The 62275-nt window shown below is 44.6% G+C and overlaps 9 protein-coding genes across 12 annotated transcripts; 3 read left to right on the forward strand and 6 right to left on the reverse strand.

The window, feature by feature from the left end:
• Window positions 1-8034: 8034 nt before the first annotated feature.
• Window positions 8035-9345, reverse strand: LOC128267715 (NF-kappa-B-repressing factor-like). The gene is made up of 3 exons (XM_053004606.1): window positions 8752-9345; window positions 8301-8689; window positions 8035-8224 (listed from the first exon to the last, which is right to left on the reverse strand). Exons 1-3 carry the CDS (start codon window positions 9343-9345, stop codon window positions 8038-8040), a joined length of 1170 nt encoding a protein of 389 aa, XP_052860566.1. The 3' UTR covers window positions 8035-8037.
• Window positions 9346-9890: 545 nt separating this feature from the next.
• On the reverse strand, window positions 9891-13471 carry LOC128269460 (stAR-related lipid transfer protein 7, mitochondrial-like). 2 transcript variants are annotated; one of them, XM_053006928.1, is made up of 6 exons: window positions 12901-13471; window positions 12279-12618; window positions 12048-12214; window positions 11514-11985; window positions 11132-11228; window positions 10570-10709 (listed from the first exon to the last, which is right to left on the reverse strand). In XM_053006928.1, exons 1-5 carry the CDS (start codon window positions 13126-13128, stop codon window positions 11176-11178), a joined length of 1260 nt encoding a protein of 419 aa, XP_052862888.1. In that variant the 5' UTR covers window positions 13129-13471; the 3' UTR covers window positions 10570-10709; window positions 11132-11175. The 2 variants fall into 2 exon arrangements, with proteins under 2 accessions (XP_052862886.1, XP_052862888.1); XM_053006926.1 differs by lacking the exon at window positions 11132-11228 and having other exon boundaries at window positions 9891-10709; window positions 12901-13468.
• A 374-nt stretch (window positions 13472-13845) lies between these two features.
• LOC128277937 (high mobility group protein 20A) lies at window positions 13846-14982 on the forward strand. The gene is made up of 2 exons (XM_053016544.1): window positions 13846-14098; window positions 14166-14982. Exons 1-2 carry the CDS (start codon window positions 13855-13857, stop codon window positions 14897-14899), a joined length of 978 nt encoding a protein of 325 aa, XP_052872504.1. The 5' UTR covers window positions 13846-13854; the 3' UTR covers window positions 14900-14982.
• A 27-nt stretch (window positions 14983-15009) lies between these two features.
• Window positions 15010-15505, reverse strand: LOC128277938 (ATP synthase membrane subunit K, mitochondrial-like). Its single transcript, XM_053016546.1, has 3 exons — window positions 15411-15505; window positions 15250-15331; window positions 15010-15172 (listed from the first exon to the last, which is right to left on the reverse strand). The coding sequence occupies exons 2-3, from the start codon at window positions 15328-15330 to the stop codon at window positions 15101-15103; spliced, it is 153 nt and encodes a 50-aa protein (XP_052872506.1). The 5' UTR covers window position 15331; window positions 15411-15505; the 3' UTR covers window positions 15010-15100.
• Window positions 15506-20124: 4619 nt separating this feature from the next.
• LOC128268324 (peritrophin-44-like) lies at window positions 20125-20718 on the forward strand. Its single transcript, XM_053005382.1, has one exon. The coding sequence runs from the start codon at window positions 20125-20127 to the stop codon at window positions 20716-20718; it is 594 nt and encodes a 197-aa protein (XP_052861342.1).
• A 7804-nt stretch (window positions 20719-28522) lies between these two features.
• Window positions 28523-30608, forward strand: LOC128278017 (putative fatty acyl-CoA reductase CG5065). Its single transcript, XM_053016646.1, has 7 exons — window positions 28523-28732; window positions 28815-29123; window positions 29197-29282; window positions 29389-29872; window positions 29994-30064; window positions 30160-30285; window positions 30362-30608. Exons 1-7 carry the CDS (start codon window positions 28523-28525, stop codon window positions 30585-30587), a joined length of 1512 nt encoding a protein of 503 aa, XP_052872606.1. The 3' UTR covers window positions 30588-30608.
• Window positions 30609-31764: 1156 nt separating this feature from the next.
• Window positions 31765-34370, reverse strand: LOC128268453 (pyruvate dehydrogenase E1 component subunit alpha, mitochondrial-like). 3 transcript variants are annotated; one of them, XM_053005555.1, is made up of 3 exons: window positions 34248-34370; window positions 33652-33711; window positions 31765-33205 (listed from the first exon to the last, which is right to left on the reverse strand). In XM_053005555.1, exons 1-3 carry the CDS (start codon window positions 34299-34301, stop codon window positions 32126-32128), a joined length of 1194 nt encoding a protein of 397 aa, XP_052861515.1. In that variant the 5' UTR covers window positions 34302-34370; the 3' UTR covers window positions 31765-32125. The 3 variants fall into 3 exon arrangements, with proteins under 3 accessions (XP_052861515.1, XP_052861513.1, XP_052861514.1); XM_053005553.1 differs by lacking the exon at window positions 34248-34370 and adding an exon at window positions 33836-34227; XM_053005554.1 differs by lacking the exon at window positions 34248-34370 and adding an exon at window positions 33830-34227.
• Window positions 34371-34603: 233 nt separating this feature from the next.
• Window positions 34604-36254, reverse strand: LOC128268454 (alpha-tocopherol transfer protein-like). Its single transcript, XM_053005556.1, has 5 exons — window positions 36105-36254; window positions 35859-36015; window positions 35260-35367; window positions 34823-35184; window positions 34604-34742 (listed from the first exon to the last, which is right to left on the reverse strand). Exons 1-5 carry the CDS (start codon window positions 36217-36219, stop codon window positions 34618-34620), a joined length of 867 nt encoding a protein of 288 aa, XP_052861516.1. The 5' UTR covers window positions 36220-36254; the 3' UTR covers window positions 34604-34617.
• A 16149-nt stretch (window positions 36255-52403) lies between these two features.
• Window positions 52404-54848, reverse strand: LOC128269461 (fatty acyl-CoA reductase wat-like). Its single transcript, XM_053006929.1, has 5 exons — window positions 54488-54848; window positions 53952-54343; window positions 53305-53850; window positions 53078-53203; window positions 52404-53000 (listed from the first exon to the last, which is right to left on the reverse strand). Exons 1-5 carry the CDS (start codon window positions 54695-54697, stop codon window positions 52787-52789), a joined length of 1488 nt encoding a protein of 495 aa, XP_052862889.1. The 5' UTR covers window positions 54698-54848; the 3' UTR covers window positions 52404-52786.
• Window positions 54849-62275: the final 7427 nt, after the last annotated feature.

A 62275-nucleotide genomic window follows, 5' to 3' on the forward strand; every position in this document is an offset into this window, starting at 1 on the left:
TCAGTAACCGTGAAACACGCAGAGAGCTCGTCTGTGCGCTGCTAATCGGAACATTGCTTTGAAAAGTGTTGTGGAACTGTAAAATTTTAACTTTTAGTCCCAAAACGATATCAGCATTTCTGGACCCGTCCGGCATTTTATGAAGTGTAGGTTGGTTTCGACGGAGCCCCCGGGCAAGCATTGACTTTTATTTCGCTAGGCCTTTACGCGCTCCTCGAATTATGTGTTACGGTTTTGCGTTCCGCGCAGAAAGCGCCTTTCTTCCATATCTTTTGGGGGCAGCTTGAGTTAGAAAAAATTACAGATAAAATAATCAAATCACATCAAAGTACTTGGCACAAACGAAACGGAAGTACGCCCGATCCCGAGCGAGCCTGCGTTGTCGTAAGGAATTTAAGGATACAAAATCAAACGGTATTTTGTAACGCAAAGAAATTGTCACTGCCAAAAACTTGACTGATAACACGTGAAAACAGTGGAGGGGCGCACACACACACACACACACACGATAATAATGCTGCACCACCCACCTACCTACACATGATTAACGGAACTAACCGGTGCGAAGAGATCAATTAGCGAACGTCCGTAAATCGACCGATACAGAAGCACGGGTTCGGGGAAAACCGGCCGTGGGGATAACACTATGCATTCGCTATGATACGAACTGGACTCATTATTTTCACCTGGAATCGAACAAATCAAAAGCAATTCAAAATTTACTTTGGCTCAAATCAAAATTTATTGTAAAAACTTTTCTCTACACCCATTCTCAGAGAAGAGGAAGATTACGTTGCGCATTCTCTCTCAAAAACATCACTGCCGCCGTCTTGGATTGATTCTGTTTTTTTGCCAGCGACTTAGCGACCGAGTTGCAACGAGAAAAAACACCATAGCAACACTGCCAAAAACCATAGGAAAACGCAAACTGCCGTTTGTTCACCCGTGTTCACACTCTCGTTCAGAACTCTGTAAACTATTTTTTTTGTTGTTTTAGCTTTTTTCGGGTTAACGCACTGTTGTACGTGGGTTACTGCGATCTGGAATCGAGGAAACGAGAAGATGATAGAGAATATACGTGTGTTTCGTACGAAATATTATCATGCACAGCAGAGGGCTGATGCTAGTAATTTCCTTAGAAATTTACGTTTTGGACTGATTTTTATAAAATTATGTTTTCATTCTAAATATTAGATTAAAAGTAAACAAACACAAACTGAAAGTCGAAACTCTCCCCCACGAAGGTGATACTCGCTACGATGATCGTGATCGGAAGCAGACGGCCATTCGATGAAACGTGAGGGTGTTGTTGTCCAGCACGCATTATGCAATAATCGCTCTCTTTTTGTGTGGGAAACTGTATTTACGTGTGCTTACGAAAGGGAAAATAATAACAGTAGAGGTAAAAGTTAGAAGAAAACGTAAACGGTAGGAAGTGAACGAGTGCGAAGCTTTTGTTTTCGAAAAGCATAATAATTTAAAGGGAAAGCAAAAACACCGGTTGATGTTAAGTAGGAAAACCACGAGAAAAGGGAAAGTAAGGTAACATTATTTTGAAACGCGGCACACACACACACACACCATTGCCTGCCATCTTCAGTGTTCGCTTCGTCCTCGAACGCAACTCCTGGCACACCGCGCTGCGTCACTGCCAGTGGAACTGTATTCTTTTCAGTTCCAATTTCTCTCGCCGGAGTTTGCAAACAAACACCCACAACACACTGCACACGATCGCGCCATTACGATGAAGATCGGTGGGAGGGGTGCTGCTGGCGTTTTTAGTGAGATTTCTTATGTGTAATAACTAGTGAATGTTAAAATTAGTACGTCCTCCGGCATCGCATTTAATACCAGCACAACACAACCACCGTTCGTTGTCAGTTCGATTCTCGCCAAAGACAGGGAAAGAGGACGATGGCGCGCCGTGTGGTGCACGCAAAAGCGTACGTACGAGGATGTTTGAAAGCAGTCAAGTCAAAGGAGAGAGCAAAAGACACACATTATTTTGGGCAAACCCTTTTTGTCTCGCGGCCGTTTCGATTGTTTTTCGTCTAGAATGGCTTGTGTGGACCCTCTGCTGCATGCGCGCGTGTGTGTTGTACCCGTTAGAATTATGTCATTTATTGTAAAATATGTTTTAAAATAATTTTTGCTGCCTACGAAAGGTTTATACGTTTTTTTCTGTACGTTTAGTTTCTAATTATACAAATAATACCACAGACGTGTGCGTCCTTTTCGCATAATTAGTAAGATTTTTATTGTAATTGCTAGTGACATTTAGTGTAACTTTGACTAAAACTAACTACCGATTATCGATCGGCCAAATTCTTTTAACTTTTTGCATACTAAGCTAGATAAAGCGGACAAACTCGTTCCATTACTCTCCTTCCTGCATCCTAGCTGAGTGAGTGATCTTTTTGTGTAACGATTTGTGGAAGAGGCCGAAAGAGATAGAAAGCGATAGAGAGAGAGAGTCTAGCAGAATGTGAAAGATGTGTTTGAAAATCGTGAGAAAACCATAAAGCAATGAAACGCCAATTTTTGGTTTATTTGAAAAACAGAAGCTGTTTTGTGTTTATTTTTTACGATTAAGGATTTGCTTTACTTTTGTTCGGTAGTACATTTCTTTCTCAATAATTTGATCCATATTTTGTTAACCGTTTGATTCTTTTTCAGATTTATGCATTTTTTCTTTTTAGTTTGTGAGGTTCTGAGAACAATCAGACCAATTCCATCAACTTAAAACAAAACTGTCCTTCAATGACATCTACGAAACTTCCGCGGGATTGTGTCGCTACTCGGGAAGCAAAATCAGAGCTCAATCCAAGATGGCCTTGGCCAGCAACACAACAACATCTCATCTCGGTTCGATTTCCTGTATCAGAGCAATCATACGTGGGGCAGCAAGGCAGAAGCGCAACCAGGACATCCCACTGTCGATTTCAAGCGCAAACACACAAGTTGTTTGTGAAGCGTAAATCAGTAAAAACAGAAGTCTTAGTGATACTACCTGTAAGTAATAGTGAGTAGATAAGTGGTCGAAACGTAATTAAAGCGCCTCCCATATGACCGTGCGCAGCGTAAAAAGGAGACGCCACGCACGATACACTTGTACTAATTTCAAAACCTTTACCGTAATAAGACTTGGAAGAAAGCGTAGATAAGGTCGCAGTAGCAGCAAAGCAGAAAAAGAAATACTCTTACGGGCGCACGGAATGGATCGCCAAAACTCAGGGGTCGTCAGTTGGTTAAATACTTTCTTCGTCGGGTTGCAGAATTGAGATTTCCTTCAAGCTTTTGTGAAATCGAAGGCCCATTAGCTATTAGAGCGTGGTGAGTTCTTTGAAAGGCTTTTTCTTGCTTTCCCTTCAGTGTACTGATTTTTGCGGAGCGATGCTAGTAAATATTGATGATGGAATAACGAAGGAGAATATAAAGAGTCAGAGAAGAAAAAATAGTCAAAGAGCAGGGTAGTGGTCTGAAGGAGGTAGGCCAGGAAAGTGTAACCGAAACGAGAAGGGAACCGGATTGATATAAAGCAGTTATGAAACGGTTTCCGTGAGGTTAAGACAGTAGGAGAGATACTGTTTTCAACATGACGATGGGTGACAATTGAAAAGATGTAATAAATGCCAAACATGGAAGAGGATTTGTAACAAAATCTGTCAGAGTGTAGGTCGGAAGGAAAGAAAAAACACGATGGACATACAGTCCGGATAGAAGATGAAGGATAGTGGTGTGGAACACACTCTTAGGCAGAGGTAGCGCAGATGAAAGATACAAATGAAAAGCTTCGAAAAGCCGAAAGGCACGGTGAGGTACCGATCAACAAGAAATTGTGCGGCAAGGATTAGCAAAAATTAACAAACGAGGATTGTTAGATGAAGCCTGACACACCCAAAAGATGGACGACGAAGTATTCCGGCAACGAGGCATCGATCGCGAACGCAGCGATGTACCTCCTTCCGGTCTAACTAGGAAACGTCGCTGGTCTCAGTGCGGCATGGTAGAATGCTTATGTAAAGCATATGACGCGGCACGTACCGTGTAGAACCGAGTAAGCCGTGCGCCGTGCATCCACTCGGATCGACACGGTACAGGATTGTTGTAGCAAGACCGGCATCGTTAGTATGGAAAAAGTGGTTTAGATGAAATTGTAAATAGGCTAAGCTGGGTGTGTTTATCCTCTGATTATGGCAGGGCATGGACGGACAAGACACATACTCTTTCGATCGTTTCGGCTGCCGGTTCGGATATTTCTGCGCCGGTTTCGACTCTCGAAAATCACTCGAAGCGCGATGCGAAGAGCGAAGACGACGGTATGGAACGATCGATGGCCCGTTTGTGTCAGTTTCTTGTGTTAGTAGATGTTGTTCTAGAAATCATCTGGCAAGGAGGGAAGAAAAGGAGAAACATGATAAAAGAAATGCTACCTACGATTAGGAAGCCGAATGTGACGTACGTCTAACTAACGGAAACTAGTGGAATTTAGAGCAGTACATACAGCAGTACATAATATATAACTCGCGCCAATCCGGTAATGGAAGTGCTGGAGTGTAATGGAAACAGTAACGGTAAAACGCTATAGAAAGGCATAAGAAAAGGCAACTCTTAGAACAGTAGAAAACCGAAATGCTGCTAAACAGACAGATTAGTATTACGTAGTTCAAGTGTGTTTTTATGGTGGTTGTACTCTCGCTATTGTAACGTCTCGTATCACTTCACTTTTCGTGTATATCTACTGTTTTCTGTCACCGTTGAACCCTTCTTGCTTTGGTTTTGTTCCCGCCAAAAAGAACATTCTTTCACGGCACTTTTCGTATCACACTCTTAACTTCAATTGTTGGGTAAGTTTGATCGCTCAACTTTTATTTTGTATGGAAAAAACAGCTGACGACAAAAGTTACGAAACAGGATTTCACAGCGTGGAATACATCTAATCACTCGAAACAAGGACCAGAAAGAAACGGAAAAGACGAATGGTAAAAGTCAACGGAAGGAGAAAAGCTTAGAATAACGTACTATATACACAACTGAAAACAACAAACAATTGGATTGATTTTCTAAGAAAAAAAAAGACACGACAAGACAAGTGGGAATGCAAAGCAAGTGGGATCACCTAACAAAACACTCTTTGCAATATTTATTCAGGCACGATAGGCAGGATTCAGGTAAACCAAACAAAGCTCAGAATGCGTGAAGCAGAAAACTCCGTAAGCAAAACGGGTGAAAGAATATTTTGTCAGGCTCAGGTGAATGAGGATAAGGTCGAAAAACAAGAAACCAGTTTAGTAGGAACACGTCTTGGAACAGCAAAAACAAAGCACAAACAAACAGATAACCGAAAACACGGACACCGAAACAGTTGAGGAAAATAATGAAGCAACAAACAAAACAAAAATAAAAACTACCTCATTAATGTTTAGAAAACCGCGCGCCCGGAACAGGTGAACGACACAAAGATGAGCGACGAGACGGCGTCACAAAATCATAAGATTGAAATAGTTTCAGTACCGAAATCAACCGACGGCTGCAGCAACCAGCAGCAAGCACTAATCATGGGATCGAGGCGCGACGCAAGCATACTAAATTGAGTGGGACAGGCCAGAATCACAGGACGCAGGCGCTGAGTAGCGCGAAACCGAGGATTGGGCAAACACGAACGACAAAGCAAACGCGTTATTTGGGGGGCAAACTAAACATACGCAACTTGTAGGCTGATTTTTTAAGCTTCTCTTTATTTACGTATTTAAGATGTTCAGTTAGCGGTTATCGGTAAGGGTGTTAGTCTGCGAGTCGTTATAGCCAAGCGAATGTTTAGCATGTTTCATATGAGTTTTCAACCTTACCGTTTCTCCCGAAAGGAACCAGCAATCATGATCCTGCGTAAGGAACTGTTTGCCCTGTGCCTCTGCAGTCTCGCCTCGCCCCACAGGCGGCTTCTATGCTTTTGGTGGATTGGCAAATGCTTCGTTTTAGATTGACACTAACTTCTTCGGCCAAGCAGCGCCGAGCCATTGTCCATTGCAAGCTTCAATCGGTTTCTCTTTTTGTCTCCAACTGTAGCGATTTTCCTTGTCCTTTCTTATCTTCTTAACCACGCACCGATGGGACACTTTTGTAAAAAAAACTCAAAGAAAGACCTACAATTCTCGAACAGACCCAAAATCTAAATAACAAACCATATGAGTCTTACAGCTATTAGAGTGACCTATAGGTATGAGTGTAATATCGCAGCATAAGCAACAAACGACTTAAAATTAAACGCTCAGCCCCGCTGAAAGCGATCGGCATCAAATCGGTGTGATCAACATCTTGTGGGTTTCCACGGGACGCCACCAACTGTCGATCGCACTAATTCGATGTTGATCGTTTCGAAAGCGCCTTAAAAGAACACAGACATACATACAGACACACACAACCCTTCCGTGAGGGAAACTGAACATGGAAAATATCAAAGCTTTGAACGAATTGATTTTCCGGGAGCGCGGCTGGGGAGCAAAGCGGCCACCATCAAAGTAACGGGGAAAGAATGTCGATTTTACCAAACCAAGGAAACCAAAGCCCGGAAAGGAAAAACCTCTTCCTTTTTTCGGTGAGAACGCCAGGATACCGCAACGTTCAAAAGTGAGAAGAACAGCTATCAGCCAAGAAGGGAGATTAATCTTATAACGGAACATAATAAAAAGGAAAAACCCAACAACAAGACAAGATGCTTATTAGACGTATAGTGTAGAGAGAGTGCGCGTATCGTGTAACAGTGCCGAGGAGACGCAGAAATAAAACTTAACCACACACACACACACACCACGCGCAGACACTCCCAACTCAAAGAGGCGGCCGACACGTAAGAGGCCCACAACCGACGAAACAAACAATTGTATCAGTATGTTTAAACGATATGAAACTATGGAAAATATATTACCGATATGGGAAGTTATCGTAATCGTGATAAATCGAGATCTTTTCTATGGGCCTCCAATATCGGGGTTTTCGTTAATCTCTTATTCAAAATTTAAGAAAATGTCCTTCCCGCTAAGTTTTGCGCGGAAGCTACGCGAGGTTACGCCGCCATGCTGCCGAAAATTGCGAGAATTCTGCTAGCTTAAAAATCTCACCATTGGAACAGGGTCGCATGACGAACTAGGAGGACCCCGAACGCAGCGGGATGAATGAGCGGTGAACACGCTATTAGAACACGCCCCTAAGCCGTTTGGAGGAGAAGTTACGGTTCATCTGCAACACAGGGTGATTCACAGTCGTAGTTGGGTGAACGATATTTAGCAAATATAATTGGTGGTGCTTGGTGCTAACTTGGTGCTTCTCCTCTGATTGTTTGTGGAAAAATAGAATTGAATTTTTCAATTTCCCCAAAGTTAATTTTATTTACGAAATTTTGATCAAACAGCTTAGATTTTGAGTCACCCTGTGGTGTGCTTTGCAGATGAACGCCGATCTGCAACTTCCCCTCCAAACTGATTGGGGCGCGCGTGTTCATCGCGGTTGCGTTCAGGATCCTCCTAGTTTGTTATGCGACCCTGTTCCAATGGTGAGATTTTTAAGCCGGCAGAGTTCTCGCAATTTTCGGTAGCTTTTCGGCACCTTCCGCAGGCGAAATCGAAAATAGTTGGTTTTTGACGGCGACTGGCACAATAGCTAAATTCAAGTCTGCCTCAGTAGGCAACTTGGGCCTGGTTGTCCTGGGACAACCATTACATGAACAAAAGACAACGTTCGTCCACGAGCAAAGCGACGTACCTTTGGAATTAAACTTTTTTGCTACAAGATCCAAAACTATACTCAACGAAACACAACAATATCGTACGGACGACATGATCGCCAAACTTTGTGTAGTGGATATGAAACTGTACACATCGTTCGTCCCTTTGCTAGAGTCACTACCAGAGTGCTATAGTTAACAGTATGTAGCGGCAGCATGTCTTCATCCGTATCGTATATTAAAACCAAAATGTGACGTGCAATGGAAACATCGCAAGTTGGCTTTTATTATATGGTTTCTTGGTTGATCTGCTTCTTTCACACCGCCAAATCCTCGGGAGGAATGCCCGCAGCGGGTGGAATGACGACATACTTTGCACACAAATCTGAATGTCCCTTCATGACGCCCACCTTGATTTCCTTGATCGTCAGCGGTTTGCTAATTACCAGCTTCTTTTTCTTGTGGCCAACCATCTGCGTGAGAAGCTTCTTCCGAAGGGCAAAGCTGAAATGGAAAGCGTTTGTTTAGCGGAACCGTTGCTTGATATTATTTGTTTCGGCGGGGCGGGGCCTTCACTTACTCTCGCAGCTTTCGAACCTGCTCCTTGGCGAACTGTGTGCTGAACACTAGATCGTACAACGCATTCACACCCGCGTACTCCTGTATCACCAGGTAGAATGCTTCAAGAGGGATTTTCTCCTTCGCGGTCACTTCGCCTGTCGCCTCCTGGGTGGCATTCTCCGTACCGAGACCGTGCTTGCCCTTGCGCTTCGTCGCAGCGATCGGTTCGGTAATACCACTCTCTCCGCTACCGAGACCGCCACCGCTCCAACCCTGCTTCTGTAACATCTTAAAGCCGATGTTTTCGTCCTGCAGCTGCTTACCCTTGGCGCCCGCTTCTTTCGCTTGCACAGACTTCGGTGGCCGAGTGTAGAAGATTTTCCTACGCGTGTGGTATGGTTTCACTTTCTGTGGAAGAAACATACAAAAAATTAATCATAATGAGCATTGTTTGGAGCAAAACTACTAACCTTCAGATTGTAGCAATAGTAGCGCACAATCTGGATGAGCTTGTCGCGGGCCTCCGAATGCGCTTCGTTTTTCTCGCCGACCGCACGGCACACTTCCTTCGTGTTGACCAGAAATCGGAACACCTTCGTCGACTCATCGTAATCCGGTTCCAGCAACAGTGCCGCCTGCTCAAAGCTCTGTTTCAAAGATATCTGATCTCCACTGTAGAAGTAACCGATCAATGGACGCAACATCTTGATCAACCGTGTCGGGAGCTTCGGATCGGGAACATCGGTGGGCACGGCTTCGAGGACCGGAAGCTGTTTCGTTGTCTTCTCTTGCTGATCCTGCTGCTCGTCATCGTCGATTTCCATTTCATCACTTGAATCATCAACCGGCGTCGCCGGAGACACGAAACTGATCGGCCCGCGCGTTGCATCTTTTGTACCGGGTTCCTTCTTTTGCTTACGATCCGGTTTGACGGCTGCCGGCTTTGCTGGTCCCTTTGTTTTCGTAACCAACGACGAGTCTACCTTTGCTTTCAACTTATTTAGTGCCTTTTTCTGTTTGATTTTTGGTGCCGCCAGCCGTAATTTCTTCTTTATTCCCTCCATGCTGTGTTCCACAGTAGGCGACTGCGATCCCTGAAATGAAATGCACGTGCTTGCCGTGTGTTTACTAACATTGTAGGCTCGTTTGACAGTTCTTTGCTCCGACGTGATGACGTGCGTTAACACACACACACACAACAAAGAAGGCATGTCTGATGTAAAACCAGCGACCATGGATATTTGAAATGATGAATACGGTTCTACGTAAGGATTTTGCTTATTAAAACCTGACTACTTATCAGTGATTTATCTTTTAAAAAGAATATAATTCTGAAATGGCATTATAAAATCCAATGAAATCAAATTAATAAGTATTAGAGGAATGAGAAATCTCATCTGGATGATTTCTTTGAAACAGTCTAACCCGCAAATAAGGACAACTGCATGGTGTGCTGTGATTTTGCGGCACCTATACCGACATTACAATGCACCGACCTGTAAGATATAAGAGGTTAACATGAGCTACTTTGCAGGAAAAGCCCCTGTGGCACACAGAATGCCTGTTCAAAGTTCATTTCGGAAATTGTAATAAAAGGTCACTCGCTTAATTGCATTTCTTAAGGTACGATTACTAATAGAACGCTGAAGATTGTTTAACGGTACAGCTTATTGTGGCTACAATCAACAAAAAGTTTCAAAGACCTGTTAAAAAAAACTAACAAAACCAACAAGTACGCGATTCGAGCAGTGCTCATCGCGGGCATACAGAAATATAAAGTATTGTCGGGATAAGTAAATTATCATGAACTGTAAAACAACACACTGGAACAGAACCTTCTACAATGAAACTTGCATGGATATCGAGGAGTAGTTTTTTTGATATTTGACTTTTTAAATGTTTGTATTAGCAATCAAACATGAGGTACTTTATAATCGTAATAGAACTGCAGTTCCCTATGCAACGGTAGATTTATGAATAGTTTTCTCACTTTTGGTCACTAACAACAGCTTTTTGCTTTTAATTCTACCTGAATTGCTTGGGGGCCTATTTTTTCACTAGTCGTGCATTTGGTTTGCTTCTATTGCCGCTACCGATAAGCATGCTAGCCTGAATTAACTCCGACTCGTCCTAGGTCTACTAATCTATATTGTGACAACTGGCCACTTAAACGACGGTGTATTTCCACCATTGAGCTATTGCACGGTTTCATAAGTTCACTCTTTGCACCGTCAGACGAAATAGATGTACGAATAGAGATAGCCCCACCATGTCGATTTTTTGGGTGACGTACACTCTTCGGCGGCAGGAGTATCATTGACATCAGGAACATCACTTGGTTTGCTTGGGTCGGCGATTTGCTGTACTGACCGTTTCGACTTTGCCGTTTCCACTGTAGCTGCAGTTTCAACCGATAATAGTGCTTTGACTGTGGCAGGAAGTAATAGAGAAACAACGATTAATAAGGTTCCGTATGCGGTTAAAGCTGCTGGTTAGTTAGCTACTGTTGCTGACTGATTGCTACTTTACGAATGAGTTGCCAAAGTGTTAAAGCATTATGGGATATTAGCAATGATTTTCATTTGACCATATTATTTACATACTAACACACCCCTGTCCTGTCAGTCTATCTCCTCTAACAACTTGCAATAATCTAATATCTTAAATATTAGGAAACTGCACCACCAAACGTAGTGATGCATCGAATTTTGTCGAACTATTTGTTTTAAAGTGGTGCTGACTGCTCGTGCTCTTCTTTTCCATAAACTAGCTCCGTGGCCAAATTTTTAAGAATAACACCCTTTTCCTCTGCTATTAGTTAAGTTATAGCATTTTATCTAACTATCTTACCCGATCTGCTCTATATTCCGTTGGGCGGAGATCTGACCAAGTATCTACTTAATTTTGAATAAAATGTAACGCCAAAACTTTAGCTTTTTCTCAACCACTTTTGTGTTACAGGCAAACCGTGGGAACCATACGTACAACAACGGTCGATGAAAACCGGGCCATCATCAGTGGGCGCGATACGGTAAGCAGACAGGAGAAAAGAGAAACACATGTTTACCATGAAGTGTGTAAAAAAGGATGGTGAAACTTCGTTAAGTGAACCAGTGTAGTTAGAAAGACTAATGAGAGGATGAACGTAAAGTGGCGTCGAATCAGTATCATTACTAGACACCCGATTTGTTTCACCAGTGGACGAGTAATCATAGGGGCAATAGCGACATACCTTTCTGTAGACTAGATTCTTCTTCCTGCTTTTGTGCTTCACTAAAATCGTCCACACTGTAGCCTAGCAACGTGTCCGGCGGATACTCGAACCCCGGATCCTTGTGCTTATCCCAGAACTCGATGATCCTCGTCTCGTTATGCCTTTTGGCCTTGGCATAGTTCACCGTTGCTTGGTGCAGCTGATGGAGAAAGTCGGGCATCTGCTTTTTCGCCACCCAGGTCGTAATGTACTTGGGTATCGATAATCCAGGATTGTCGAAGTACGTCAACACGAACGATACGCCGGGTTTATTGAAACTGGTTGTCGGCTTGATGACCATGTAGCTCCAGTATTCATGTACACGCTGTGTATGAGGTTTGGCAGGGCACTTCGGGTGGTCGACGCTTTTGTTGACGATCATTATGACTCGCCGGTTACGATCGACGAAATAGCGCCGATTGTAGACGTAATCACGATTGGCAAACAGTTTCTGCGGGGAATGGGAACAGTAACAGTACCGCGCGGTGAATTAACACGCCGCCGTATGCTTACCGGCCATAAAGCTTCCCAGTAAATGATGTGGCTGTTCGAGCCTTTCGTTGTGTCTTCATCCACTACTTCCAAGTTCACCGCTGTGTTGTCCCACTTTTTGCGATACTCCACATCGATCTGAACATGAAGAAAGTCTTCGGCCGTAACATCGGGATACTCCACGTACACTGGAAATAGAATCGCAATATTGCCAAACAGTGAGAGCAATCTACATTACATGGCCCTACCTACCTTTATACGCGTATAATCCTGGTTTGATTTCCTGTCGCCAGGTTATCATACGCTTCTGTTCAATGTATGGTTCCCAGGTAGTATATGCGTTTTGTTCCGCCGATAGCATTTCCGTCACATTCTTCGGGCAGCAACAATAAGCAATGCCGTCTACCCGCGAGTCGATCAGTTTTCTCTTCCGGCACTTCCGGCAGTAGATGGTTTCCTGTTGCAGTCGCTCAAGAAATTGAAAGTCGTCCATGTGCTCCTGCACCGATTCCAGCTCGATCCTTTCCCGCTCCCAATCGAAGGTGAGTAGTGCGGCGGATGAGAGCAAAAATCCTTTCGCATGGCGCTGCACCTAACGTGGGCAAATGTGTAAGGATACGATGAAAGTGGCGCTCCTCTTCACTGTTCTGTGCACTGATTAGTGAATCTGTTTTCGCCGTCCTCTAAAAATAAACACATTCACCACGAGCCACTCCAATCGCATCAACAATCAACCTGCCACCTAACGCGCCGAGTGTGTGCGGGGAACGAGAGCTCTGTTATCGTTCCTCGTCGCCAAAAGCGAATCAATGTAACAAACCCTCTTTCAGACCGTGTTATGTAAACCTCCCCCCGTGATGATGATGGTACTCACCTGCCCGCGAACGCGTCGCAGGAGTTCACGCAGTGCCCTTTCTTCCCAGATTTTGGCATAATGGGTAAATATCTGCTGACTTCGGCGCAGCTGCTGAGCGAACACGAACTCGCACTGCGTGGCCCACAGGCGCAGTATGCAGGCGGATTTGTCCTTCACATTCTTCCGCAGGTATTTGTTTAAGTTCCGAAAGGTAAAGGAACTGTTCATCGCCAGCTTCAGTGCCATGATTGACGAAGCTCGAAACTCGATGGAGTTAATCACTTTCGCTTTTGTTCCAGCTGCATCCGCGTGATAACACTTGTTTTTGTTGCACGAATGCACCCAATTATCGACTCTGCGTAATTACGCGAACCATACTGACGGTGGAAAAGATCATTGCACGCATCGCAAATACAAACCGTACGGCATGCTGCAACACACCGGAGCGAGGGATAAGGATCCCGCAATGGCCAAAAAACTGGTCCCGGCAAGAAGTTCTGAATTTCAGTACCTATTGCCCACTTTATGCGGCGCGTGCATCGCAATGCAAAAGATTTAGCGATTTGTTATGCAAATTTCACTTCGATCTAGTTTGGCAGTTCTCCCACATGTCAATGTTTTTTTTGTTGTGGATTACAGCTGGCATCAACAATCATTAGGCACTTTCAAAGTTTGGTAACTTCGGAATTTAATAATTCTTCAAACATTGCTAATACAATAGTTTTCGATATTGTTTGAATTCCAGTCCCAAGCCCGGTTGAAATGTTGAAGCATAATCGTTCAATTGCAAATTTATTTCCACACCGTAGGCCTACTTGAATTTAGAAGAACCCAACTGTCGCCTGTAGACAGTGTGGGAAGGGTTTGAAGGCAAACGTCAAACTTAGCGTCGGTAAGTTTGTTGAAACAATAAATAAAATAAACAAAATAATTTTACCCTGCTCTTCGTTCGTTTAGCATTTATCGATATCGATGGAGAAGGAAACGACCGAAGAAACTGACGCTGGTAAACCCGCCCTTACTGAACCAAAGTCTGAACCACTCGAAACGACTCCTAGCGAGGCATTGAGCAGCAACGGAAATCCGCCGGAAAACGTCGCGACCGTTGCTGGCAAAGATGGTCCCAAAACTAAGCAATCAGCTAAAAAAACTCCAACAAAAAGAAAACGACGAAAGGCGCCGAAAGATGCAAATGCACCGAAACATCCATTGACGGGTCTGTATTTTGCTTTTCACCTTGTAACTTCTACATACTCATTGCGTTGTTGGTTTTCTGACCGAAGGATACGTCCGGTACATGAACGAACATAGGGAAGCGGTGCGACAGAAAAACCCCAATCTATCACATGTGGAATTGACGAAACTGATGGCCGAAGAATGGTCCAAGTTGCCAGAAGAGAAGAAGAAACCATACTTGGAGGCAGCGGAAGCAGACAAAGAGCGTTACTATAAGGAGATATCGGAGTACAAGCTGACTGCCGTTCTCAAAGGGCATGCGAAATCGAATGAGACGCCACAAATCGCAGTGGAAGTACCGGCGGCGACCGTCACACCGGCGATTTCGTACGTAAATGGAAACGCAGAACAGAAAGTGGCCCGTCGTGGCGATTACGAAATACCCATCTTTACGGACGACTTTCTCGAGCACAACCGACTGATTGATTCTGAGTTGCGTACGTTGCGTAAGTCCAACATCGACTACGAACAGCAGAACTCAGTGCTTGAAAAGCATGTGGAGAACATGGAAAACGGTATTCAGAAGCTGGAAAGCGAGACTGGCACGCTTACTGCCCGTAACAAGGTACTCGTTAATTACCTGCAAAAACTGCGAGCAACGCTCGCTAGTGCGCTCCAGGGACTGCCTCTGGGTGAGGAAAGTTCGGGTGCCACCTTAGAAAATATTGATCAGTATTTGGGCAGCTTGCATCAAATGGCAGACTCGAGCACGCAGGGCCACACGTTGAACAAAGCGAAGGATATTATTCGAAAGTTAGATCTGCAAAACCTTGCCCACTGAAAGGGCAAATAGTATGAATCGCTGGATACGAGAGAATACACGATTCGGTTTAGTGGTACACATTTTCGTCTAATAAACACACACTATCCATCATTTTACTTAACATCATGTACTGGTTGCATAATGTATTTTCACTGCCATGCTTACAGAACGCTTAGACTTGCTCGGTAGTGCAAACAAATGTCGTTTCCCGGTCTGCGATTACTTCTTGCTTGGCTTGAGGGTAAAGTACAAAATGAGAAGGCCGATCGACGCATAGGTGGCCTTCGCAACCTGTATGAGCGAATAATCGAACGAAATATTAGAAAATTTGCTATCAACTCGCACGCTGATTCGCCGTTCTGACGTACATTGGCTCGTCCTCTCATGGTCTCGCCGTTGAAGTAGCGGGAGAGTCCGGTAAGTTTGCTATCATCACCACCTCCGGCCATTCTGCGAATGCAGCAAAGAAATGCGAGTTAGTCAACGGTTTTCACACAACACAGCACATCAGTTTTCTTATGGAATTTACTTTTTAATCTGTTGGGGTTTACTTTGTGTTTTATCCGACACACAGCTGGAATAGCCAAGGAGACCGATGTGAAATGTCAAAATTGCACCAGAAGAGAAGGTTATGTAATTTTGTTCGAGTCAAGCTGTTCGTGACGCAGCGTCTAGTGTGGCAAATTCAGGGTTTTAAATGTGGAAGCCACTCTTCAGAAACAAACGTGTTCGTAGAAAATAAAATATTGAATATGAAAATAGGTGTTTTGACTTTTTCCACAAGTGTTTAATTTCGTAATGCGTCTGTTTGCCTTAAATGCTCTGCGTATTTCAGTAAACAATTAATCTGCTGCGAAGATTAGCAGAATACGTATAAAAATAATTGAATATGAACACGAAAATTTTGAAACAAAACGACGACATCCTAATTAGTTGATTGGTTGAAAACGAGACTTTCGACAATACAACCGACCATAAAATTTTATTCTGCATTCAAAACTCGACAAGATCATTTTTGAAATGCAACTTTTTTCGACCGTTGTCTATCATTAATAATTAAGATCTTGAGAAACTCTACCAATGTTTGTAGAATGACTTCGAAACTGCTTCGAAGAATTCGGTGTAAGGTTTGCTTGTGTTTGTTACATCACGAAAAAACGATGTGAATAAAACGATACATAGCGGGATGGTTTTGATTACATTTTTACCGAATATAGTCATAATCTGTTGTGAACACTTGTCGCCATACCTAACCGGAAACACGTGCACCGGAAAACTTTCAAAAACTGCCCGTGCGTTTGCTTTAGGATACGGGTTGTTTTACAGGCCCTTATAGCCTTTGAAGAAAAGAGGGAAAACAAAAATGGAATCGATTGAAATCGTTGTAGCCCAGTTGCATAGTTCATCGGTGGCTGAAAATCTGCCAGAGAACCAGCCTGGAATGGCGGACTTTGCTGCAGAGATACATAAACGGTCTGCATATATGACCCGTAAAAAAGTTGACCATTGAAACTTGTGTTGGATTGACATTACAATGTGCAACCGATCACGATAACACGTATGTGTGTAAAATCTGCTTCCTTCAGCCGGGCCACATTTTTAAAGACCAACGTAAAAGCATGTACCAGGGGTGTGCGTTGAGATTGGGACTGTTTTTAACACACAAAAAATGTTTATAAAATTTAAATGCGATTTTCTATTTTATTCAAAGTATGTGCAATCGCTAGCTATACATTTCTCCTATCTCTCTGCTAAATCGTGGATTCCCAGATGAAAGAATTCATCATCTTTTTAAGTAAACTAATTGGTCATCCCATTTAGACTTCCTCGTAAAAAAACAAAGGGCTGCTCAGCCAATACGTGTCCCACGATGAAAATGAATGATATTCGGAAAGAACCAAGTCTGGTGAATAACGCGGAGAAGCATAGCAACTACCATCCAAGTGATTTGATAGTATACTCAAACAGTTTTGTTTTTTGGGGCGCCTGGTGCTAGATTCCACGGCCTACTAGGCGCCTCCATGGTTGATAACAAATTGGCTTTTTGGTTGTTTTTCGATCATTACATGATTCAAATAGGGCATTTGTTATCAGTAGCGATAGGAATTAACGTTTGCATCAGGTTTTAGAAGCTTGTGAAACACCACACCTTTCTGTCCCATCAGTAAGTCCGTTTTTTTGAGTCCTTCGATGCTTTTTTTTGCTAAGTCAAAATCGCAATTTTGAAATTTTTGAAACCACTCAAAGCACTACGATCTTCCAAACACAAGTCCCGACAAGCATTTGGTGCGATTCCGAAGCAGTTTTCTTCAAGAGGAGCAGAAAAATAGTAATCCCCGCCATACGTCATTTCCAGGTACAAAAGTTGTCATGGTCTAACCCTTTCAAAGATGGGTTGCAAACCGAAATATTTTTTTTTTCGACCTGAAATCATTTACCGGATGTCAAAACAAGGTAATGATGAATGAACCGCTAAACTGGGAAGCCCCAATCGACAGGTACAGCCATCTTTTTAACAGTCCCAATCTCAACGCACACCCCTGGTAACATTATTCAAACATCCGTTTTTGCACATTAATACATCTTTGACGTACTACTCAATCGCAAGCACTTCTAAAATGCCAAGAAAACTGACTGAAGAATGCCCCAAACGAACAAAGAAGCAAACACACCACTCACAAACCGTTTATTGATATGCGAACCCTTTGAATGGATTGCCCTTTAAAGTATGCACCAAGCACTACCTTCTCTTTGCCAACTCGAATCTTGTCGCTCCTCGTTGGGTACGTGCGGAATGCATAGTAATGAGACAATAAAATTCAATCCCTGCGCCAGATTGATTATTCCGGGTTGTAGCATCGTCGGGCATGACATCCTGTACGTTTCTCCGAACGGAGGGGTCGTGGGCAGCGCTGTTTCCGGGCAGTTGTAGAACAATTAAGGTTCCATCTGGTTACCTGCCAGGTTAGATCGCGTTGGCGCCAGAGTGCCAGAAGACTATGGCAGTCTCACCAGTCTCACGATGGCAAGACCAGAAAGTTTTGTTAGGATTATTCAATTATTGAAATTACATTCAACTTGTCCTTCCATAGATCCTAGCTACTGCTCCGGGCGTTCATTATTGCAAATGACTAGAAAGTGGTACGCTCAGGAGTCAACGGGCTCTTGGGGCTCTTCGAAACATTGCAACGGAGACACACTCTGACTCACCTTATTTACCTATCAGGCGAACGGGTTCACCAGTAGCGTTCAATAGACGACATCCGGGGCTGGTTTCGGATGAAGAATATGGGAAGTTTTGCTATCATTATCTTCCGCCATCCCGACAATCGTGACGGGAGATGGCCACAGAAACGATAGTAGAATCTTTAATGCACAGCACGTGTGAGCACTTTTTAAAAACATATGTAGATGGAGACGCGTGGTCCAGCTAGTGGTGTGGATTTGAATGACTGATTAAACAATTTCGGAAAATGAAAATACTTCAAACAATACAAAAATAGGAACAATTTACACTGTAACGATGCTATTTGCTTCAGATGCTATCTAATTTAATTCGTAATGCGTTAATTATTTTGAATGTATATTTTAATCCAAAATAAAATGAACCAAGGATGTCGTCCGACCGTTGGAGTGAAGACAACCAATTTGGTGTGGTTGACTAGAATGACGATTCGGCGGGATGTCGTCCGAAATGGGAACAAGCGCCAATAATTGCCTATGGCACTACAATAATGAGCAGTCAGCGATTTCTGTAAGCATTCTGTTCTGTGGGACGAGCAATGTCTGTCACCAGGAGTCGATTCCAAAATTGAAACAATACCTCATGTGCAAAACAGCACCCTTTTCAGGCTAAACATCATCGCAACCTAGTGGCTCTGTATTTGCCATTTTGGGACGTGTGTAAATTTTCAATAGGCTTGCGAAATCTATGAGAGGACGGTATGTCCACGATATCCGCAATTCCACGCGTGGCAAATAAGGTTCGTATCTGCAGGGAGTTGATTGATACAAGAAGTACATCATACCAGAAACGATCCCTGGGATGTTCTGCACCTTACTGTCACCGAACGATGTGGTATTATGTGCCATGTTCTCTTTCGAGACAGAGAGACACTTTACGGCAGAAATTGCATTACGTTGCAACGTGCAGGTCAAGAATGACATGTGGTTGCTATTCACTTTCAAGAATTAATTAAGAGGCTACTATTTCATGATGTACTGCATATCCATAAAGGAGCGGGCACGCAAACAGCTGCATTATAGTTCATCTTTATTTGTATAAGTTAAAAGATATTTTAATAAACGTAGTTAAAACCATAACAAAACTTTAAACATACACAAATGATTGTGTAATTAATTATTTCCTTTTCGGTAAATGGTTATAAAAACCATAACTAAATATAAAAAATAACAGCATCATACATAAGTATACTTTAGTTTTATATTTAATTTTTATGCTACGCACAACATCTGATGGAGTAATGTGTGTGGGTTGGGTTTGTCTATTAAAAGGAATCTAATTAATCTACATTTTTACATACGAATACGCGCCAAAAAGAAAGTTTTGGATTGGACCAGTATTACAATAATTACAGTTTAATATTCCATTCAACGATATTGCATGAAATTCATTCATACCCATTAAAGCAATCAACCCGCATCAGCCAATGCGATTGAAGCATCAGCCGATAACAAGCATGCCAATAAACAGCTCAATGTGCTGATGTCTGTATTATACTTCACGGAAATCCTACTAATTGCTTCGATAACAGGTGGTTCTATTCCTACTGCCCACATATGATTCCTACTGCCCAATGTTGCACGCGTCTGTGAGTCATACATGGCTGTCCGAGCAGGTCGTTGCGCCACGAAAAACCGAAAACACTCATTGTTTGACCCGAAACCGGCTTTGCGCTACGATATGGCAACATCCTTCCGCATCGATGAACAATACCGAGACACTCACAACTAGCAAGACACTAAGCGCGCGTGATAAGATTAACCCTGTTATTAGCAGTCATGAAGATTAGGGCCGCCTTTTAATTGTTATTGGCGGCACGCAGATAACGCAGATTGAAATTAGATTTTTGGGACATTTTGCACTCGACGATCTGCGATGATTGCAATAAAAGACAGGCACTAACCGAACGCTGGTTCACATCGCTCTAGAACGTACGATAGCTACCGTCAGCGAACAGCTTTGGTTTTTGGTTCGATCAAGTTCCTTTGCCGGTCTCAGCATGAAGCAATCGACACGCATTCTCGGCCTTCTGGCGTTGGTTGCTATAGCGTTCATCGGTTCGTCGGTAGCCAACGACGCCTGCAAGGGCGTTCCGACTGGATACTTCGTGCGCGACAAAACCAACTGCAAGGGGTATTACTACTGCCAGAATGGAACTCCAACGCACAACCTGTGCCCGGGAGGGTACTATTTCAACGAGTTGGCGCAAATGTGCGACTTCGCGGACAAGGTTAGCTGCCACATCTGCCAGCAGCAAACCGGTATGCAGGTGGCGATCCATCCCCAGAACTGCAGCCAATTCATCATGTGTTCCGAAGGATACTCCACCGTTGGGCAGTGCGCCGAGGGCTTCCAGTTCGACTCCCAGCAGCGGGCGTGCAATCCGGCCAAGCGGGTCACCTGTAAAACGGTGCGCTGCCCCACGCAAAGCAACCCAGGCAAAATCGTCTATCTGCCCGGTGTGGAGAGCTGCGAGGAGTACTTCATCTGCCAGTCGGGCACAGCCATCCGGAAGTACTGCGCCCCCGGACTATATTGGGACGCTGCCAAAGAGCGGTGCGACTTGGCGCAGAAAGTGTCCTGCAAACTCTAATCTGTTCGTTGTCAATCCCCTCGGAGTGAGCAATCAATCGGCTGAACACGAATAAATATCCCATAAGCAGCATCGAATTCGTATCTGGGCAAGTAGTTTTAAAATTAGTAGCTGATTAAAGAATTGAATAACTATTATTCCGTAGTAAAGAGCATCCTCGGATCCAACACCCAACGATGAAAATGAAAAAAAAATAGACAAATAAATCTTTAATGGTATACAAATCAAACTCTTTCCGCTAGTCACCTGGAAAAAGGAGCAATGCATCAGCATCAGCAGTGGAACTTTGTTAAAGGAACGAAGAATAATGGGCGAGATGCAAAATGTAGGACAAATCTCATTCCAATGGGTACGATGGTTTCGAAACTTAATGTTCGTAGTAGTGTTCGGGTTCGGGACCGATTGATTGTCGCTTTTATTGTGCTTCTTTGCGAAAATAATTTCTCGGCCGTCCTCTACATGAATCTCGTCTTGTGACACGAGCTTCGCACACCAACTACACCAGGGAAAAGCTACTTCCGAAGCCGCGTAGTAACCCGCGTCCCCAGCGTCGTCGAAGAGCTTCCGTCACACGCTTGACAACCATCAAATCAAAGCAGCATTCGTCGGATGCACAATGTCGCCAATACTTCAACCGGCCCCTTCAAGTCGGCGAAGCTATTCATTTTCCCTGCCACACGAAGCCGTTATTATTTTGGTTAGCTGTTGGTGCGTTATTCACGCCCGGAGAAGCATTGTTGGCAGCATATTCTTAGAGTTCTAGACCCGCAGGGAGGCAAGGTGACACATAATGGGACGCGACAGCGAACACGAGGGCCCACGCGCGATCGGTGGCCCCCACAGGTATGTCAGTCCGCCCGGAATGCAGTCGTGAAGTGCACAATGACTACCGCCGCACGATGCATTAATCCTTCGTTTGCATTTTCTGGCCGGTACAACTGGCAAAACGGTGGGGCTGGAGAATAGAAGCGACGGCATGTACGGCACAATAAAAACAAACACTTCTCGGTGAGGCTGTGAGGTGAGTTTGCGCACTGGTGGACCCAGCTTTCGGATAGGGGAAAACTGTGTTCGCGATTACGTTTACGAATCTTTCAAGAGTTAGTACCGTCCGATGGTTAAACGGTGCTGGACCGCGGTTCTCGGCTGATCCGTAATCTCTGATCGCGTAATCCGTGTGCGATAATCCGTTTCTCGTGAATAAATATGGTACTGTAACATCCTAGGAAGCGTAAGAATTGCAACCATTAGGACCGATGTGAATGGCGGGCTCGTTACAATTTTTGAGCTTATTTTTCAACGCAAATCGTACATGTCACACGGTTGATTTAAATCGTCGTTCGTGTTGTCGGTTAAGTATCACAATATTGGCCGATTTACTTAGAGTATTTACGCGAATTATTACCGCATTATTTAAAAGATATTAGATTCCAGAAACATTATTTATTGTATAAAATAACCTATGCCCAAAAAATCATGTTACAAATCCTACCCAAACAGTGACAGGTCTGTTTCCGGACCACTTACGGGTCACTACTTCCGTCAATCATACCTCATTGGTGGTGCATTTTACATTATTCACTTGGTGGAAAAACACGGCGTGCCCATCGATCAATCAAACAAACAATAATGTGTCCGTTTTTTTACCAGTATCACTTTTTTTGCTATGCGATGTTTATTTTTAATTTCAAATTCTTTTGCCATCCCTGCTGTTGCTACCGGTGCCCAACTTTTCGGCTCCTGACGTTCTTCCGTTCATCTTTTGACATCTTGTTTGCATCTTTTGTGTAGCTCTTGTCTCACGCCATCTTGTAGTGTTTTGCTGCTGTAACAGCATCATCAAGCAAGCGTCTTCGACGAGCCAAGAAATGATCTGTCATTAGGGTGGATTTAACAACGCGATATCGGCGGTGGCACGTTAAAAGCACCGGAACAGGGGCGGGAGCATGTTGTAAGGAGCATGCTACGGCCACGAATATTACTCGCGTAGAACAATCATGCTGGTTGGGTATTTAAAGTGCGATGCGATGCCACCTTTTGGAATGTTAAAGTCCGGGCATAGGACATAGTAAAGATGTTCTTCAGGTGTGTATCCTTTTCAACTTGTTCAAAATATGATATGCATGTTTTTTTTTTTTTATTCTTGTTTGATTTTTATTCAAGCATGTTTTACTTTACCGTTACCAATTTCTCTATCGCAATTCACATTTTTGGTTTCATTCTGCTTTCACTCGGAATCAATTTATTTATTCGCAATTATAAAAAAACAATATAAAACAATTGTTCGTGTAAAGAGTGAAAAAAAGTTTATTTTACTTATATTTTCTGTACAAGCCTACAGGTCCACCTTAGTTTTTTTACTCATAAGCCTTACAATCCTCAGAGAATGTCGGGCGAAATATCCTTTTCCCAATGGGCCGGAGGGTTCCAAGTAAATATGAATAGTACGGTTCATACAATGGTTTCACACTAGGTCGGTCAGCCTGGCCAAGGAAGTTATGTGGCCGAGAAGTCAAACCACCATTTAAAAAAAATTATTCCTGGCAAGAACCGGCTTGCCTAAATTCGGATTATTTCAGTTGATCCAGAATACGACAGAGCATTCAGGTAACCACTAGACAGCACGCAGCAACAAATGGCATGAAATTTGACCCAAGAGTCAAAGAAGATTCCAACAAAAGATTGATCTCTAAGGTACGAATAGACAGAAGGGCCACATTGACGAGCCGGCAAAAAGATTCGTTCTTTGCAGCTTTTGTAAATCCGACTAACCGACGGTCGGAAAATCAAATAATAGATGATCCGTGGCCCAGGTCCAGCGGGATCACGGTACCGTTCGCCAGTTTGTTTTACGACTTCACGAAACTTGATTTTCTCGATTTTATTTTGTGCTTCTCCTTCCTGTTTTTCCAGTGCCCGTTTCACGGTGATTTTTCGGAGAATTTTTGAGAAACCCTCGAAACAGTACAATTTTCTGCATCTTTGCAGTGGTCGAATCCGTACGTATGGTGCGAAAAACATTGCAGCTCGTAGATTCGCTTTAGTTTATTGGGCAATATTCGACCGACGGGTGCTCGGCAGACGTTAACCCTTCGCTGGCCGGGTGATAGTGTTACTCCGCAGAATAAACAAGTGGAGCAAGTCAGGCATGAGCGCGGGCGCAAAATGTAATAAACCCATAAAGCTCTAAAGGGTCACATTGGGGTGGTCGTTGCGTTGCCTGGCCACGTAAGCTGGCTGGGGTTAAAAATGCGATTTTGTTTTCTCTGCGAACAGAGATCGGGTCGGCGTTTGCTGTGCCAGAAAACCGTTTGATCTAAACCATATAAATAACCGCAAGCTAGGTTGGGGTTCGATCATCCCAATGCTCGGCAATCACGTCGTCCCATCGCTCAACGGCCGAGTGGGATTTCCCCGAGGTACACCGAAAAACGAACTCCCCTCTGGGGGTGGACACAAATATCGAAAGATCAATAGAAAAGCGATATCGTATCGTAGTGTCGCCGAAAGAGGTACTAGGATGGCACCGAGTAGTGTACGTTTTGTTTGAACCAGTGATTCATTTGAAGAGTGTTAGCTATTACCAGCGCAACAGGTTCGTGCTTTCATAAAGCATGACGAGTGGTAGGATGTTGGGACCGCCAGGGATTTTTTGTTAGATTTTTTTTAAGGAGAGCGTTAACTTCCCAAAAAAGCATAATGGGCAAGCAAGCACTTCCGCACTAAGATTATTTGCTAAGTTGGGCCACAAAATGTATGTAGAACACATGCTTGATGCCGAAATACTATGCCTGATAAATGAAAAAGCTGGTACCTTTAAAACCGGTATCGGCCAAGTTATTTTAACAGAATGTATTTTATGTCCATCTACTCAGTAAACAGCATCTGTTGAATGATAACGTCGAGATGATCGTTTGATCTGCGAAACTTTTATGCTGGTTGATGGAATCAAAACTTGTCAGCGATGTTTCAAAGCGACCCCGGAAACGGGAACGAAAACTCTCCGGGCACTGTTTTCATCATAACATTCATTGATGTTCCCATTAGCCCACTAATCATGGGCTCTGTGGCTCAGTGGGACATTTCCGGAATTTGAATTCGGTGTTTTCCGACACCACCGCTTACAGTGAGAGTAATGGATGATGGTTTTGCTTACCGTTCATTCAGGACCGAATTAAATGAATGCGTGTCTGCAGAGTCGGAACGGATAGGTGGACATGGGCAAGTGATGAGCAGACACATAGATTTGCCAATTTTCCGGGCTGTAGTCGGCTGTGACTACTATCACCGTTGGTAAACCGCTATCATCCAAAGGCTTTCCGACCCAAGTAGATCCAGCCAGGCTTAGCGTTTTCGGGCCATCATGCAAAGCGTTTGAATGGTGCCGGCGTTCGACATGTTCTCTGGGAACAATCTACCAGCCCCTGGCCATGAGGCCACAACAGCACAAGCACGAAGTCTGCAAACTTCGATTAGTTCGGACGCCAGGGCGGACGACCCTGGCGAGAAAGGGACAAGATAATGTATGGCTATGCAATTCATCACAGCGACATCAGGACCTGTTTCGGGATGGCTGTGGTGTCGTAATAATGAAGTATTAACTTGTGTGGGTCCCTTTCGAGGGATCCCCAGATTTGGTAGTGGCGAAAGTTCGGAACCGTAAAATTTGGAATGATGCCCAGCCGCACAGCACGGTGCTTCAAGTCAAATATCGTACAAATAAATTCTACAATCCCTCCGAAGAGCCGAATATCTTGGTCCGCTGGGCTGGGGCGCTGCGGGATGTTCAGGCGGTAGCTTAACCGATATGCCGCCGTAAGCGAGATTGCGACGATACGGCTTGAAAATGGGAAAACATGAACGAGATAAACTTTGATAAATGAACTGTAGATGCGGGCAGTCGGCCGGACTTCGGTCGCAGATGAGAGGCATATTGTGTGGTTTTCCGAAAGCTTTAATGCTTAATCCTACCGAGAGCAAGGATGTGTAATATATGCGAAACGTGTTGGTTTGTAGTATACGGAGCTTTTATAGTATGCAATTTTGGAGCTAGTCTCGTAAAAAGCGCTCCAAACCTAATAGTTTGCTCACGGGAAAGGAATCTTTAACTTTCATCAACTGGAACATGCTTTTCGGAATGTATTTTGAACTTTTAAACATCTCTCCGTGTTAGAAGAGAGGAGTGCGTTGCTAACACATGAGGGAATCCGATACATTAAACAGTGCATTGTAACGTTGCTTAGCCGTGTTGACTGCTGGCAAATGTAGGCGGTACATGGTACGTTACAATATCGCGACAAAACCCTTATCCGTGGCATAAAATATTCACTTCCGACCGGGATTGATTTATACGCTTAGTTTACATTACATCGACGCCTAGAGGTAGATAGGCATGTAGCGGGAACGAACATGCGCACCATCCGGGACAGCCAAAAAGGGCTGAAATTTCAAACAATGTAGAAACATATTCGACAATGAATAATTAGCCAAGATAACGACACCAATAATGTTTGAACTGTTTTTCGTAGGTTCATTGTTTGGATGATCAACGGGTAGTGCCGGTGCATTAATGTACTAAACTACTTGTGGGTTACAAAACCATAATAGATCGAAACCCGATCCCGGGAGGGAACCATTCAGATTGAAGACTGGACCCGAACCAGACCCGAGCCATTAGCGAACCATATTATAGTCATTGTGGAAGACTCCAACTGTGCTCGTACTGTGTACTATGATTGATTGCCGCATCACCCGCGTGGTGCTACTGCCGAACGAGAATACGAAGAAACTGTTAATTAAACCATTGAACTGCAGGATGTGTGAAATGAAGTGAAAATGGGTAACGTAGTTCAACAAAACTAACCCCCGGGACGGAGGGGGGTTTAGTTTATAAAAGCAACTGCAATGACACAACGACGCCGCCGTAAAGCGCAGTGAAGTAAGTTTATCACACCCCATAAAGTTCCGCGTGGCGCGGTTTTGTATTATGATACTGCGCAAGCAGTGCACCCAATTGGAAGCGGATTGAGGTAGACATTGTACATCGTTCCGCAACCGGAGGTGTCCCTCGCAAGTCAACAAGTACACACGGGTTTTTAATGTATCAATGTAGGAGAGCCATCGTCGCAGTATGCTGACGATTGGAAGCACTCGAACTTCTGAACTGACAATTGTGAGGAGCCACACACTGATAGTAGTGTACCCTTTGGATTCACACTCTCTTCCTCACAAATCACGGTCTTAACTTATAGAGTGACGAAAAATGGCCAAAGGTGAAGTGAACACGTGCTAGTGCGTAGAAAATACTGGGTCGTAACAGCGGTTTCGGCTACTAGACAAACAGATGCCTGATACATAGGCAACGCAGATCTGATTGTATCGCACCGAAGGTTGTTTGAAGGGTGACGTTTTGGGCTACAATTTTACTAAAAATAGTGCGTGTATTGAGTGCTTATTAGTTGTTTTTGGTTATATTGTATAGTTATATTCATTTGAACATGAGTGAAATATCGGAAGAAATGCGCCATGTTATGTGCTTACACGGTTTACGTTGAGACTGCTGGTTAGTGTCAGTGGTTAGTGATGCTAGTAAGTGGTTTAGGTAAATTAAACGTACAATTAAAAAAAGACGTGCTTATGTCTGCTACTTACAATTGGTTCACTCCCGATCAGGGGTCATCCCTGGAAGATATAATCATGTTACAGTTCGGTGGAAAAAGGAACAAATTTTAGAACTTTCGTGCACAGAAAAAAGAGAAGCCTCCTAGATGCTAGACAAGAAGTAGACGCGACCAGCTACGACAGTGCTACCAGATACTACGGTGTTGCTTGCGTACCCACTTTATGAGCCTTAAACGAACCTTAAACGAATGGTCTGGTCTGTCTGTCAAGGCCTACCGCAGAGTATTTGCAGACTAATAAGATCACCGATTGGTGGGCTGTCCTGTAGGTTTGAAGACATTGTTTCCGTCCGTACCGATACAATTTAAGCAAAACGCAACCGTTACGCAATCCAATTATAAGGATGCATATATGCAACTAAACAGCCACTTAGCATAGCCTTCCTCCGCGTTGCACTGTTATTTGTCCACGATTGACCGCAAGCCGCAGTTCTTGGTGTTGACCGCAAGTCGGTGTAGAATTAATTTGCACATCAAAAATGCTAGGCAACCACCATCCGAAGGGTTCATTCACTACTAATATCGGCCACGTTCCCCATGGGATAGCGAAAGCGGCAACAGTTGGCACTACCCCGTTGGAGGGCCAGCACGTAGGAATTAAATATTTCTTCCCCGATATATGTACTTCCGATAGCTAAATATAGTAAATCGAACCCCGCGGAATCGAAAGTTCAATGCCACGGACTGCCCGGAGCCACAGCCACTGAAGGAAGTGATCCCGCGTGGTCGTGTGTTTAAAGTCACCACCAGAATAAGTCATCGTTCTCATCCCGTCAACAATCACTTTCACCGCTCCGTGTGTGCACCCTTTCGACCATGGTGGACCTTGGCGCACGGTTGACTGGCCACCATCTGCGGCCCAGAGCCGGATGATGGCAGGACAAAAGGCATAAAGCTAGGCGCTTTCGACTGCCCGCGGTTTAGTGTGGCGTTCGCAGTGGATCGGCACCGATCGCAGTCGAGTGGTCGCGCAATCAGAGGTGTACAGCAGTGCAACGAGCAAGTGCAAGTGCTCCTGGAACCAAACAAGCAAACGGCCGACGGGCTCAATATTCGGCTCACGTGACCGCCTATTCGAGTCGAGCCTATTCTGTGGAGGTATCGCTGCTTGAGAAAACTCAAAAATGGCGGTACAGTCTGACAGTTACGTGTCCGTGCCGGAATTCTACTCGAATGTGGACGTTTTCGTGACCGGCGGCACCGGCTTTCTGGGCAAGGTGTTGATCGAGAAGCTGCTCCGGTCCTGCCCGGACATCGGGCGCATATTTGTGCTGATGCGCAACAAGCGGGGCAAATCAATCGAGGAACGCGTGGCCGAGCTGGCCAGTTGCCCGGTGAGTGGCTTCGAAGGATCGCCTATGCCGTCTATCGTTCTCATTTTCCGCTTCAATGCACTTTCCCCCGCACCGGCTGAAGTTGTTCGATCGGCTGAAGAAGGAACACGAGGAAGCGTTGAAAAAGGTGGTCCCGGTTTACGGTGATATTAGGAAGCCCTGCCTGGGAATGTACGAGGAGGACGTCCAGATGCTTAGCAACGTGTCGGTGGCGTTCCATTTGGCGGCGAGCGTCCGCTTCGATGACCCACTGAGGGAAGCGATACGGACGAACATCTGTTCGACGCAGGAACTGTTCGAAATGCTGAAGCGCACCGCCACCAACATACGGGCCGTCGTGCACGTTTCCACGGCGTACAGTAACCCCGAGAATCAGTACGTGGAGGAGAAGGTACGGTGAAGCCGGATGCGGCCAGATGAAGATTCACTACACGAACAGTTGCCCCATTTCTCTCCCTGCACAGCTCTACCCACCGAAGTATGACTGGAAAAAGCTGGTCCAGACGGTGGACCGCTACGATGCCGACACCCTTGACGCCCTGATGCCAAAGTACGAGCCGAGGGGGAGACTAACCCTTTTACAATCCTGATGTTTTACTAATACCCTTACCCTTTGACAAACCTTATGTTTTACTAATTTTGCGTCCGACCGGCAGACTCTCGCACAATTCTCCGAACACTTACACTTACACCAAAGGTTTGGCGGAGCAGGTGTGTAAGGATTACTGCAACGTGTTGCCACTGGCCATCGTACGTCCGTCGGTGGTGCTGTTCACGATTGATGAACCGATGAGTGGCTGGGTGGACAACTTCAACGGTCCGACCGGCTTGCTGGTCAGCGCGGGCATGGGCATTACGCGAACGGGTTACCTTCGGCAGAAGAACCGCATCAACATCATTCCGGTGGACGTGGTCGTGAAGAACATCATTCTGGCGGCCTGGAAGCGGGGCACGATCGAGCGCCAGGCCGGCCCGAACCATCTGGCCATCTACAACAGTGCCGTCACCTACCAGCAGTCGCTGGAGTATAAGGAAATGTTGGACCGGGGCAAAGAGTACCTCTACACGGTGCCCTTCAGCCGCATGCTGTGGATTCCCCGGGGGACGCCAACGGACTGGAAAGTGTTGTACTACTTAACGGTAATCTGTGTGGCCACGATGTCAGCAAACGATTGATATTGCTTTCGTAAACCCAAAGTGGTGCCCCTGATTAGCTTGTGATGGCATCGGAAGGCTAAAGTTACGTTTCGGTTTATTTCAGTTATTTTTCACTATGATCCTGCCGTCACTTCTGTTGGATCTTTTACTCAGACTGTTGGGCCACAAGCCGTTGTGAGTAGCGCTCTAACCCATTCCAGGCGCGTTCTAGTTTGTCGTTCGACCTTTTCAACCTTTTTTCAATCTTCTCCTGCATCCTCCCGAGACAGCTTAATGAAATTGCAAACCAGAATCTATGGATCCGAAGTCTCCCTGCGGTACTTCGTCTGGCACGAGTGGCGCTTCGAAACGAAACAGATGAACGCTTTGCGCAGCTTTTTAACCGAACGGGATCGGTAAGTTTCGAATCTAGCTCTCATCATCTAATTGTGCCGATCGTAATGCCTGGTTTGACTTTCTGCACTAAAAAAGCGAATCCTTCGGATGGTACATGCCACAAACGACGCTTACTGGCGAATATCTGGAGAAGGCGTACCTCACCATCCGGCGGTACTTGGTAAAGGACCCGGACGAGACCATTCCGTACGCCAAGCGGAAGCTAGCACGTATGATACTCGCCGAGCGTATCATTCAGATTATTGCTTGCGGCTTGATAATTGTAGGTATTTGCAGGACAGTTTTCGCTGGATGCTTGTAGTGCTGCAATAAACATTACGAGACGTTCCGGTTCTGGTTGTAAATTTGTTTAGTTCAATAAGTTTCGGGTGCATTGTGCATTGTCGACCGAGTTTAGAAAACGGAAATCGGAAGAGACACCTCCTGTAACCCGCAGGGACGGGAGACGTTAGCATACCGGATATGCAATAAAAGAAACGCACCCTTCGATTCGAACGCAAAGTTGAATGATCTTTATGTACCGTCGACGGAGTAAGGTGACCGTGATATGGCCCGGCAATGAAGGGCAACCTTGAGACCGTGCCTTGTCCCAGGTCGTGGATGGCATAGCCGAACAACAACAGGCTGGCCTGACGTGGTGCGGTTGCACAACCGGCATTCCTTACCTTGGCGGAATGAAGATTATATAGGAACTGAAAATCCTTTCACCATTCACCATTCGGATTAATCCCAAACACGGCACCTAGGTACGGGCGAAAAGACCTTGCAATGCACATTACAGTTGCTGCGCTGCGGTGCAACAATTTTGTTTTGTTCTTTTGCTCCCTTTGGTGGCGGCGGTGGTGGGTTGGAATGGCATTTTTTGTTAGTGCTGCTCGAGGCGACTGTCACCATCTTTGTGGATGCACACGGAGTCCCCACGGAGTACGGCAGGATGAATGACGACGAACGGTTCGCTACATCGTTATGTTTTGCTTCCGCCATGGTGGATACATGCCAGGGTGAGGAAAGCAAAAAAAGTATCGCACATTACATTCAGCAGCAATTATAGTGCTTGAGGTATTTACTAGTTAAGTAGCATTTTAGATAGGTTTTGGATCTTTGTTCTTTCTGGTTCTACTTTCCTGTACGGGGAACCCTAGCAAATGTATCCGCGTCCGAAAGACCCATTTTTCCACAAAGCGACTCAGCAATACTTATCTTACTCTGCACGAGCCCCATAATGGAACCGAATGCTCGGTGAGTGTTTACGCTATTGAGATCAAATTTACAATTTGTATTCGTAAACTCATAGCGCGCGTTTTATTTCGGAATACGACACCTTGAAACAGCTAAGGGCGTAACTCGAGGATTTACCAAAAATAGCTACCGTTACTACCTTTGTTGGATTGATCCGACACTTGTTCAATCTTACTTTGTCTTTTTCGGTGCTGTGATATTTATCTACGATAAATTCGTAACGCATCCATCGTTTTTCCTTCGACACGATTAGTGTAGCGTTTTATTGAATAAATCTGTTTAAAATGCATTTCTAACCCGTTTGTGATGTTTAAATTGTAAATACAAGTTGCGCGCGTTAGGACAGTATTCCTTCGTTAGCTCGCAGCAAATAGTCTGGTCGTCGTGTTCGATAAGTTCGTGGTAGAAGCATGTCGGGCAGGCGGAACAGATGCCAATTTGCAACAACCGACAACCGCATCGTGGTAATTAAACTGGGCTAGTGAGATTGCATCGGTAGTTTGTCTCGTTTGTTGTCTTTCTTCCCTGCAGGGAGCGATAGTGGAAGCTATCGCAGGGAGGCTGCATAGCCAGCCTGGTATCGGCATCAATGCTTGCACCCTACATATTGACCGCTGGACCTATCCTTTTGTGCGATAGCTCGTTTAGCGGCATCGTGTTGCGCACAGCAGTGAGGTTTTGTGGGTTCGCATAAATATCGGCCGTCAGTTCGTCAACCGAAATTTCTTTATCCGCCTTCGCCATCTTCGTTGCCGTATCGACCTCAGCCCGAATTTTGCCCTCAATCTCCTTCAGCTCCTCTACCGTGGCCAGCTCCGTCGAGAGAATCTTTTCACGCAGCGACGTGATTGGGTCACGTGTCTGTCGTACCTCGGCAATTTCGTCGCGCGAACGGTAGCTGGTACCGGGATCGGACATCGAGTGTCCCGAGTAGCGATAGGTGGCCGTTTCCAGCAGCATTGGGCCCTTCCCGGCCGAACAGTGTTCCAGCGCGAAGCGTGTCGCTTCACGTACGGCGAGCACATCCATACCGTCCACCCAGATGCCGGGCACAAAGTCGCCCCGCGTGTAGTAGTTGGTATTGGCCGAGGCGCGCTCCACGCTCGTACCCATACCGTAGCCATTGTTTTCACACACAAAAATGCACGGTGTGTTCCACAGCTTCGCCATATTGTACACTTCAAACAGCTGACCCTGATTGGCGGCACCGTCCCCGTAGAGTGCGATGCAAGCGCCCTGGGTTCCGTTGTATTTGGCCGCAAACCCAATGCCAACGCCCAGCGGAACCTGTGCTCCCACGATGCCGTTTCCTCCGTAAAAATTCTTGCCGTACATGTGCATACTACCGCCCTTTCCGCGGGCACAGCCGCCGCCACGACCCGTCAGCTCAGACAACACACCTTGTATCGGAACTCCCATCAGATAGCTCCATCCGTGGCACCGGTAGGCGGTGATGCACGAGTCCTCGGGGCGCATTGCCGCACGCATGCCTACGGCACACGCCTCTTGGCCGGAGTACAGGTGACAGAAACCTCGGATCACCTTCTCTTTGTACAGATTGCCGGCAGCCGTTTCCATGCGTCTTATCATGTACATCTGGCTGTAGTACTTCAGTGCGTCCTCCTTGGACACGGTTACCTGCGTCGCCGGACCTTGCTCGAGGTTGTGCAGCTTGAAAGCCTACCGTGGCCATGTTATGTGTAAACCACAAACATAAAATTAAACACATATTAGGGGGGTCCCATGCAGAGGATAGAGTGGAAAGCAACTTTTGTCCCAAAATCACGACCTGGGAAGCAGGTGTAACAGGGGCCTACGGATAAGCCATGATAAAGGGATTAACATTTACTGTACGACATTTTTAGGATCGTACATTGAAACTCCTGCACTATTCAATCAAATCTGCAATACATTTTAGTGGGCCCTCTATGATTATTGTACACAGAAAATACAGATTACAAATCATTTCTACACTGTTAAGTGTAATTGAAGGTTGTCTACATAATAACTCTAACATCAGACAGAGCTGACACTGTATGACCTTCAGCAGAGCATAGGACTTGCTTGATATTGGCAAAGAATTTCGCCGGGATTTTAAGGCATTTAAGGAACAACGTAAAACTCACCCGCGTCTCGAACGTAGCTTCCGATGCATATCCATTTTGTTGATGTTTCGCAAGTGTTTTCTGAAAAAATTAATAAATAAAAATACCAATTTCAATGAAGAGACAGAACTAACATTGATGTCTTAGCGAACGATTGCCAGTCAGGGTGAACTAAAGTTATTGCACACGGCCAATCGACTCTAACCATCTTATCCGTGGCACCGCTGCTTGCGACAGTTTCAGTGGCGGTTGCTGCTACTTTTCCGGCGCGGAAAATTGTGTTCACCCACTTCGAGAGTCCCATCTTTGCTCGATTCGTTTTTTGTATGCGATTGATACGAACGATTTTGGATGAAGGAAGGACACAGGACCAAACCCACGATCTGGCACAGTGGTGTACTTTCTTTGTTTACACAACACAACACGGCTGATTGGATTTATTATCGGTATCGTTTCGTTTCACCTTTGCTGCGAGCTCGGATGTGTCGACACACTACATTATGCAATCAGAAGAAAACAAACTTGCGCGAAGAAAGAGTCGCAATGGTTTCGCGGTACCATAAAAGGCAACACAGTTCAACACAACCGCTGTTTGGCTACTTTTCATCGCTACTCACCAAGTTGCCCAACAAACCGCGCTGCCCGATCGATTTCGCTACGTTTGAGAACATTTTTGCGCCTGAAGGTGAAAATGGTTACCACAGAATAAGTTGCCTCTACGCACGTCAATACGATTTGTTTTTTTCTGCGGCAAACAGCTGTCAAACGGTTTGTTTTGACAAAATTCAGTGCGCGGAGCTCTGGTGGTGGGTTTCGGAACTGTTTCTCGTGCTTGTCTGCTAGAGCTCGAAGCCGACACCAAAGGGGAGAAATAATTCTCAGAAAATAAATTTTCTTAAACTTTATTTATGTGCTTCGCTTGCACAATTATATCCAATTTTAAAAACACCATACAAAAACCAACACTTTCTTCCTACTATATAATACTTATCCGAATAGACCGAACATGTAACGCCTCGGCTTTGGCGGACGTTTGGATTCGTCCACTAAATTTTTGCTCTCCATCTCTCGAAACCAGTCACTGTGAGCGTAAAGTGTGTCCTTGAAAGATTCTAAAAACAAACCCACAATGTAAATGTAAGGCCCAACAGTTTCGTGTGATTGAACCACCTCAAACTTCCGAGTTACTTACTTTCCAGTTGCTCAAAAGTGCCGGCTTTTCCACCGTACTCATTAGGAAGGCTTTCGATCGGTATCGAATTGTACAGGGAATCGTCTATGTTGACGTGCATATTTATCATTTCCTGTACCTCCTTTCGCAACAATGGTCGCACAAGCATCATCAATCGATTCATAAATGGTACCACGTTGAGATAATGGATTTGTTTCAAGCGCACGGGCAGGGCTTCCTGGGAGTAGGCCATTTGCTTTTTGGCCGCGTCCATGTTGATCTTTCTCATGTGTCCAAGGTGCATTCCTTGCATGTCCGACAGCAGGACATGCCCATTGGCATGTCCTTCGAGTTTTATCCATAAATCCATACACATTGTTAATCTAAAATGTACAGAAAAGCCCACATTATCCTCGAATACTACAGTAATGTTGTAGTGAACTATTATGGATACGGACACTTTTAGAACGTGTAGGTGGTTCATATCCGTTGCATCCGACGTGAGCAGACGGGTGTATGCCATTTTATAGCCCTCTTTAGTTTCGCCAGGTAGTGTAGTAAACATTCTAAATGGAGAAATGAAAGTGAAAAAAAGCTTCAGATGCCATATGGCCAAGTAAATCGAACCCCCCACGAGCTAATTCCGTTGTTCACAAAAATATCTGCCAATAACATTTTGGCCAGTAACGAGAACACCGCAGCATAAAATTCCGGAACTTTCAAACGAAAACAAATATCGCATGGTGGTTGTTTGTTTTGTTTGGTTCCATTGCTTGCTTAGGCAGCACTTCTGCCTGTGTTTGTGTGGTTTCAACTGAAGATTGCATCACTAACACCCCTAGACTGGCACTGTTCATGTTGCAAACAAACAAACGAGTCATGCTTGTTTTTTTGTTAATGAGCACTGCCCTTTGGATGGGTCCGTTTTTTTGCCGGACTATCTGAACCGATAGCACGCATCTTGGGCACAGGGGTTGCTTCCCCATTTCCTCCGCCGGTATCAGTTCTGACGAGGTACTTATTCAACAATTGAGCAAAACACCAATCAACTAATTACACGATCTTTAGCGCCGTTTGCAGCGGATCGCTGAAAATGTCGCGGTCGGTAAAAAACTCGGTGTAGCTGGTCCTCATGGTGTAGTAGTTTTCGATTGTCTTTCGGGTAGCCTCTTGATTGTTATAGTTGGCGTGCAGGAACGTTGCCATCTCGTGCTCTAAGGTATGCGAGAAAAAGATTTATTTAATGATAAAGTAATCGACAGCTCTAGACTCCAGAGTTTCCGATTCTACTAGCGTAGGTTACCTTTTATCGCCGGTAAGTGGGGTTGTGTCGTGAGCCATTGTTTGATCTCTTCGATGCCACCCCGATCGACCTGGGGCCAGCGATCAAGTTGCTCGGTGGGATCAGCGTCCATCATCTCGCAGAAGGCCAAACACGTTCGCAACGTGCTAACTCCGCAACCACCCTACGTCAACTGAAGAGCGAACGCCACTCGAGAGATAAATTAATAGCATCAACACCAGCATCGGTATTTCCAACGGTGACGATGACGATGATGATTGTTGATGAGGAGATTAGGCAGCACAAACACATGCAATCATCTACGGGGTAGACGCACGCCTATCGCCCGTGAAGTCATGTAAGAATACACGCTGGGCGCGTTAATCGAATGAAACGACTTTCAAGTGCCGGACAGATTCGGCGAGTGCAGAGTTCATTCTATTGAGCCGTTCACGTGTAGCCGATCGAATGGATTGTTTTTGAAAACTTTCTATCTTATGATAAAAAGTATCACAAAGAAAGATAACGACCAAATAAATGCCTGGCATGTCTACAGACTACACATACTTCAGAGTCCACATCGTATTAATTAAGGTCTATATATTTCGTCCTAAGTTTAACTCCTCATGAGCCAACCCTCATGAGTTATTGATTGCTAAGTATCAGATAAAGTACTATATTTGTCTCATAGCTTTTCTATTTCATGCGTGAACAGCGCCAACCCATCCATTGTCTATCACAACAGCTTCTTATAGCACTAACTTTGGTCTGTAAAACCCTGATTTGAAACGGGTTTTACCATCCCAAACTTTCTACGTAGAGAGATTTATTTTCATCCACTTCCAGCGTTAACTTGCATCGTCGTCGTAACACGTTCCACATCCACACTTTACAGTATAGAAAGTTCTCGCGCGTTACACTATCAGCTGTGGCTGGATCGAAAAGAGTCACCACAAGGCGCAGACGGTTTCAGAATCCAGGACCGGCGATGCGGCGTCTTTCCGAGCGGTTGCAGTTTACCCATTGTGTGTGCGAAATAATGCACATAATATGTAATTGTTGTACATTATGTTGCAACAAATGGCCGCCGTGGGAATGAGGCAAGTGCACGGGGGCTAACCGCGGTTTTTCAAGATTCTCCTGCTAAAGATAAAAACCCAAAGTTTGTTGGTTCCCAACTGGCCGTCGGTTGGACTAAAGTTTTCGTTGTTGATTAAATAGTTGGTGGCCAGCTCTGAGGGAATTTGCGAACCGAGCAGACCGTGGTTCTCTATCCTGGTTTTCGTTACTGTCGGAGACCTTAATAAGGGAAACTTGCGTTATTGATAGTCAATTGTTTGAAGATTATACACTGTCTGAATTAAAAAAAATAAATAAATTTAATAAAATTGCGTTACTTTTCACTATTTAATGTTTCAGTTTGATACGCTTAATGGTTCAAAAATTTCAGTTTCAGTTGGCCAATCGTTTTTTTTTTTACGCGTGTGGGTTATAGTAGCGTAATTAATGTCTCTATACATTTATATACCCCTAACTATCGATCAATAGAGCTGAAGTAAAACGATTGGTGGTGAATATCTCGGCTCCTGCCAATTAGTAACAAATCGAACGCTCCAAATCAAGTGAGAACATTGTATTATTTACAATCGGCTGATTTTCAGCGTTTTTATTGTGTTCGATTGCTTGCGGTGCCAATTGCCATTATTATCCTATCAGCTATGCCACGCTCTAGAATTGTGCAAAACTAACGCTTCATCATTCAGTATTGAACCACCGTAGAATACATTTAAATATGTACACAAACGAACAATAAACAGTCGAGCTAGTGACTTTTTACGTTTGCATTATTTTTATTAAATCGCACAACATATTAAAGTAAAAGAGTGAAGAATGCGCAGCAAACCACGAACAACACATGGACATTACCGTTTTGCTGGATAATAAACTGCTTTTTATTACAATAAAGAGGGCATCGAAAATGAGCATGAATAGTTAAAGAAGTGTGTAATTTGTTGGACAAACTTATTGACCTGGCCTAACACATTTGTGTTCGAAACCGAAGCACATGTCGAAACTATAATATTTGGTAAGGAAATTGGTAAAACATTTCTTTGAGTTTGATGGCTGAATTCAGACAAAAAAATTGTCGTTAGAGATTAGGGCAACGGCAGCAGCACGTACGCCTTTTAAACCCGTAGGTAGTTTTTTTCTTCTAAAAGATCTAAGACGTTGGCATAAATAAAGACGAATTGTCACATTAAAAATGTTACATTTTTGCACGGTAATAGCAAACCGTTTAATGATCGTACAAAAACATTAAATTCAACGCTTGAAACGCCTTCTTTTGGTTTCAAAACTCAACGTTCCAGTTGGCAGTTGGCGATAACCGAAAATTTAACGGTTTTTCCGCATCTTTACGCACAGCGCTTAGTCATCTAACTAGAAACGGCCGTTAGGAACGCCCTTTGCGGGTTAAGCTGCGCGCTAGAGTAGGTTGAGGTAGGCACGACACGGAATCGTTAGACCATCGGCCACGCCTGGCTAGCTGGCCCGCAGGCAGCAAAAGAATCTGGAACTGACCTAAAATGTGGCGTGAACTTTTTATGTGGAAAACTCTCTGCCCAGAGCAAAAAAAAACCCTTCGGCTCGTTGTTTTGCACTGTCGCTGGGTTTTGTAAACTTAAAGGCACAACATTTACCCGGGAAAACGATTAAATGGAAAAACTGTTGACCACATTGCCGCGCGTCGGGCTGTTCGCGGGCCCATCAGGGGCAGGGTGTTTTCCGTGATTTTTTTCGCCAAGCCATATTGAGGGCACCGCCAAACAAAACATACTACCAAACAAACGGGTTACAAAAATGTGATACGTGCAGATGGTTGCAGTTTTACCACAAACGGCCTGGCCACACGCGGACCTGCAGGGGACATGCTAGTGCCCGAGCCAAAACGACTGCGATTTACTGTAGCAGTCATCAGTTTTGCCCGAGCGTGGTCCACCTACCTGTGGAGCCCGAGAAGTTTACCGGGCCCAGAACAGGTGGCAGAACTCTGACCACACACCTCCGGGTAACCTCAATAAGCGTATATAAGTTGTCGGAAAAATGTGCTTAGCTTATCAGTTGGCGGTTGAAGATGATTTCGACAGCACCTTAAGGTGTACGTCGCCGTGGCCTTAGTCAGCGAAGGTCCTCGCCGGCCTGTGCACTTTTGCGGACCTCACGGCTTGGGGCGATTGTCGGAGTAGTCGCTTGTCGATACCCGGAGTGACTAGACCGAACACTCGTATCCCAAGTCGCTGAGCCTTTGCTGCCTGTGTGTTTGTTTGATTGTGTGTGAACTAGTGTTGTGAACGTATCACCCAGCTTCTCTGCGGGAATCGAGTGTCCGAAGTCGGAAGGAACTCCCGGTGTGATATGTGTAAAGAATGGCGCTAGCGCCGCTATATCACAGCAGCAGTTACCTACTAACTTTGCACTCGCAAGGCGACGACGTGTAGCGTGTAGAAGTAGACTTTAGGACGTGAAGCAGGGCAGACTAAGATGTCAGGGTGCCTAGATTGAAGGAACTTCTGCTGTGATCTGAGTTACAGGTCATATCACAGTAGTTGTACTTTAATGTGGACATTTCCGTTAGCAGCACGGCTGGTGATCGAAGTGGCGGCTATTTATTAAATGCGTGACTCGTGTGTGCGTGTGGGCAGGCAGCAAACGTTATGCGACTAACTTCGTTCAGATGATGTTTCCTATACAGCAACTCATCACTGGGCAAAGTTTGTCGCATAAATGAACTAATCTACAGGGTGTGCCCAAAATGTGGCTCGTCGAGTGCGTTAACAGTTCCCCGAAAAGGGTGGAATATCCGGTAGCCTTTAGGTCCAACTCCATCTTCAAACACCCGCATTGGGGCTTGACACACTCTGGACTTCTGAAGAGGTTGGTTCGCCCGCCGGTTACGTGTCGCAAAATTACCTTCCACAGCTGTCAACCGTAGAAATGATGAAGTATTGGCAGGCGGTTCCCCGAAATCGGTAATGCCAACCTGCCTGCCTTTTGGGGGGAGAGAAAATGGCACTGTCAAAGGTTAGACCTGCAGCTTGCGTTGACGTCAAAATATGGAACCGCCGCGTTCGACAACAATGTTTGCAATGGGCGTCCCGCAGCCGACGATTGATAGCTCATTTCGTATGCAAAAGTAATTTTCTTTTCCCGTGCTCCGACGGCGACACAATGCCAATCTGGTCTTGCTTTTGTTGGTGCGCTGAGCAACGAGGATGTAATGAGCTAGTAATTTATATTTAACCAAATAAGCACCTCGACTGGCGCGGCGACACATTGGACGGAGTAATTCGAACTCGGGGGGCCCAAGTGCAACAGGTTGTGGAGCAGCGGTTCTATGGGGACAGCATGGGCAAGATGCGTCCTCTAGCGCAACCTTTGACCAAAGGCTGCGTTTTAATTATGTCGTCGCGGATGGCACCATGTGCCGTGCCATGTAAACAAATCTCGCTTTCCCGCCAATTCGAACGAAGCAGTGAACCCATTCATCGGCGAGTGGGGCGAGCAAGATATGGTGAGTATGCGCACGATGCTCATGACGGGCGGTCTCGGGATGCTGGCCTCCCCCGGAATCGGCTGCAGTCGTCGGGCGCGACCAGTTCCGTGGCGGTGGTTTTCGCAAACGGATCGCGGCGCGTCGAGTCGCGAGTGTTCCGACTACGCGAGTATTCCGACTCTAGAGGAACTGCGAATTGGCTCGGCGGTCGTCGCAGCGCAGCACAGCAAGGATAAGTGTCCGATCTCGTTTGCATCAATTTAGTCGCAATCGAAGCGGCCGCTGGGTGTTTGCCATTCCGTCACGTTTCCAATCCGCAGCGCGCTCGTAGAAGCAGTCGATCGTGTGTGTGGCAAGTTCTCCATGTTGCTAGATTAAATTTAAAATTTGAATTGGTGATCTTACTTAAGAAAGAAAACGGAAGCAACGTTGGAATCACCGGCTCGCCGGCTCGATGGTGTGTTGAATATTGTGCGCAACGCCCGAAGAACGGCCCAACCGGGTTTGGGCTTTATCCAACAATTAGCCCGCACTTTGGAGGCAAATCCTGTTTCTGGTGGTGTGGTTGGTGTTTGCGGTTTCGTGCAGTTGTTAGTTTTACCGGTGTTTTGTGGATATTTTGAAATGGATCCCAATGCCAGCAAAAAAGAAGAATATTTAACATCGGATAGCGTCATTTGCATAACATAATTTGATGGCCCTAAATTTGTCCAGAAGTTCCAGTGCAGATTCTTACACGGTTCGGAGATCGGGTGTGTGCGTGTGTGAAGTGCTTGATGAGTAAGTTCCCAATTTAAAGATTTTCACTCAACTCCCAGTGCCCAGGACGCTGGCCACGCTAGGCTTCTCTGTATTCTGGAGCAAATCAATTTAAATTTCAATATGGGCGGGTTAGGCGGGTGTTCACAAATCGTCTCCCAACGGTAGTAAAGATTTTTGCCATCGATAAGCACCGAGATGACCTCTAAATGAAAGCGTAGAAAATAGCTGTGCAAACGGGCAGGGCACTAGGGCTTCGATGCAGGAGATAGCGTTCCAGCGTCTCGATATCTATTTCCCAAATGCTTCGTACCATTTTGATTTCGTGATCGGTCAACGTGATTCGTGTTTTGGGAAGGCTTTCTAACGGTTGTCGAAGTAGCCGGCAGTCAGTCTGTTGGGGGGCCTAGATCGAAGATAAAGTAACTAGTATCTAGTTCGGAGTTACGTTGTATGGGACATTTCGCTAAAGCAAATTACTAACGTATTAGCACTTCTTAATGGTAGTTGACTTAACAATTGATAAATATAGGTTACTTTCAAGGACACCATTCCAAAAAAGAGCAATTTGTATTATTCAACCGGCATTTAATAGTAGCGGTACACTTTGAATGGTTTGTTAGAAACGCTCAAGGGATTAACAAGTTCCCCGAACAATTACGGTGTCAACCGAACCCAAACGGCGAACCCAATCCAGGCAGCATTGGACAAGGATTTACATCTTTCGGCGACAGGCCCATGACGATTGAAAAAAAGGTGCAGAAATTCGCAAAATATTTTTTCTAGCATTACATTTTCAAATCTTTCTCGCCGCTGACCAAGGCCGCTGGGCAACAAAAATGGCGGATGAATTTCTTTTTCTCAGCCACCATATTTCTCCTGCGTAAATCTGTTTCGGAGCGTGCACTTCTCCGTAATGACTTCTATGGCGCGAATAAATGGATCATACAATTAATGCCGTGTTGGGGCACCCTGGTGGAATGGGTTTTTTTTCGATATTACTAGCCTTCACCTCTACTAACCTTCGTGCTACGGCTGGGACTGCCAGCTGGGAGTTCTCGAACGTAAATGTTCACGGCATTATGTTTTCCAGCGTTTAATCGAGTCGCCGTGGCTGGCATAAAGTAGATAGTGTTTTGACCTTCGGACGAGCATCTTTTCTCTTGCCTTAAAAACCGGCGCGCCTTTGAAGTGAACTCTAAAATGGACCGATTGCGTGTCGGTGTGGTAGATACTCGACGATTTCTGTTTCTTTTCTTTGCCCCCTCGAGAGAGAGCATCATTAGTTGCGAGATAAAGAATTTCCGAAGAAACACATTTCAACGGTTGGCACGATGCCACTGCAAAGAATGGAGCCTTACAACAAAATTAATTCAAGAAAAATCCTCAGCAGTTTAAACTAACCAGCAACGTTCAACAAAAGTTTCGGTTATGAATAGAAAGCCTTACTTCTTACGAAAGTTCATTTCAGTAACGCACGAAAGTGAATGTGAGTAAGTTTTAATAAACCGTTGAAAGTGAAATTATTGATTCGTCAAATTGAAACCCAACCCGTTGCTGACGTCATTCGCTGTTTCGTGCACGTCGCTAAGAAGGTTTAATCCTCTCGAAGCAGCAGTTTAGAAAGGTATATCCAATATGCCACTGTTGTAGGCATAGGAATCGTGTAATGTGTTTGGAAAAACTTTGTGTAAAATATGACGTATTCTACACGGTTGTCTTTCCGGTGGTTGGTATTCCGAAGACGGACGAACCGACCCCGCGGGCGTATAAGAATCGCTCCGCGACGACCTCGAATCGTTCGCCACGACGAACGTAATCACGGATTCGTGTTCGTACGAATCAAACAAATTAGTCTGTGGCGTTTCGAAGAACGCACCGAATTTTCGGGCAATATGTCGACAGTGTGTCGTGGCGCTGTTCCGCTGCCGCTACCGTTCACTCCGCTGACGCAAGAACTCATAAGCCACAGAATGGACGCGGCCGAGGCAGACGTATATTAATAAACTTTGCACAAATTGAAAAATCGAATTCAATTGTTAGGCAACTCCGATTTAACAGATGGCTCGATTCGGTACAATAAGTCCAAAAGTCGTTAGCAGGAAAATTAGGAAAGTGTTCAAGAGAGCTACATCCCGAGAGAGCCAGAGAGAAGAGAGATAGACAGAGTGAGAAATGGCGAAAAGCGAGAAGGATTGAGATCATTAGGAGCGAAAGAAAGCAACTGAAAGTAAGAACGTGGCCATTGCGGAAGTTTTGCAATGTGTTACGAAACGACGTACAAAACAAACAACACAACCTTAAAACTTGAACACATTCTAATAAACAAAGTCAAGTTACATTTTTCATTACATTTTTTCGTTAGTTTTACGCAACTGCAAAATAATTAATTATTTGAACTATCAACTTAGAGGGTCTTTTCGTCTAGAAAAACAGATCTAGCTTTGGAACAAACTTAACCAGAAAAGGAACTTTTTTACAATTTTAACGACTCCTAATCTCCATCATGCGATAAAACATCAATGGATATGAGTCTTCAAAAGTGATCACACGCCATCGAGTAACTTTCATGTGACTGTCATCAGAATTGTGGCTGTATGTTATCGTGTTCAACGTTAAACTCCTCCCTCACAGTAGTGTCCGGTGGTACCTATGCTGGTTCGCACATTATCACTTCCTAACTGAAGGTTTTTAGGGGGTGGACAAACGACTGACTTTAAGGCTTCCGGAGACATCTGTCCCCGTGCACGTCGTCGAACAGTGTGATAATGTAGTCCATGATTGCCCGGCTGAAATGGTAATTTATGTTGTCAATTTGTACGTATCTCCAAAATCAACTGTCGACCCTGGTGCCTGATCTGTGGATTCGCATCCACAGGTGTGTAGGTCGTTTGCAAGTATGCTTCTCCTTGAGCCTGGCACACTCACTTGCTCGAGTGCCTCGAAAGAAATGGTGTCTACTGACGTGCAACAAACGGACTTCCTGGAGCCACGGAATGAGATTTTTCCTGTCTAGAGCCACCAGGAGGTTCAGATCTGTTACAAATGTTCGTGCCACCGCGGCGATGGTCATCCATCATTGGATGCAACGCGATGAAGACGGAACAGCGGACGTGGTAGAAAAGTTCGAAATTGAAAAACTTACCAGATTCCATTTCCAGCTGGAAATGGAACTCGATGAATCAGTTCCACGCTGCGTCTACTACCGACCAACGTCGGATTGCAGTGGGACTGCAGCGGGCCGCGGATGAGTTGGTGAGGAAAAATCAAGTGGCCCGCAAAAAATACCCTTCCTAACCGGTGTTGCTGCTGCCTGCGATGAATGTCCAAGAAAGGCGAGAAATGCATCTCACACGATGCGGTAGCTCTTCGCGCGGAATTGTTGCACTATCCGGCGGCAAAAAAGGCGCACGGATGGAAAGTGAACGGAAATTGATTGTGCTATTTCGAGTATGAGATAGCGCCGAATTTCTGACAGTTCTGTGCCACTGAATATCATAATTTCTTATCGTTCTTAACATTGCGTTGTAAATGCGAGCTGCGAGCGCGAGAAAAACCTCAAAGTGTGTTCTATATTTTGTAGGGATTTTTTTCAAATGCCATTCAGAGTGTAGTCATTTCCGGTCGACTTATGTTAGCGTGCGCTCGATTAAAATCCAAACTGAATGTGCGATTCGAGAAGACTATTGCTAGTCAGTCAGATTTCCATCTCGCCACACATTGTTACAAACAACTGGAATGTGGGAGGAAAAATCACAATTTCTGTACTGTCGTAAGTCATGGCACGTATCACGTATCGCTTTGATGTCCACGCTCCTGCTCGACTCGGATTTGTGTTGGGTCTTAGAGATGCGCCATGATTCTTTTCTTGATTTTTTTTGCTCACCCCGAAAGGGTTCACATCAAAGCCATACCTGCCGTACGAGAGCACCCATCCATACATCTCGAGCATGCCAAGAATGTTTATGATGACGCAACCTGAAGCTTGATTTAGCTCTGCACTATCCACAGGTGCGTGTTTTGGTTGAGCTGGTCTACCGAAGAGAGTTCGGGAAGAAAAGAAATCTTCGATATGGTGGGGCGTTCCAGAGAATTATTATCAATTTGTGAGCAAACATTCCTGTTTGTCCTTTTTTTAAAACATAGTTTCTAATCACAATGTGTGAAATGCTAACACTTTTTCTATGCGATGGTTAATGCACGCACATTTTTCAGTTCATTATTCAAAGCACACCGTAGCGGAAGGAAAGTAATGAATAACAAATTATTGGATTGAAGTTGGAAGTGAGAATTGATCAAGTTCGTGTGATTCTGGCAGTCCAACGAAAGGTATTCTGGTGCTGCCCACTTCAAATTTCCATTCTAGTATTTGGCACCAAAAAGGAAGAGTAGAACCAATTTGGATCGCATTATCAATCATTTTGATAACGTAAATTAGTAAGAAAATTGAACGAAATTAGTTGGTCGTGCTGCCGAGGGATGAATTAGTCTAAGGACCTGATCGAATGGTGCCACGTAGCCAACCACCGATTACCTAGCAAAGATAAGTGCGGTGCCGTGATGGGCCTGACACGTACCGACCTTTCGAACCATCGCTGGTTCGCTGGGCACATGATGAGCAATGCTTGTAAACATTCGCTCATCTCGCTGTACCGAATGATTAGCTATAACCGTATAATGAATGGGAACTATCAAACGACTGTACGCTCGGGATTATTGATGCTAATTGAAGACTTCGCCACGCTCCGTCTATTGTTAATGGGGCGCCGGAAACGAGAATCGTATCTAATAATGGCATTAATAGGATTCATTCATCACTTTCTTTCATTGTGCCGATGATGTGTGTGTGTGTGTGTGTGCGTATATGGCGCCTGCCAAAATGGTAGGAATGATGTGTGCACAGTTCAGCACACTTATCAATCAAGGCCAGGACCAGAAATTTTGGCGGCTTTTTGCTGCAGAGCAATGTTTATCTTGCTCTACAGTAAAAAAAGGACTCTACAGAACCATTCACCAGGTATCAGTAGTAACGGGGCGCAATAGAGCTACTCCTACTTGATGGAAGGATGTCTGAAATGAAACATGTGGCGATGCTTTAGGCGTAATGCAAGGAAATCAGTCAGCCTAACTAGGTTAATGGTTTCGTGGTAAAACAATTACAGCACATTACTGATTATTCCCTAAACGTCAAACGTTTTGCACCACAAGCGGTGTGTCTCTGCCGGCTTCCATTTAAAATTAGGCACTTTATATAGGCTTAAAATATAAAAATATTGAGTCTGAATTATAAAACTATAAAATTAACAAAGTGTTTCGTAATAGGTAGGTAAACTCTAGAATCTGATAATGAAAGTTGGCCTAGTAAATACAAAACAGTAATAGAGCCTGAGTTCTACTAGGCAAACATAAAACAGTAATAGAGCCTGCTAAAGGTACCTGCCGGTGACGACAGTAAATCAATCCCCAAAATTAATTCATCAGTCACGGGCGCATTAGGCGCGTACACTAATTTGTGTGATCAAATTACAGGGGAGTTTAGCACCAAATTGTACCACGCAAGTGGTGTTATCTCACCGATTCCTTGAAATGTGCAATACGAACAAATCAGTTGTAAATCATTCATGTATCAATCCTACGCCTTCCCGAGCACACAGCATGGGCACTAAGGCAATCACCCGGCAAACGATTGCTCTTGAAGAGCAATGGCCAATGAGTTGGCTTGGAGTGTTTTTATTACTTTTCATGATTTATTGCACTCGACATCAAATCCAAAGCTTTTACACTACACCAACACGCATGCACCGTTTGAGGATTGAGAGCATAAACTATCGCTAGAAAGGGCATCCGGGACGAATTCATTAGGTAGGGTTTTGATATGTTTTTGGTAATAATGAACAAAAAGGTGAAACATTGTTGGTATAATGTATAACATTATTAAATAAAATTATTATTAAATTTTCACTGTCTTAAACCTATGGTTTGCTTTCATTGTGTCGGGCACTGTTGTAGTAACCATTCTTTGCAATGACCACCTTGGTATGTAATGTGTAATATGATTTTAAGCGGTTCGGAAATGTTTGAGACCGTCTGAGATGTTCGGGCAGACTGTCTTTTCCATATGTTTCATGTCATGCTATGTTTAAACAGTGTGAGGAGTACAATAGACCGTCCGACCGATTACGACCCATGACAGGTTTTCGATTGTCAACCAATCAACCATACCACACACGCCCACCGATATGGTGACGATTGAGAGAAAGAATTCATCGGAGGTGGATGATGCGCACAGCATCCGTTTAAGAGCGCAAAAAAGAAAACAAGTGAAAACCTTAATCATGATCGGGTTACAGCTCTTTGACTGATGATGGTTTCGGCGAAATTAGCACCGTTGCCGCCGCCATTGCCGCTTGCTGCAATTTCTGCACGGTAATCAAGCAAAACGAAAGAAATCTTTTCGACGTCTTTCGAATCTTTACTCTTTCATGGCGGTTGTTATGGCAAAAGCGTGTCACTGTGGCGGAGAGAATCCACCGTGAAATGAACTTCATTGTTGCGAATACAAGTAAACGATGTGGTGTAAACAAATCTTGCAAAGTTTTTCGTCAAGCTAACCAACGCAGCAGACGCTAGCAGAACGACGGCAAGCAGGTCTGGCAGGTAACTTGGTTACGGCGGCACACCACAGTCGGGCGGTCTTCGCCTGCGACACAAGTTTTTCGAGATTCACAAGCAACGACTTATGAATATGAGACGATTAATATTAAATGCGCCGGAATGCTGCCATCGTTTCGAAATTCACAGTGTGCTTCCGTTTGGTCACCCCAGAAGTAAATTGAATGAGCAAACGTCGTGTTGAGGAACCGTCATGTGGCTGGATGGAATAGCTTCAAGCCAGAGGTGCTTTGAGGAACACCACAAGTTGGCGTGTGTTTATCCTTGGCAACGGTTAAATTAATTTTCTCGATTGTGTTGACTTGTGATGCAAATAAAGTGTAACTTAACTTATCGTTTTAATTTTTATAAAAAAAAAGCCAGGAAAGGGAGTATAAACAATTATATTCGAAGAAGTTGGCAACGACACAGAAAGCGAAATTAGTAGCTCAACGATCTTCCGAACCTGTCTTCTTGAAAGCGCGTTCTCCCTGAAGTAAATGAGCTTCGATTTCTCAAGTGGCCGATGTCATGTCTAGCGCTCCGTTCAAAAACTGCTGTTAGACAACGGATTGTAACCTATGAACTGTGTTTCAACCAAGTAAGGAACATAATTCGGTTTAATGAAGCTTGTCCTAAGGTTATACGATTTTTGTTTACTTATTTTTCTAATTATCTAGTTGTTTATGTTATTTTTCATTGTTGAAAATTCAATCGATTTGTTCTGGTTGAATAATTTTGGCGTCTTTTCCCAAACCAGCGGAACACATTTAGTGGTTCGTTATTGTTTTTGTTCCGTAGCGCTTCTACCGCGGCGTCTGTATTTTCTCGAATTGGGTATGTAGGTATAAGAGAAACCTTGGCACAACATTGCTGTCCAATGCAAAAGCATGAATTGCGTGAAACACGAATGACAATTCCGGATGACGGAGCCCGAGGAGAGCAATTTAAAATGTCTCTGAGGAAAAACATATTACTACGAGCCGCTGGTTCTAGTACGCTATTACGAAAACTGGTGCCCGAGACTGAACACTGGTCCACATCCCAATCTGACGACGCTGCTCGAAATTATCATTACTTGCACTCAGCAGATACACATTAAGTGTAATCAACGCCCAAGAAGTACGCCCGGTGGGCAAGTCGAGCAATTATATTTTGCATGATTGTTCTAGCAGCAGAACTGGGATCAATAGTAGTTTCGCAGGGAGCTTCAATGTTTGTGTACTAATCACTGCACGGTGTTGGCTAGGGTGTTGGGGACGGGGAGCGCAGAAATGCGACGGGTCCAAAGTGTCTACAAGAAATCGAGGTCTGCAATAACGATTTTACTCAAGAAGTCCAGCAAACTGATCCAGCACCTGCGCAAAAGACGTCCTTCTTTAACGCTTGCTAACGTGAAGTTATTATTATTTAACCTCGTTTCAAGTTGCTCCTCCAAACGTTTACTTATCTTGGGCTAGACGGAAGAGATGGCAAGTACTACACCGGGATGCTGGAACCCGGAATGAGCGCAAATTGAAGTTGCGGAAAATTACACTTTTTCCTACTTAAGACCATCACTATTATATTCCACAGTCTTGAATTTTAATCACGGATTCTGCTCGCACACAGACACAGACAGTGCACCCTACTCTTCATTGTTACTTACCAGATAGATAAAGGATAAAGGGAAAAAATGTGCCGACTATACTCCGGCATTTTTGAAAAATGAGAAATCCTCCGTCCGTTTTATTGCTAAACTTTAGTCTTTCCGGTGTTCGCTCCATTCGGATGCGAGATGAAATAGGTCGAGAACTTTATAGTGGTAGAAACTTTAAAAACCGTAAGCTGTTCCAGCTTTCGGAAGGTACTTTGCATAATGAGAACTTCCGCCAAACTCGTCACTGTGTGCAGTACGTTCTGGTGCGGTGCAACGAGTTTCCCACATGCAACGAGAATTTGAATGCCTTTCATTGTTGTCACTAAATAAATGAAGCAAACCAATGAATAACTGTAACAACAAACTAATGCAGAATCATACGGCCTCGAATTACATTAGTACTCATCATAGTACTCTCCCATTATTGTGTGTAAAAAATGGCAAGTTCCTTTTTTAAACCAATATAAACCAGTTCTCTAATGCTTCATCAAACGCTTCAAACATTCTACACAAATAGTTTTATAGGACAAACAAACTTCGTACTTACCTTACTGTGGTTTGCTACTGTTGGAATGTTTGTCTCATGCCAATTGAGCAACATAAGCTGCGTAGCTAGAAAGACACGAAAACTGCTCCGGTTTAGTTAACCATTCTGAGTTTTTGGTGAGATTTCAAAATCGTGCTCGACAGTTTACCCAGCCCACACATGGAGATCTCTGAACTGGATCCGACTGCTTTATTTGCGTAGCAGCATTACTCTGGCCACTAATAAGCTTAAGCAGACGCCGCTACTACGCCGGGAACTGCTGTTTGGGTTTTCGGGTATGATTTCTTTTTTCCACATTTGAGGTTATGTTGATTTTCCTGTTGTTCGGCGAGGCTAATTGCCAGTTGCAGCGCAGCCCGGTTACTCTGGACCATTAGTGTAGACCACTTAGGGTCGCTTCGTAAAACAAATGCTCGTAAAAAATAATTGTCAAACGTAAATAAACCCTTTGATACGTGCTTTCCCGCTCAACCGGCGAATGTAAACTGAAAAGTATGGTTCTAGCATGCGTTTTAGGTGCTTAGCTTACAGGTCTGAAGTTTGAACTAGCAGCATACAATCAAAGCGTAATCCGAGCATGTAAGCCAACTTCTCGGAGTGTCGAAACCTAGCTGATCGACAAAAGGTTTATAAGTTGGGATTTTATCAAGTAACAAACCATACATACTTTGAATTGTTCATAATAGATCCATTCATTCTATCTCTAATACGACCATCTCTGCAACGTTAGTGATTGGCCTTACCTGCGTAACCTTACAGAGTATTGCAGATCAACAAGAACTACTTGTTTATGCTCTCAAAGAACAAACCGTAAATGGTCCTGCCACATCATTGGGGATGGACGCAATAATACTTTGTTTACCCGTGAAACGTTAAATTCCCAACATTTAAAGTGAAAACTTACACGGAAATGTAAGCAACCGCTTGATTTAAAAGTTGTTGCTGAAAGCAGGATAAAATAAACAGTGCTCCGTGTAAGCATAATCTGCCCTTTTTGTGCCGGACATGATCACTTCGAGCGTGACTATGTCTGATCTCGGTGAATCCTTGTCATCAATCATTATTAAACTCAAAAAAACAAAGCAGTCATATAATTGGTGTGGCGCTTCCGTGGGGGCGCAACCATGGGACTCGCGACTAAGGGATGCAGCAGCGTGAAAAGCGGAAGCAAGCAAAACATAATCGTGGCACAATTAGGATGAGCAAAAACCATGTTAAAAAAACACCTAGACCTCCATCAACCTGCTTCAGGGCCTGTTTCCGAAAAATAAAAACTTTTACAAAAATCTACCGGACTTTGGGTGCAGTTTTGCGAATCTTTCCGAAACCTTTCAGCGCGCCATCGTAGGGCGCACAATTCGGATTGATTGATGAATGTGCGGCCAAAGCATAAATCTTTAAATCGTGTTTAATCCATCCATCGCGTAAATCGTTGATACGCGGGCCGCGTTTTTATCGCCCTGCGTTTCGCAATTTTCCGAATGGCCGGTCGCTGTCTTCGCAAGGCACGTGGTGGACCGCGATGATGCAGTAATTCGTTTGGTACGCGAGTGAGGATGTAAAATGTGTGTAATAAATTTATCATCAACTGATTTATGATCATACTGTGATTTACCATCATACTCGAGTCACAGCCACATGACATGACCGTTCTCGACGATTATGTGGTAACGGGAATCACAAACCAACGTTACCACCAAATCAAACATTGGACTATGTTAAATTCCTATTCCATCCGTTAAACATAATCTTTTAAATGATCAGTTAAGAGCTAAGTACGCCTAAAAAAGGGTTTAGAGTTTGAATTGCAAAATTTTAATTGTTTTGCGTAGTTTGGCAAATTTTGGTGCGAATGCGGTGTGTTGTTTTGCGAGTGACGCAAGTGTTCTAAGCACAAGATAGCCGAGCGTAGTGAAACATCTTCGAGGTATTGAAGGATGCCGGAATGACGCACACAGCGACCGCAGCGAGGCATGAATGTTGCTTTGGCGTCGTTTCAGCCCGGGAGAGTTTCCGAAAAACCGTTCCCGAGCGGTGCCGGTCCCGGTCCCGAGCTCCAAAAACAGTGTGGAATCGTACAAAATGCAAATGGAATCTAACTAGTTTGCTAGAAATAATAGTCAACCCGTATACGCAACAACCGAGGGCACTGGCACGGGGGATACGGAGCACTGTTTAGCGCCCGTAGTTAGATAAGCGACGTTCTACGGATGCGGTTTACTGCTTGCGTCCTCATTGGCAATTCACGCGCGCGAACCGTAGGCCAGCGAAGACTCGCTGGCGATCGATTTGCATACCAATTAACGATTCTAAAAGTCGCTCCACGTTTTCACGGATTCACGGTGGGAAATTGTAAGTTGAGTGTTCGATTGCGGTACCGGGAAGTGGATTTTTAACGTTGTGGTCTAGGAACGCCACAAGGTCCGGCCTGCTCCATGCCGGCGTGACGTTGTGCACGATAGTATTTATTTCTCAGTAACAGAACCTTTTGCACCGCCAGTTGAAGGATGTCCGCACGATGTGTGCTCCTTCCGGGAACGATTTCGTTAGCGTTTCTACTTCGAATACCTGTTGTAGAGCCAATAAATAAATAGCAACCCTACAAGAATCTTCACGCTAACGTCGAGCACCAGAAGCCGCTTGTACTTTTTCAGAGCCGCCGGTATGGTTTCGTCCGACTCCTTCATTAGGTACCGGCGGCCGCCGAGAATCGCTCGCTTGTAGTACTCCATCATGCCGTGCAGAAAGTAGCTGGTCGAGAAAGCACTCCTGTGGATGGAAGGCATCGGAATGGGTTAGGCTTTTAGTTGCTCCACAATCGTCCTGCAGCCGGCGTCCGTACGTACTTGTCGTCGTCCTGCAGCACCTCCTGGAGCTGTTTGAAGTTGTTGTTCACAAAGAACCACTCGTTGTTCATGAAGTAGCGTAGGGACACTTGGGCGTCAAATATTTTACGAATCAATTTTAACATACTTTATCGCCGGTGATAGAGATACAGAAAATAACAATCCTAGGGTTAGTGGGGGCCGATACTTGCTGATGGGTGCTAGACGTGCGATCGTGACTCACGTACAATGGCTTGTGGCTGGTAACGCGAAGTAGCGTGTCGATCAGCAGTGCCGGCACTATTTGGGCGAAAAAGAACACGAAATAGAACAAGTATTTGTTGGTCGTCGCCGTTCCACCCGGAGCCCACAGAACGTTGGAGAGCGGCACACGATCGAACAGCACTTTGCCGTCGTACAGCATCATGCCGTAGTTGATGGTTTTCTCCGGCGCGGCGGCACTGTTGTAGACGGGCAGCGCGCCGGCCCCATCGATCGAGGCCCGCTTCCAGGCGGCCACTATGATCGCCTTAATGCTGACATCGACCGGGATGCAGTTGATGCGATTCTTTAGATCGACCAACCCGGTACGAACGACGCCGGAAGCGCAACCCAGCAGCAGCCCGATGGGCCCGTTGAAATTGTCGACCCATCCGCTCAGCGGTTCACTTTCGGCGTTCGTCACAATCGATGGCCGGAACACAACCAGCGGGATCTCGTGACGATACTCCTCGCAAATCTGCTCCGCCAGACCTTTGGTGTAGGTGTACGTGTTCGGTGCAAACCGTGTCAATCTGTGTGTAGACAATTTACCGATTAAGTCCACTTGTCAGGAGACTACGACGACGAGCGTTACGTAACCCGGGACCCGGGGATTGTCACACGAAAAACGCACTTTTCTTTAAACATCTCCAGCGTGGCCCGATCGAACGTTTCGGCCAAACGTATCGCTTCCTTCCAGTCCATTTTCGGCGGATAGATCTTCTCCTCCACGTGCAGTAGCTCCGGGTTGCAGTAGGTGGTGGATATGTGGACGACGGCCTTTAGCTTGTCCAGTGTTTTGGCCCACTCCAGCAGTTCGCGAGTGCTGCGAGTGTTGGTGAGGATGGCATCTTTCAGTGGGTCATCGAAACGCACACTCGCGGCAGCATGAAACACAAACTGGACGTTTCGCAGCCGCTCCACGGTCTCACTGGACATGCCAAGGTGCAGCTGGGTACAGTCACCCTCGATGGGGCAGATCTTGGCCAGGGCGGCTTCATTCTCACGCTTCAGTCCGGCAAACAACTGGAAAAACAACAAACACACGCACACAAGCACACATACACACAGGCACCAGGTGCTTATCAAATCGGTGCATCACACACGTCGGAAGTTTGTCGGTGGTGGCGCAGAATATCCGCGTCCGGTCCGTACTGTCGTCGTACTTACCTCTCCGTCGGTGATCTGTTTCAAACGCTCCTCGAGCGATTTGCCGCGTTTGCCACGCATCAACACAAACACTGTTCCGAGTTTCGGGCACGATCGCAGCAGTTTCTCTATCAGCACTTTGCCCATAAAGCCCGTGCCGCCGGTAATGAAGACGTCGGCACCGGCAAACACGGCCGGTATTCCGGTGCATTGCTGCTGTCGCGACACCATCGCTACGCACGTCGGTCAACTTGATCTTTCAGAGACCCCCCTTTCCAGCTAGAGCCGCAGCCGGTGTAATGTGTGTGCTGGTCGCCGCCGCTAAAACCGCCTCGATGTTAGAACGTTCCGATCCGACGCTACGTCGATGAATGACTCGGCTGGAACGGGGTAGTTTCGGACGATGGCCGGACACGATTGCGTCGGTTACAATTTACGCCGAGCAAATGAAAGCACACTATTGAATATTGATTGTTTTATAACAAACTTCATTTCCATCGGAAGCCAGGCTTTCGATACGGACGGAGTGTTTGAGAGTGTACTGGTACTAGCACCAGCCCCCGTTTCGTTCAACGGTCAAAATAGGGATCTTTCCAACGAATACCAGTCCAAAGGGCCTTTGGATCGTCACCAGCACCACTACCGGGCGCTCGGATGCCATTCACACCAGGTGGGCGGCCCCAGCAGATGTGTTGCTACAGCAGGCTCTGGAAAACAAGTTCACAGAACCAGTTCGTGAAACAATCGGTTCGCGTATGCTGATCGGATGAAGGAGGAAAAAAAAAAACGAGCGCTCGCCTATGAATATTCATTTTGAAGGGACTTTTGGAATGTTTATCAAACCCCTGGTCCGGGAATACCCGTTATAGAACCATCCGCGGCAAGTAAGTGACTGCTCTTGAACCCTCCCCAAGCGTGCGCAGGGTTAACATATGCTTGTTTAATATAGGGGTAAAGCTGAACAAATCTAGGGCTGTGAGAAGCGGACACTGTACGGCCTCAGCGTAGCGGGCCACAGTTCATGACCAGTCCTTATTGGCAAATGAGTCAGGATGCACACTTCAACCCGGAACCACACTCCGATCGACCCCGCAGACCCCGCCGACCGACCGACTGGCCACTTAGCCACACTGCGAAAGCGATTGCTGTAAGAGAAAACAATAACAAAACCGCATATCGATTGCATCGGCTTGCAGTGGGAGGGAGATCATTTTTTTGTTGTTGTTGCAACTATCAGCGTTATCTGTAATTCCCAGCACAACACACAAGAAGATTGTTATTCTCGCTTTCGGTTCGATTCTGCTCAATTTGTCTTGTTTGCAGAACGGTTGAACATTGAACCCATCGAGTTTACTAATTAAACAGCGTGGTTGGGATCTCATCGATGTTCGAAAAGTCGGTTCCTCTATTCATTCCGGAACGAAGATAGCATGTTTCTTGCGTATCTGAAGCGATGCTTAATGAACGACAATTTGCGTGCAGCATGGTCTGATTAAATGGAGAGAATGTCTATCGTTCACCAGATCAATGTTCAATCGATGTTTGTCAGAGATTTAAAGTGTCGGTCGTACGGTCTTTCATTCGTATGAATTTGGCTTCTATTTGACCCAGCAAACGTATGAACTGAACTAGCACGTAACCATAAACCTACAGCTCGTGTTTATGGAGAAGTCCCAGGAGTGGAGTACAGCAATCGTATAGATCACTATTTTAAAGTTGGAATGGGTTTTGACGATTCTCTAACCTCCATGTTTGAGTTCTGAACAGATCGGTCTCCGGAACTTGGAGCCAAAGCCAAACCAAAAGACCTATAACGCTTGACATACTTTTCATACTTCACCAGCTAGACGCCGCCGTGAGCCACCGTGCCTGCCGACGGATGCGGATTGAACCAAAACAGGACATGTTGATCAGAACCGCAATTGAATTGAAACGATAAACAGTCCGCAAGGAAACGGACGACCGACTCGCTAAGTGCCATAGATTGGTCATAATAATAAAATCGGGTGTTAAATTTTGTGTTGATTTAATAGAATGGATGACGCATCTATTGATTAAGTAGCTTTAAATAGCACAATATTTATGAAATTGAATGAATTAACAAAACTTTTCAGAAAACAACACTCACTCAAAACTCTGTCGAAAATCATCGAATGAGGATTAAAAGTGTGTACATCATAGCAGTGGAACGGCAAAGAAGTGCTTGCACAGAAAACACGGCCACAATAATCTCGTTTCCAGCTGAATTGGGCGAAACGCCATTTTCGGCATGCCTAATTGATCCCGTGGAGAACAGCTCCCCTGACTTCTGACTTCAGCGGTCTGATTACATTCTGGGCTTATAGTTAAATGCACTTCGTGCGGCGGATGCGGGACGCGCGTGAATTCCTTCGACGGATTCTCGAGCAACGAGCATTCCCCGAACGTGTTCCGTAGCCGGCGGGAACGAAATGCCAACGGTGCTCTATTGTTTCGCATTTATCGCAAGGTGGGCTCATAAATTTGCTACCCAACCAGGGATGGGTAGCCTGCCTGCAAATAGTTGCCGTGCAGCGCGATTCCTTCGCCCGGCTTCGCCGGTACTCTCAACGAAATGATCCATTTTCGGGAGCTTGCTCGGTGCTGTCTTAAGGCAAGCATTTTAGCGATTAATGCGTCAGGGTAAGATTGGCCCAAATTAAATTTATTGCCCTATCACTGTGGGCAAAGGTCTATGTGTTAATCACCGAGGGAGACAAATCAAGCGACGTAGGCAAAACGGGAATTAGATCCAACGTAAGCCCGGGTCGATGAGCTGTCCCTAAGGTTCCCGAATGTTTGCCTTTGCCGAAAGCGGATGTTTGTTTGGCACTCGCACGTTGATTGTCCGTCGCGGATGACATCTCCCCCAAACACTTGATTGATAAATCAGTGGAATCCATTTTCTTTTTAATTAGTCTTCTCGTTTAACGAGCGCTTTCGGAATAACGGTGAAGTCACACTGGGACACAGTAACATGCCACTGGTTGGTCCAAGTAGTTGCCACCTGGATGTGTTGGGCTGCGTTTGTTTACCCTCGTTCTCCGGTTACGGGACAGCCACTTGGGATCGATGCTCATTAGGAGCAAGTTTCACTCTCACTTTTGCGTCACTTTTGCGTGTCACACGATAAAGACTGATCACTTCCGATAAATCACCCGTCGGAGGCAATTCGTGGACATTTCGTTAAGATCTTTTAAGAAGAATTTTAAGAATTAAGTTAAGAATTTTTTGGGAACTCTTGTGATTGGTTTTACATTGCGGTATGTTTACCAGAGCCCTGATGCAATTATTTTATAGCAATAAAATGCAATCACCGACAAAATGTATTATAGCTGTTACTGAACAACAGTGGTCAATCAGACCTAGGAATTGATAAGTTTATACTTTTCTAATCCTTACTTTTCTAATAGTTAGAAACATTTCTTAGATAAGCTTATGAATTTTGAAGGAAATTTCCTAAAGGTTTGGGGGTTTTTACAATTTTATACAATTAACAATTACCATTTTACAAACAATAATTGTATAACGATTATTGTTTCAAAGCGTCACAATTACGATCGAATAAATTTTAATCTATTACTAATATGCATGAACCGAAAACCCCTTTTATCCTTCAAAATTGTTAGCAATGGAACCGGGCAATACTTTTAAATATTAAAAATGTCCTCCGTCATTGTATTTAAAAGCAAAAAAAAATCGTATTAGAATAATAAAACTACACCATTTCACTACAAGCCCATGCTTTTCATCACATTGGGAATATGGTTAATGTGATTGCTTCACTGTGGCCATCGTCTATCTTTTCGAGAGCCATCGTTGGTTGATGTATCAAAAAATGTCACTCAAACCCCTTTTCGGTGCTTCGACCAAAACATTCTTTAACAGAAACTTCATAAAGCCTCTTACTATCCGTTGGCGGTTCCTACGAGCCCCGCGGCATCACGGTGCACCATGAACTGCTCAGGCCATTTTTTTGTTACGGGAATTTCTCTGAAAACGAATTGAATTCACATAACATTCGATGTTGTTGTGGTAGGAAAATGATCCAACATAATATAGAAGCTCCAGTGAAGGTATGAAATATTGCCTGGCATCATTTATAGAAAATCATGCCGACGGTGCCGTCGTGGCCGTCGTGGCGCAGGTCTAATGGACCCATAAACAGTGCACCATAAAAAGGAAATAAATTGAAAAAATACGATTTTAAATTAACGATCTCCAGCTTGAGGCGGCAGCGCTACGGGTCAATTCCTACGAATTTCTCGACACAACTGGAAAAAGGCCAGTACAACATCACAGTACGCAGGACACGCGCCTCTTGACTGCCGGGCCAATGGTAATCGAAAAGACAAATATCAGCCAATCACAATGGCCTGGCCTTTATAAGACACTTATCCTGGCCAAATAATGTGAAATCGAACGACAAGGTTTGGTGACGCGGTTACGTGCGCCAGTCCTTGGGTGTTATCGCTTCTGCGGTGTTTGTTGCTAGAATGGAAAGTTAGGGTGATCACATAGCATAGCGGCGTGCGCGGGTCTGTGTGACGACAGGGACAAAAATGTAACCGAAAATATCTTTCCACCTAAATTGTCATCTACAGACGCCGCTGGAGCCAGCAATATGGTGCCAGTTTTATTACGTACGGTCTCGAATGACCTTCAATCTGAACGAATGACGTGTATGTAAGCCGCAACGATTGCCTGAGTCCACATGGGCACAAGGAAGGCACAAAACGGGCTTAAAGATTTCGGTGGTCTTTAAACTCAAGTTCACTACTACTAGTAACATTTCACAAGAAAAAGGCAAAAGAGTGAGTTTTCCTACCAAACAATTCGGTAGACAAACTCAAAACATACGAGATATTGATTTTAACAGGGCTATTTATTTAATTAATGTTCGCGAACGTTCGGTAAGCAAGACGGAAAACTTTGGAACCGATCCGAACCGAAAAGCGAAATCTCAAGTCGAATTATTACATTTTGTTTTCCGCGGTTCTGTTCTCGTTTCGAATGTTGAGGGGCAACGGCTGTGCGCTGTGTCCCAATGATAAGGCACCTTTGGATCCTGTTTGTACAGCGTACGGCCCGAGTCATTATTTTCCCTACGCTCATTCGAAGGAATCGATAGACGAGATAGGAAAACATCGCTGTAATTGCGCACTGAAACGCTTTTGGCAGTTCAAAGGGTGAATTTAGTTTGTCGCTCATCTTGGCCCGTTGGACACGACTGTTTGGACCTAAAATAGCACCAAAAGAAAAGTTCCTTAAACATGGTTTCTAGGAATGGAAATGGCGATGTTTGTTATTGTATTACTAGTACTGATATTTGGAAACTTGCTTTGCTATTAACTTGTGTGGTACTCGCTGTAGCAGCAGTATTAGTATTTTATTATGGGTGTTGTAGTATTAATTTTTGGGCACAGCTTAGATGCACATTTTGTTGCAGTAATATTTATGTGGGTTTTGAAATTAAGTGAGTAAGTGGACTCCGAAATATTTTACTCACTTGCTCCAGGGAGATGGAAGATAAGTCGACACAAGACGCACGTTTTAATTTGATCGGAATTCTGTACAATTGATGCTTCTCAGTCTTGAGTTGCGCAGCCATCTCATTTCGTTTGAAGGCCTTAAGAAAAATCCAGAAGAAGAAGAAAAAACCACAGCAAATAACCCATTTGAAGGAAGCTTTGAATGAAAAACCTCCACAAAACCACATACACTAATTTTGTTGCACGATAGCGTTCCTTCACACGCTATGAAACTGGCCAGGGAATCGATTGCTGACCTTCAATTTTCACGAAAATGTGTCAGAATGGCTTGAAGTGGTTTAAAAGATTAAGAATTGTTTTGAGATGGCATCGACAAATTGCCAGACAGATATCTAGCGATAGCACATACTTTGAATAAAGTAGAGTTTATCATTTTAATGCAACAAACGTATGTTTTCTTTAAAAATATTCCACATATTATTTCGTTTTAATTTATTTTTAGAACTCTTGTGTTAGATGAATTCTACAAAAGCGTACAAAGCTCAACTATATGAAAAATTCGTAGGTTGAGGAATGTAGTTTAGTGAATATGGAAATCAGGTTACATACAATAATTTTGGTATCAATAACTCCTGTTTCAATTTTTGGAAATATTTCCTAAAGCAGGATCGTCTTCGATGCTCCCTTTTTCCAGCATATTCCATGCGGTAACCGTTCCTTGCTGCGTGAGTCTTTCAAGTTGACCAAATAACTTTAATAGTTGTGTCGTAATTAATTTATTCGCTGTCCAGCCCTAGCTTGGGGTAGCTCTAACGCGAACGCGTACCACACAACAGGTAACACAGAGGTCACGTGCCTGTTCCGTTAATTAAACAGTTCTTGATGAAATCCGCAGTAAACTGTTTACCGGATTACCCAGCTCTGCGGGCGACACGAAACAGAGAAATAAGGAGAATCTATTGGTTTTTTTTTCCCCGGTGTTCTCAGAAGGAATTCGCCAAGAAATTAACCGGATGTATCATTCCAGCGGATGTCCGATACAGCCCTCAAATCCAGTTTCCTGTTAATTGTAAACGAAGGCCGTCGTATTTCACAGAACTGCGATTTCAGATTCGGCAAGCAATTTTTTAAATTTTTAATACTTGTGAATGTTTGCGTTGTGAAAATTATTTTCATAATAATATGTAGTGAAAGTTCCTTCAAATGCGCTCATGTTGACGGTATTCCGCACATATTGTTTTTCCAATGGCTACTATTGGGAGCCATGAGCATTGCTCGATAGTTGGAAAATCTTGACGCGTGTTTACCGATCAGCGAAGCATTTGTTGGATCGTTTTAGTAGATGAGTGTCAAATTACCTCAATCGCTACGTTGTTGGTAATTACAAAAATAAAATCACAATTCTACAAGTATACGTGAGTGCGTGATTTGGAAAATAAATTGCAATAATATGCACAGTTGAAAAGTGATAAGGAACATTCATGTGCCCAGTGTCTTCCTAGGTTTGTACCATATCATTGCGAGGATCAGCGTAACAAGCTGCTTCTTCGATAAGGCTGACATGTTGTTACTTTCTGCGGCTGCTGATGCTGCATAATAGTTTTACGTGATCGCCCTACTGGTTTGGTGTTGGTAGAAAGGTACTTACTAGGTCATAGAGAGGCACTTACTGTGTGGATTTCGAGATACTTGCTATTTCCACGATTTGTGTCGACAAATTAACTTTTATCGACCAATAGTCCATAACTGGAATGGAATTGCTATCCAAAGCAGTTCAGAGCGAAAGAAGTGTGTCGTGTTCGTGTCACGAAGCTCGGTGAGCTGACGGCTGATCCTTGGCTCGTTGTTATTCATTTCCAATGAGTGGATTCGTACACCCATTCCAGCAACATGCTGTCTTCACAGAGCCCAAAGGGGCCACATCAGAATCTATGTGCGTCTGGCATCCCCAATTGTCTGGAGGACCCACTTGATCTTGGTTTGGTCTTAGTTTGTCAGGGGTCCTTGGAAAACTCTGGTAATCTGCTCAAACGGTGCGTCTATTTTCTTGCTCACACTGTCTTATCGCGACATCGAAATTTAAAATTACTTCTTCGTGTCGGATAAATGCTGTTTTTTAAGAAACTACTGTACCTACCAACCTACTTAGCTTTTATTAAATACCGCAACGGGTATTGTACACATTGTAGTTGGGAAAAACTTCAGTACCGTTGGATGACCTATAAATATCAGTTTCTCTACAATAGAAACAGTAACTAAACTTTTCAATCTGATGATGAGATAAATTTATGTTTTCTAG

This window comes from Anopheles cruzii, chromosome 2, assembly GCF_943734635.1.
Source record: "Anopheles cruzii chromosome 2, idAnoCruzAS_RS32_06, whole genome shotgun sequence".
Classification (NCBI taxonomy): domain Eukaryota; kingdom Metazoa; phylum Arthropoda; class Insecta; order Diptera; family Culicidae; genus Anopheles; species Anopheles cruzii.

What these genes read in the sequence shown, in the direction of transcription:
- LOC128268324 (XM_053005382.1), top strand. Translation starts at nt 20,125, where the DNA reads ATGAAGCAATCGACACGCATTCTCGGCCTTCTGGCGTTGGTTGCTATA.
- LOC128268454 (XM_053005556.1), bottom strand. Translation starts at nt 36,219, where the DNA reads ATGATGGACGCTGATCCCACCGAGCAACTTGATCGCTGGCCCCAGGTC. An exon ending in CACCTACACGTTCTAAAAGT is followed by an intron (nt 35,185 to 35,259) that starts GTCCGTATCCAT and finishes TGTACATTTTAG; the next exon opens with ATTAACAATGTGTATGGATT. An exon ending in CACTTTTGAGCAACTGGAAA is followed by an intron (nt 34,743 to 34,822) that starts GTAAGTAACTCG and finishes GTTTGTTTTTAG; the next exon opens with AATCTTTCAAGGACACACTT.
- LOC128267715 (XM_053004606.1), bottom strand. Translation starts at nt 9,345, where the DNA reads ATGGAGGGAATAAAGAAGAAATTACGGCTGGCGGCACCAAAAATCAAA. An exon ending in ACTATTGCTACAATCTGAAG is followed by an intron (nt 8,690 to 8,751) that starts GTTAGTAGTTTT and finishes TTTCTTCCACAG; the next exon opens with AAAGTGAAACCATACCACAC. An exon ending in CAGGTTCGAAAGCTGCGAGA is followed by an intron (nt 8,225 to 8,300) that starts GTAAGTGAAGGC and finishes TTTCCATTTCAG; the next exon opens with CTTTGCCCTTCGGAAGAAGC.
- LOC128268453 (XM_053005554.1), bottom strand. Translation starts at nt 33,934, where the DNA reads ATGGGACTCTCGAAGTGGGTGAACACAATTTTCCGCGCCGGAAAAGTA. An exon ending in CCACGGATAAGATGGTTAGA is followed by an intron (nt 33,712 to 33,829) that starts GTCGATTGGCCG and finishes TAATTTTTTCAG; the next exon opens with AAAACACTTGCGAAACATCA. An exon ending in AAGCTACGTTCGAGACGCGG is followed by an intron (nt 33,206 to 33,651) that starts GTGAGTTTTACG and finishes TGGCCACGGTAG; the next exon opens with GCTTTCAAGCTGCACAACCT.
- LOC128269461 (XM_053006929.1), bottom strand. Translation starts at nt 54,697, where the DNA reads ATGGTGTCGCGACAGCAGCAATGCACCGGAATACCGGCCGTGTTTGCC. An exon ending in CTGGAGATGTTTAAAGAAAA is followed by an intron (nt 53,851 to 53,951) that starts GTGCGTTTTTCG and finishes GTCTACACACAG; the next exon opens with ATTGACACGGTTTGCACCGA. An exon ending in GTGCTGCAGGACGACGACAA is followed by an intron (nt 53,001 to 53,077) that starts GTACGTACGGAC and finishes TTCCATCCACAG; the next exon opens with GAGTGCTTTCTCGACCAGCT.
- LOC128277938 (XM_053016546.1), bottom strand. Translation starts at nt 15,330, where the DNA reads ATGGCCGGAGGTGGTGATGATAGCAAACTTACCGGACTCTCCCGCTAC. An exon ending in CCATGAGAGGACGAGCCAAT is followed by an intron (nt 15,173 to 15,249) that starts GTACGTCAGAAC and finishes TCGCTCATACAG; the next exon opens with GTTGCGAAGGCCACCTATGC.
- LOC128277937 (XM_053016544.1), top strand. Translation starts at nt 13,855, where the DNA reads ATGGAGAAGGAAACGACCGAAGAAACTGACGCTGGTAAACCCGCCCTT. An exon ending in ACCGAAACATCCATTGACGG is followed by an intron (nt 14,099 to 14,165) that starts GTCTGTATTTTG and finishes TTCTGACCGAAG; the next exon opens with GATACGTCCGGTACATGAAC.
- LOC128269460 (XM_053006926.1), bottom strand. Translation starts at nt 13,128, where the DNA reads ATGGCACTGAAGCTGGCGATGAACAGTTCCTTTACCTTTCGGAACTTA. An exon ending in TGCGACGCGTTCGCGGGCAG is followed by an intron (nt 12,619 to 12,900) that starts GTGAGTACCATC and finishes TGCCCACGTTAG; the next exon opens with GTGCAGCGCCATGCGAAAGG. An exon ending in AGAATCTAGTCTACAGAAAG is followed by an intron (nt 10,710 to 11,513) that starts GTATGTCGCTAT and finishes TTCCTGCCACAG; the next exon opens with TCAAAGCACTATTATCGGTT.
- LOC128278017 (XM_053016646.1), top strand. Translation starts at nt 28,523, where the DNA reads ATGGCGGTACAGTCTGACAGTTACGTGTCCGTGCCGGAATTCTACTCG. An exon ending in CTTGACGCCCTGATGCCAAA is followed by an intron (nt 29,283 to 29,388) that starts GTACGAGCCGAG and finishes TCCGACCGGCAG; the next exon opens with ACTCTCGCACAATTCTCCGA. An exon ending in AAGTGTTGTACTACTTAACG is followed by an intron (nt 29,873 to 29,993) that starts GTAATCTGTGTG and finishes GGTTTATTTCAG; the next exon opens with TTATTTTTCACTATGATCCT.